A 72,089-nucleotide genomic window follows, 5' to 3' on the forward strand; every position below is an offset into this window, starting at 1 on the left:
TAGGCCATCCTAGTAATGTTTTAGAGTAATATAATATATACAATTTAGCAGATGCTTTTATCCAAAGCGACTTACAGTCATGCGTGCATACCTTGTTACGTATGGGTGGTCCCGGGAATACAACCCACTACCCTGGTGTTGCAATGCTCTACCAAGATACATGACAAGATTATAAATGCTTTGTGAAGCCTCAATTTAATATGATTTATTAAAGCCTTTAGTAAGCCTTGTTTATGCCACCATTTATAATGCACAGGTTTATGTCATATTTGACATAGTGGGTTATGTCACATTCGACATTGGTGGTTATGTCACACAGTTATGCCACATTTATGAATCTGTTATAGAGCATGACATATGGTTATAGATGAGTTGTGACACATTTGTGTGGTGTTTATGAAGGCTTTATGAAGCCTTTATAAGCTGCACATAATTTAAAGCGGGACCCATTGGGTCATAAAGAATAAAGGGAATGATTGGAGCGATGGCATGGCTGCTCTGTGATTGCCCTGTGATGTGATGTAGTACACAATTAGGTGATGTGTCTTGTTGCCTTCACAACCTTTCTCGCTGTAATCTGTTCAGTGTTTTTGAACAAGGTCAGGGATGGTGGGTTGTGGTCAGTGGAGGCTGGTGACTTAAAAAATGTAGGAGAATGGGAGACCCACGGTATAGGTGCGGAACGCACAGAGATGACAAAGCGTGTTTCAAAAATCATCAAAGACTAATTATTTTAACCTAAAGCATTTAATAAAGACATTTATAGTACAATATTATGGGGAATGTGAATGAGAGGGCTACTTACACAGTGTTGGGGAAGGGATCACAGCAGTGATTGAATGAGGTTATGAGGCATGAGTTGAGGTGTTCAGAGGATTGACTTCAGTGCAGGACAGGGGTTGAGGTACTCATAGGCATCAGTGCAGGACAGGCTCATCATAGACGGATGGAGAAGAGCTCAACTCTTCCACTGAGCGCAGGACAGGATTTGACTGGGAAGACAAAAAACAATAAGACAATACACTACACAGTTAGACAAAAGAGCTAAGAATGAGTTAGTCCAAGCAAGGAGTAAAATCGTTGATGTGTAATAACGTGATTGTGTTTGTGTGTGTGATTGACTCTACATACAGTACAGTAATGAGAGAAAATTGATAGGGGCACTCACAGTGCTTGGAGAAGAAACATTCAATGCGCCAGTGGATGAGCGGGCACATGAGACGTGGCTTCAGTTTATGTCAGGAGAGAGTTTTATAGTGGTAGTGGAGTGGTGGTCATCAGCTCTTAATCAGGGACCAGGAGAGGACTATACAAATAGCAGATACATTCCATTACAGCTTCACCATCGTAGGTTTGGGCAATGAGTTTCTCCATGAAGTCAAACTCAGACATCTCAGAACTCACAAAGTCAAACACAGACTGCACTGTGCATCTCACCCACTTGACACATCAAGTAGCCCAAGACACGTTCCTGAGTAAAGCCCTGATCAACCACATACCTGACGATAACTGACAACTGCAAGCAGACTGGTGGCACCATAGGTCCCAGAGTGGTGGGGTGGGGCAATATCTTTCCTTATCTGTTAACCTAACAAGGAAAATCCCTGACCCTATAAGGTATGACAGTGATTAATCTGTTGTAAAAAGGTTTTATATGGGCTATGATGGGACCAGTTTTTCGTAATCAGGTCACATGCTTTTAAAAAACTCCTGAAAAAAACTCCTGGTCCTGCAGGGGATGAAAACCCTGTCAAACTGCAGGTACCTTAACTTGTTCATATTAATTATATTTAGACTAGATTAAGAAGGGGATTTCCTCTACCCAGACACAGCGACAATTGATAGCCAATATAACTCACAGGGCTGAGCTTGCTTTATGCAAGTGTAGGTCTAATAAAACATCTGTCGTCATTATTATGTTGATTGACTCATTCCAGTTAATAATTTGGAATTGAAAACTTTATAGTCAGCCAACCCAGCCCAAGTTTGAATATAAACCAAATTTGATCACATTCACATTTTGTCCTGACACAAAAATGGACTATAAATACATAACGTTACCAATTTGTTTAACCTGACCAGATGGACAGGGTGCATAGGCTGTATGCAGCTGCTATTATTAGCCTACAGTTGTTTACCCTGACCAGATGGACAGGGTGCATAGGCTTTATGCAGCTGCTATTATTAGCCTACAGTTGATAAGACTGAAAAATCGTCTCGTTTAGGTGTAGCCTAGGCTGCTGCAACATTTATGTAACGAGTTTTTGCTTGTGTCTGTCCGGAGTGATTTTGTTATCACTTTTGCTAAAGAAATACAGAAGGAAAGTGGAAAGCCTACTTGAGTGCGTGAGAAAAAATGCGATGCATCAACCTTTCTCTTTAATCTCACTTTTAATGGATGATGCGATGGAACCTATCAAATCATTCTTTATTGATTTCGACATCCCAGAAAAGACAGACGAAAGTTTCATATGTTCAGCAAGTAAAGCATCATAACGTGCAATTACTTCTACAAGTTGCCCTTGTTAGCGAAACTTTCCCTCTCGTCTCATAGTGTCCTCTAAAAGCCAATTATTGCATGCCACAAATGCAGTGGTGTCGATAAGCTGTTTAAGAACATCCATGTTTTTCTTACTTTCTCGTTATGTTGCGCAGTTTGAATACGCAGACCATCGTCCTCATGATCATGCAACTTGATGAACGGCTCCCTGTTAACCAGCTATACTTTTCATACCAATTGGTATTGAACGCCCTCACCTTTTCATCCCTCTTCATGAAACTTATCTCAGGCTGAGGTTGACAATCGGTTTTAATTTGCACCTTTTCCATGTGTACCCCAGAGAATGAAAGGGTTTCTTCAACAAAAAGTCAACAACATGTGTGGTAGCATTGGAGGCTAAACTGCACACTCGAGCTGGTAGCTAGCTAGCTACTGCTACTTGCTACTGAAGTTAACAATGCAAATTGAAATAAATTGTGCTAACTGGACACAAAAATACAGTTCTAAAACCAAGAAAACAATTTATAATCTACCTCCTCCATCTCCTGTAATTTGAAAAAAACTAATTTGAATTGAATAATATCCCAAAAATGCTCAACTATCACTTTTCAATCTCTATCCAATAATGTCACCAACTCACCAAGCTTCTCAACACATAGAACCCCCCTATAATTCTCTGCGGCACAACCACAATACAACACACTAGGTTAATTCTCTGATCCTAATCCTATGATTGGATGGACAACATGTCAGTTCATACTGCAAAAGCTTTGATTGGTTAGAGGTTGTCCTCCAGAAGTGGTCATAATTACCATGTAGGTCTATGGAAGGGGTGAGGCCTACGAGCCTCCTAGGTTTTCAATTGAAGTCAATGTAGCCAGAGGAGGACGGAAGCTAGCTGTCCTCCGGCTACACCATGGTGCTACCCCAGAGAGTGCTGTTGAAGTTACCATAGACCTTCATTGCAAAACAGTGTGTTTTGCATATTAAAATATTTAGTATTGTTTTGTCTAAAAATGATTACTTTTTTATATTTCACTATTTGTATTTATATTAAATTTCAATGAGGAGGATGGTCCTCCCCTTCCTCCTCTGAGGAGCCTCCACTGGTTGTGGTTTACTTTGCTAAACAGAATGCAAACAAAGGCATGTACACATATGGCTATACGCACGCATACATATGCACTAACGCACACAAGCGCATATACACACTCACGCACATAAATGACAGGGAGGTTGTTGTTAGGAAGAGACACAGATGTTGTCTTTGCTCTGTGTGGGTAGAGAGATGTACATCAGATTGTTTTTAATTTCTTTATTTTCTCACGTTGCGGATCCGCAATTTCAGGCTCAGGGTCTTCAGACATGCTGAGAATCAATAAAAAAAGATATTGGTCTCTCTTTGTCTGCATATAACTTAGAACATTTCTTGAACTCAAATTGTATTTATTATTTATTATTTATTATTACTTTTTTTACTTTTACCCCCCATTTTTCTCCCCAATTTCATGATATCCTATTGGTATGTCTTGTCCCATCGCAGCAACTCCCCTACAGACTCGGGAGAGGCGAAGGTCGAGAGCCATGCGTCCTCCGAAACACGACCCTGCCAAACGCACTGCTTCTTGACACACTGCTCGCTTAACCCGGAAGCTAGCCGCACCAATGTGGAAACACTGTCCAGCTGGCGAGTAAGCTTGCAGGTGCCCGGCCCTCCATAAAGAGTCGCTAGAGCGCGATGGGACAAGGAAATTCCGGCCAGCTAAACCCTCCACTAACCCGGACGATGCTGGGCCAAATGTGTGCCGCCTCATGGGTCTCCTGGTCACGGCCGGCTATGACACAGCCTGGGATCAAACCCGGGTCTATAGTGACGCCTCAAGCACTGTGATTTAGTGCCTTAGACAGCTGCGGAACTTAATTATAAATGAACCAAATGTTACCAACTTCTTTACCAACAGCCATTTGGGACTAGCGTTGCAAATATAACTAAATTCCCTGGTTTCCCCAAATCCCGGTTGGAGGACTCCCAGAATCAGGAGGGAATAAGCAGGATGTCTGGGAGGAAGCCATGGTGTGTTACTGCCCTGTTGGACATTCAATTGACATCTTGTTTCGTCTCGTTTTCAGAATACAAATCGATAAGAGACCCAGTCAGGCTTTCAGCACCTGCTGTGATTCTCTGTGGCTCCAAAGTGTGTGTTAGACAGGCCTGAGTAGATCAGCGTATCTGTGTGTGTGTGTGTATTGGGATTCAGAAAAATGGAACAACTCAGTCAGCCAACCCATAAATAGGCACTTACAAGATAGATCAAGCCCACACATGCTCAATACAGCAGGCCTATTGACACATGTAGCTGAGTTTAGTGGCGGTCGGTGACATTTAAGATGAGGGAGGACATTTTGATTTATTTTGTAATGAGCATTGCCTTATTTCTATTACACCATATTGGATGACTGTCATTCATATTTCATTCACCCAGCTCAGTGTAAAATTGATAGGTTTAAGCTACGACATGATACTCAAATTTTCCCAATACCCATCATGAGGTTGCTACAACCTAGCCTATGAATGAAAGTTTACAACGTAGGTGCACAGGTTGAGAGAAAAATTTGAGTAATCAAGATGACAGACAGTTACACATTCAATACCGCCTTGCACACTCCTGCCTGCATCTAGCTGATCTAGGGTGTAATCATTAGCCAAAAGTTGCAAACGATAGTTTCTATTGGACAAAAGCAGGTATGTTTATCCCTGTTTCATTCCATTTGCTTCCTTTTAAGAAATGTTTTTCAACATAATCAGTGGAATGAATACACCCCTGATCACACGCAAACACAGTTCACTTTCATAGCAGCCACATACAGTGCCTTGCAAAAGTATTCATCCCCCTTGGCGTTTTTCCTATTTTGTTGCATTACAACCTGCAGTTTAAATTGATTTTTATTTGGATTTCATGTAATGGACATACACAAAATAGTCCAAATTGGAGAAGTGAAATGAAATAAATAACTTGTTTCAAAAAAAAATAATAATAATAATAATGGAAAAGTGGTGCGTGCATATGTATTCACCCCCTTTGCTATGAAGCCACTAAATAAGATCTGGTGCAACCAATTACCTTCAGAAGTCACATAATTAGTTAAATAAAGTCCACCTGTGTGCAATCTAAGTGTCACATGATCTGTCACATGATCTCAGTATATATACACCTGTTCTGAAAGGCCCCAGAGTCTGCAACACCACTAAGCAAGGTGCACCAGCAGGCAAGCAGCACCATGAAGCCAAGGAGCTCTCCAAACAAGTCAGGGACAAAGTTGTGTAGTACAGATCAGGGTTGGGATATAAAAAAATATCTGAAACTTTAAACATCCCATGGAGCACCATTAAATCCATTATTAAGAAATTGAAAGAATATGGCACCACAACAAACCTGCCAAGAGAGGGCCGCCCACCAAAAAAATATTCAAAGTGGTAGAGATGTTGTGTAAATCAAATGATACAAACCCCCCAAAAATCTATTTTAATTTCATGTTGTAAGGCAACAAAATAGGAAAAATGCCAAGGGGGGTGAATAGTTTCGCAAGCAACTGTACACACAGAATGATAATTTTGCTCATTGTAAAATTCCTTCTCGCATCTACGCACTCTCCTCCTCTCATCTTTTCCCTTCGCTTGCGGACTTTAGTGCACAACACATCAGCTGTCTGTGACCAGGTGAAAAAACCTTTCCAAGCCAAACCTTCATATCATAACCACTAACCACTACACACAGCCTACATTGTTGTCACCATATTAGCTAACGTCATAGCTAGTCAACATAGCTACTAAAATGAACACGTTAGTAAACCCGCTACAAAATGCAGTACAGTGTACAGTCAGCAAGCAGTTCAGCAGTTACACCAGCGGGCCCCGGTGGCAATAAATTAATAAAACCAAAAGCTTACCTTGACTTGGAAGAGTTCCAGTGTTGGATAGCCATAGCCAGCTAGCTAACATAGCATCCCTCTCTGTTTGAGCCGGGTGTTTGAGTAGGGTAAACTAGCTAGCTGCATTCGGTAGTGAAAGTGAAAGTTAAAAAAATACAACTAAATATAGCTATCTCTGTAGCTCTCTCTTTCTCTTGCTTCTCCTTCAATTTTAAAGAAATGAACTTGTTCAAAACTGTTCAACTATTGTCTTTCTCTCTCTTTGAGTCAACTACTCACCACATTTTACGCACTGCAGTGCTAGCTAGCTGTAGCTTATGCTGTCAGTACTAAATTAATTATCTGTTCCTATGATTGGGTGGACAACATTTCAGTTCATGCTGCAAGAGCTCTGATTGGTTGGAGGACGTCCTCTGGAAGTTGTCATAATTACTAAGTGTCTATGGAAGGGGGTGAGAACCATGATCATCCTAGGTTTTGTATTGAAGTCAATGTACCAAGAGGAGGACGGAAACTAGCTGTCCTCCGGCTACACCATGTTGCTACCCTACAGAGTTCTGTTAAGGCTACTGTAGCCCTTCATTGCAAAACAGTGTGTTTTAATCAATGTTTTGGTGACGTTAATATATTTAGTTTAATTTTATCTAAAAAGTATAACTTTCTTAATGTTTCACTATTCACATTTTAATATAAATTCACTGAGGAGGATGGTCCTCCTCTGAAGAGCCTCCACTGGTGAGTTTGACTTGTCTTCACGTCCATCTTATAAATAGCAAAGTGGATCACAGATGGGTTTCTGTGACTCTTCAGAGATTACAGTCTTTGGAATGCTGTAAAGTATAACCATTGTCAGAGCTGGTCACAAGCTCTTCCTTTTCGTTTATTAGGCGTATGTGTGTTTTCCAGAAATTTCAGCATTATCTTCTGCCTAGACAGTGGGTAAAATACAGTGTTGGGGAGTGGTAATATACGTAGTAATTGCTGGTAGTTGAACTAACATCAACTCTAGGTAGTGTTTTCAGTATTTAAATACTTTTAGCCATGTAATGGTGTAGCTAACTACTGAAACTAACTACAAGACACGTTACGTTTAACAAACTCATGTTGGGTGTATGGCATGCTGCTGCTCACCCTCGATTGCATCCTGGGTGTGAAATATGATGGAATCTCCTCCCCTGTCTGTGTAAGATATGCAGCCGCGGCGTCAAGACTTACATCCGGGCCTGCTCCTGTAACTCTCAGACATCCTCTCTCTCTCGCTCGCTCTCTCTCTCTCTCTCTCTCTCTCTCTCTCTCTCTCTCTCTCTCTCTCTCTCTCTCTCTCGCTCGCTCACTCTCTCCGTGTTTGTGTCTCTCTGTGTGTGTCTGTCTCTCACTCTTGCTCTCTCCGTGTTTGTCTCTCTCTCTCTCTCTCTCTCTCTCTCTCTCTCTCTCTCTCTCTCTCTCTCTCTCTCTCTCTCTCTCTCCCTCTCTCTCTCTCTCTCTCTGTGTCTCTCTCTCCGTGTGTCTGTCTCTCTTTCGCTGTCTCTCTCTCTCTCTCTGTGTCTCTCTCTGTGTCTCTCTTTCTCTGTGTGTGTCTGTCTCTCTCTCTATGTGTCTCTCTCACCGTGTGACCCTATCTCTACAAATCTGTCAGAAAGTTTGATACTGTGGGCGCTGAGAGAAAATATTTATTTCATGGATGTATGTGTGTTATGGTCATTATTTTTCATGGCATCATACAATAACTAATCCTTTTGACACAAACTGTGATGAACTGTGAACTACAGTAGATCACTGGCTAAAAGGGATAATGACTACACTTTCTCTCTTCACTTTGGACGTATCCAGACAAATCCTATTGTCATTTGGATACCTAAAGTAGAGGTATTTCTTAATGTAATGGTTACAGGATGTTTAATCACCCCCCTTGGCATTTTTCCTATTTTGTTGCCTTACAACCTGGAATTAAAATTGATTTTTTGGGGGGGTTTGTATCACCTGATTTACACAACATGCCTTCCACTTTGAAGATGCAAAATATTTTTTTGTGTGAAACAAACAAGAAATAAGACAAAAAAACAGAAAACTTGAGCATGCATAACTATTCAGAGCCACCCTTTGCAGCAATTACAGCTGCAAGTCTCTTTGGGTATGTCTCTATAAGCTTGGCACATCTAGCCACTGGGATTTTTGCCCATTCTTCAAGGCAAAACTGCTCCAGTTCCTTCAAGTTGGATGGGTTCCGCTGGTGTACAGCAATCTTTAAGTCATACCACAGATTCTCAATTGGATTGAGGTCTGGGCTTTGACTAGGCCATTCCAAGACATTTAAATGTTTCCCCTTAAACCACTTGAGTGTTGATTTAGCAGTATGTTTGGGTCATTGTCCTGCTGGAAGGTGAACCTCCATCCCCGTTTCAAATCTCTGGAAGACTGAAACAGGTTTCCCTCAAGAATTTCCCTGTATTTAGCGCCATCCATCATTCCTTCAATTCTGCCCTTTTTCCAGTCCCTGCCGATGAAAAACATCCCCACAGCATGATGCTGCCACCACCATGCTTCACTGTGGGGATGGTGTTCTCGGGTTGATGAGAGGTGTTGGGTTTGCGCCAGACATAGGGTTTTCCTTGATGGCCAAAAAGCTCAATTTTAGTCTCATCTGACCAGAGTACCTTCTTTCATATGTTTGTGGAGTCTCCCACATGCCTTTTGGCAAACACCAAATGTGTTTGCTTATTTTTTTCTTAAAGCAATGGCTTTTTTTCTGGGCACTCTTCCCTAAAGCCCAGCTCTGTGGATTGTACGGCTTATAGTAATCATATGGATAGATACTCCAATCTCCACTGTGGAGCTTTGCAGCTCCTTCAGGGTTATCTTTGGTCTCTTTGTTGCCTCTCTGATTAATGCCCTCCTTGCCTGGTCCGTGAGTTTTGGTGGGCGGCCCACTCTTGGCAGGTTTGTTGTGGTGCCATATTCTTTCCATTTTTTAATAATGGATTGAATTGTGCTCCGTGGGATGTTCAAAGTTTCTGATATTTTTTTAGAACCCAACCCCTATCTGTACTTCTCCACAACTTTGTCCCTGACCTGTTTGGAGAGCTCCTTGGTCTGCATGGTGCCGCTTGCTTGGTGGTGCCCCTTGCTTAGTGGTGTTGCAGACTCTGGGGCCTTTCAGAACAGGTGTATATATACTGAGATCATGTGACAGATCATGTGACACTTAGATTGCACACAGGTGGACTTTATTTAACTAATTATGTGACTTCTGAAGGTAATTGGTTTTATCAGATCTTATTTAGGGGCTTCATAGCAAAGGGGGTGAATACATATGCATGCATCACTTTTCCGTTATTTATTTTTTAGAATCTTTTGAAACAAGTTATTTTTTTGATTTCACTTCACCAATTTGGACTATTTTGTGTATGTCCATTACATGAAATCCAAAAAGAAATCCATTTAAATTGCAGGTTGTAATGCAACAAAATAGGAAAAATGCCAAGGGGGATGAATAATTTTTTAAGGCAGTTGAGAACTAATCCAATGACAATATTGTGTTACATTCATGACTGCATATCAACAGCATGATCAGATGTGGTCCCAAAGTACACATTTTACTGTTTTAAACAGTTGGTGGCAGCATTGAGGTACATTGCTACTACTCTATCAAGTCACGGAGAACGGTCTTGTGATAATGACCTGCTATAAATCAACATTTCCTGTTTAAAAGAGCAGAGTAGTGGAACGCCATTGAGCCCCCATAATGCATTGCTCTTTACAGTACTGTTGAGTATATATATATATATATATATATATATATATATATATATATATATATATATATATATATATATATACAGTCATGGCCAAAATTGTTGGCACCCCTGAAATTTTTCCAGAAAATGAAGTATTTCTCACAGAAAAGTATTGAAATTACACATGTTTTGCTATGCACATGTTTATTTCCTTTGTGTGTATTGGAATAACACAAAAAAAACAGGAAAAAAGCAAATTTGACATAATTTCACACAAAACTCAAAAAATGGGCCGGACAAAATGATTGGCACCCTTAACTTAATATTTAGTTGCACACCCTTTGGAAAAAATAACTGAAATCAGTCGCTTCCTATAACCATCAATAAGCTTCTTACACCTCTCACCCGGAATTTTGGACCACTCTTCTTTTGCAAACTGCTCCAGGTCTCTCATATTGGATGGGTGCCTTTTCCCAACAGCAATTTTAAGATCTCTCCACAGGTGTTCAATGGGATTAAGATCTGGACTCATTGCTGGCCACTTCAGAACTCTCCAGCGCTTTGTTGCCATCCATTTCTGGGTGCTTTTTGAAGTATGTTTGGGGTCATTGTCCTGCTGGAAGACCCATGATCTCGGACGCAAACCCAGCTTTCTGACACTGGGCCCTACATTGCGACCCAAAATCCTTTGGTAATCCTCAGATTTCATGATGCCTTGCACACAGTCAAGGCACCCAGTGCCAGAGGCAGCAAAACAACCCCAAAACATCTTTGAACCTCCACCATATTTGACTGTAGGTACTGTGTTCTTTTCTTTGAAGGCTTCATTACATTTTCGGTAAACAGTAGAACGATGTGCTTTACCAAAAAGCTCTATCTTGGTCTCATCTGTCCATAAGACGTTCTCCCAGAAGGAATTTGGCTTACTCATGTACATTTTGGCAAACTGTAGTCTTGCTTTTTTATGTCTCTGTGTCAGCAGTGGGGTCCTCCTGGGTCTCCTGCCATAGCGTTTCATTTCATTCAAATTTCGACGTATAGTTCGCGCTGACACTGATGCACCCTGAGCCTGCAGGACAGCTTGAATTTCTTTGGAACTTGTTTGGGGCTGCTTATCCACCATCCGGACTATCCTGCGTTGCAACCTTTCATCAATTTTTCTCTTCCGTCCACGTCCAGGGAGATTAGCTACAGTGCCATGGGTTGCAAACTTCTTGATCATGTTGCGCACTGTGGACAAAGGAACATCTAGATCTCTGGAGATGGACTTGTAACCTTGAGATTGTTGATATTTTTCCACAATTTTGGTTCTCAAGTCCTCAGACAGTTCTCTTTTCCTCTTTCTGTTCTCCATGCTTAGTGTGGCACACACAGAAACACAATGCAAAGACTGAGTCAACTTCTCTCCTTTTTATCTGCTTTCAGGTGTGATTTTTAGATTGCCCACACCTGTTACTTGCCCCAGGTGAGTTTAAAGGAGCATCACATGCTTGGAACAAACTTATTTATCCACAATTTTGAAAGGGTGCCAATAACTTTGTCCGGCCCATTTTTTTAGTTTTGTGTGAAATTATGTCAAATTTGCTTTTTTCCTGTTTTTTTTTGTGTTATTCCAATACACACAAAGGAAATAAACATGTGCATAGCAAAACATGTGTAATTTCAATACTTTTCTGTGAGAAATACTTCATTTTCTGGAAAAATTTCAGGGGTGCCAACAATTTTGGCCATGACTGTATATATATATATACACTACAAGTCAAAAGTTTATATATACACTACAAGTCAAAAGTTTGGAAACACCTACTCATTCAAGGGTTTTTCTTTATTTTTACTATTTTCTAGATTTTAGAATAATAATGAAGACATCAAAACTATGAAATAACACATATGGAATCATGTAGTAACCAAAAAAGAGTTAAACAAATCAATATATATTTTAGATTTTAGATTCTTCAAAGTAGCCACCCTTTGCTTTGACGACAAAATTTCACACTCTTGGCATTCTCTCAACCGGCATCACCTGGAATGCTTTTCCAACAGTCTTGAAGGAGTTCCCGCATAAGCTGAGCACTTGTTGGCTGCTTTTCCTTCAATCTGCCGTCCGACTCATTCCAAACCATCTCAATTGGGTTGAGGTCGGGGGATTGTGGAAGCCAGGTCATCTGATGCAGCACTCCATCACTCTCCTTCTTGGTAAAATAGCCCTTACACAGCCTGGAGGTGTGTTGGGTCATTGTCTTGTTGAAAAACAAATGATAGTCCCACTAAGCCCAAACAAGATGGGATGGCGTATCACTGCAGAATGCTGTGGTAGCCATGCTGGTTAAGTGTGCCTTGAATTCTAGACAAATCACTGACATTGTCAACAGCAAAGGACCCCCACACCATAACACCTCCTCCTCCATGCTTTACGGTGGGAACTACACATGCAGAGATCATCCGTTCACCCACACCGAGTCTCACAAAGACACGTCGGTTGGAACCAAAAATCTCAAATTTGGACTCCAGACCAATGGACACATTTCCACTGGTCTAATGTCCATTGCTCGTCTTTCTTGGCCCAAGCCAGTCTCTTCTTCTTATTGGTGTCCTTCAGTAGTGGTTTCTTTGCAGCAATTCGACCATGAAGGCCTGATTTACACAGTCCCCTCTGTACAGCTGATTTTGAGATGTGTCTGTGACTTGACCTCTGTGAAGCATTTATTTGGGCTGCATTTTCTGAGGCTGGTAACTCTAATTAACTTATCCTCTGCAGCAGAGGTAACTCTGGGTCTTCCAGTCCTGTGGCGGTCCCCGTGAGAGCCAGTTTCATCATAGTGCTTGATGGTTTTTGCGACTGCACTTGAAGAAACTTTCAAAGTTCTTGAACTTTTCCGTATTGACTGACCTTCATGTCTTAAAGTAATGATGGACTATCATTTCTCTTTGTTTATTTGAGATGTTCTTGCCATAATATGGACTTGGTCTTTTACCAAATAGGGCTATCTTCTGTATATCCCTTCTACCTTGTCACAACACAACTGATTGGAACAAACGCATTAAGAAGGAAAGAACTTCCACAAATTAACTTTTATGAAGGCACACCTGTTTATTGAAATACATTCCATACCTCATGAAGCTGGTTGAGAGAATGGCAAGAGTGTGCAAAGCTGTCATCAAGGCAGAGGGTGGCTACTTTGAAGAATCTAAAATAAAAATAAAAATTGTTTAACACTTTTTGGGTTACTACATGATTTGGGTTACTACATGTGTGTAATTTCATATTTGTGATGTCTTCACTATTATTCTACAATGTAAAAAATAGTAAAAATAAACAAAAGCCCTTGAATGAGTAGGTGTGTCAAACATTTTGACTGGTACAGTATATATATATATATATATATATATATATATATATATATATATATATATATATATATATACAGTTGAAGTCGGAAGTTTACATACACCTTAGCCAAATACATTTAAACTCAGTTTTTCACAATTCCTGACATTTAATCCATGTAAAACATCCCTGTCTTAGATCAGTTAGGATCACCACTTTATTTTCAGAATGTGAAATTTCAGAATAATAGTAGAGAGAATGATTTATTTCAGCTTTTATTTCTTTCATCACATTCCCAGTGGGTCAGAAGTTGACATACACTCAATTAGTATTTGGTAGCATTGCCTTTAAATTGTTTAACTTGGGTCAAACGTTTCGGGTAGCCTTCCACAAGCTTCCCACAATAAGTTGGGTGAATTTTGGCCCATTCCTCCTGACAGAGCTGGTGTAACTGAGTCAGGTTTGTAGGCCTCCTTGCTCTCACACGCTTTTTCAGTTCTGCCCACAAATGTTCTATAGGATTGAGGTCAGGGCTTTGTGATGGCCACTTCAATACCTTGACTTTGTTGTCCTTAAGCCATTTTGCCACAACTTTGGAAATATGCTTGGGGTCATTGTCCATTTGGAAGACCCATTTGCGACCAAGCTTTAACTTCCTGACTGATGTCTTGAGTTGCTTCAATATATCCACATATTTTTCCTTCCTCATGATGCCATCTATTTTGTGAAGTGCACCAGACCCTCCTGTAGCAAAGCACCCCCACAGCATGATGCTGCCTCCCCGTGCCTCATGGTTGGGATGGTGTTCTTTGGCTTGCAAGCCCCCCCTCCCCCTTTTTCCTCCAAACATAATGATGGTCATTATGGCCAAACAGTTCTATATTTGTTTCATCAAACCAGAGGAAATTTCTCCAAAAAGTAGGATCTTTGTCCCCATATGCAGTTGCAAACCGTAGTCTGGCTTTTTTATGGCAGTTTTGGAGCAGTGGCTTCTTCCTTGCTGAGCGGCCTTTAAGATTTTGTTGATATAGGACTCTTTTTACTGTGGATATAGATAATTTTGTACCTGTTTCCTTCAGCATCTCCACCAGGTCCTTTGCTGTTGTTCTGGAATTGATTTGCACTTTCGCACCAAAGTACGTTAATCTCTAGGAGACAGAACGCGTCTCCTTCCTGAGCGGTATGACGGCTGCGTGGTCCCATGGTGTTTATACTTGCATACTATTGTTTGTACAGATGAACGCGGTACCTTCATGCGTTTGGAAATTGCTCCCAAGGATGAACCTGACTTTTGGAGGTCTACAATAAAATTTCGGAGGTTGGCTGATTTCTTTTGATTTTCCCATGATGTCAAGCAAAGAGGCACTGAGTTTGATGTCCTAACCGACTTGCCAAAACTATAGTTTGTTAACAAGACATTTGTGGAGTGGTTGGAAAATGAGTTTTATTGACTCCAACCTAAGTCTATGTAAACTTCCGACTTCAAATATATATATATATATATATATATATATATATATATATATATATATATATATATATATATATATATATACTGTGCCTTTGGAAAGTATTCAGACCCCTTGACATTTTCCACATTTTGTTAATTTACGGCCTTATTATAAAATTGATTAAATAAATAAAAATCTTCAGCAATCTACACACAAAACCCTGTAATGACAAAGCAAAAACAGGTTTTTCGAAATGTTTGCAAATTTATAGAAAAATAAACAACAAAAATACATTAAGTATTCAGACCCTTTGCTATGAGACTTGAAGTTGAGCTCAGGTGCATCCTGTTCCTATTGATCATCCTTGAGATGTTTCTACAACTTGATTGGAGTCCACCTGTGGTAAATTCAATTGATTGGACATGATTTGGAAATGCACACACCTGTCTATATAAGGTCCCACTGTTGACATTGTATGTCAGAGCAAAAACCAAGCCATGAGGTCGAAGGAATTGTCCGTAGAGCTCCGAGACAGGATCGTGTCGAGGCACAGATCTGGGGAAGAGTACCCAAAAATGTCTTCAGCATTGAAGGTCCCCAAGAACACAGTGGCCTCCATCATTCTGAAATGGAAGAAGTTTGGAACCACCAAGACTCTTCCTAGAGCTGGCCGCCCGGCCAAACTGAGCAATTGGGGGAGAAGGGCCTTGGTCAGGGAGGTGACCAAGAACCCGATGGTCATTCTGACAGAGCTCTAGAGTTCCTCTGTGGAGATGGGTGAACCTTCCAGGAGGACAACCATCTCTGCAGCACTCCACCAATCAGGCCTCTATGGTAGAGTGGCCAGACGGAAGCCACTCATCAGTAAAAGGCACATGACAGCCCGCTTTGAGTTTGCCAAAAGGCAAACCATGAGGAACAAGATTCTCTGGTCTGATGAAACCAAGATTGAACTCTTTGGCCTGAATGCCAAGCGTCACGTCTGGAGGAAACCTGTCACCATCCCTACGGTGAAGCATGGTGGTGGCAGCATCATGCTGTGGGGGTGTTTTTCAAAGGCAGGGACTGGGAGACTAGCAAGAATTGAGGCAAAGATGAATGGAGCAAAATACAGTGAGATCCATGATGAAAACTCCCCAAATACAGGTGTGCCAAGCTTGTAGCGTCATACACAAGAATACTCAACGCTGTAATTGCTGCCAAAGGTGCTTCAACAAAGTACTGAGTAAATGGTCTGAATACTTATGTAAATGTTATTTTTTATTTTATTTATTTATTATAAATTAGCAAACATTTCTAAAAAAAAACACATTTTTGCCTTGTCATTATGGGGTATTGTGTGTACATTGATGAGGAAAAAAAATGTTCATCAATTTTAGAATAAGGCTGTAACCTAACAAAATGTGGAAAAAGTCAAGGGGTCTGAATAGTTTCCGAAAGCACTTTATAAATACAGTTGCTAACTTTACATTTTTTGCTGGAAATGTACAGCAATTTGTTACAATGTGAGTATATGCACTGCCCACTGAAAAATAAAAGTGGCTATATGGCGTATACCTGCGTAGAGCTCCCACTACACCACCGTGCAGAAGTAATTTCAAATCTTTGCTGACCTTCTATCCCCTGCGGGAACATGCAGAATATCCAGCCACAACATCATCAGTAACCTTAAAGTTGGCTGTGAAGAGGCACTCCCTTAACCCTGAGGTTATGCCTTCTCACTTTTCTCTCTTCTGAAAGAGTGCATCTAGGGTTCATGACAACCGTTTGTATGGCAAATTATTTTAGCTTGATGATGTTGGAGAAAGTGAAAAAAGGAGTTAGAGATAGAGAAATGACTAGATGCTGAATACAAGGAAGAAAGATGGCCTTGTGGTTTGGGGCTGTTTTTCTAATGAGTGGTTTTGTAATACAATTATCTGTTTTCATTTTTACATGGTTTTCAGGGACAGTAGTTCCTATGTACCAGTGATAATTCAAGTTTCTTTAAACTTTTACTGTGAGTGAAGTCATCTTCTCCCAGACTATTTTGAGCGAGCAAGAGGGAGAGAGAGAGAGAGAGAGAGAGAGAGAGAGAGAGAGAGAGAGAGAGAGAGAGAGAGAGAGAGAGAGAGAGAGAGAGAGGGTGGTTGGGGGCTTGTAACGGTTTCCCCTCCACTTCAAACACCACCATGAACAGTGGAAACTTCCCCTACGCTATCACTCTCAGGGTGGGTGTCTACTGACAGGCTCCTACAAATCAAAATCCAGGAGCTACTGTAAAAAAATAAAAACACTGAGGTTAACACTTTCCAACAGGGCAAATGTTATCTTGCAGCAAAAAAGAAAACCAACCAGAAAATGTGTTAAATCTTCCATTTTGGAAGCATACGCTTCTCTCATCTGAATAATTGTTTGTTCTAATTTGGATCTATATACAGTGGGGAGAACAAGTATTTGATACACTGCCGATTTTGCAGATTTTCCTACTTACAAAGCATGTAGAGGTCTGTAATTTTTATCATAGGTACACTTCAACTGTGAGAGACGGAATCTAAAGAAAATCCAGAAAATCACATTGTATGATTTTTAAGTAATTAATTTGCATTTTATTGCATGACATAAGTATTTGATACATCAGAAAAGCAGAACTTAATATTTTGGTACAGAAACCTTTGTTTGCAATTACAGAGATCATACGTTTCCGGTAGGTCTTGACCAGGTTTGCACACACTGCAGCAGGGACTTTGGCCCACTCCTCCATACAGACCTTCTCCAGATCCTTCAGGTCGCTGGGCAATACAGACTTTCAGCTCCCTCCAAAGATGTTCTATTGGGTTCAGGTCTGGAGACTGGCTAGGCCACTCCAGGACCTTGAGATGCTTCTTACGGAGCCACTCCTTAGTTGCCCTGGCTGTGTGTTTCGGGTCGTTGTCATGCTGGAAGAGCCAGCCACGACCCATCTTCAGTGCTCTTACTGAGGGAAGGAGGTTGTTGGCCAAGATCTCGCGATACATGGCCCCATCCATCCTCCCCTCAATACGGTGCAGTTGTCCTGTCCCCTTTGCAGAAAAGCATCCCCAAAGAATGATGTTTCCCACTCCATGCTTCACGGTTGGGATGGTGTTCTTGGGGTTGTACTCATCCTTCTTCTTCCTCCAAACACAGCGAGTGGAGTTTAGACCAAAAAGCTCTATTTTTGTCTCATCAGACCACATGACCTTCTCCCATTCCTCCTCTGGATCATCCAGATGGTCATTGGCAAACTTCAGACGGGCCTGGACATGCGCTGGCTTGAGCAGGGGGACCTTGCGTGCGCTGCAGGATTTTAATCCATGACGGCATAGTGTGTTACTAATGGTTTTCTTTGAGACTGTGGTCCCAGCTCTCTTCAGGTCATTGACCAGGTCCTGCCGTGTAGTTCTGGGCTGATCCCTCACCTTCCTCATGATCATTGATGCCCCACGAGGTGAGATCTTGCAAGGAGCCCCAGACCGAGGGTGATTGACCGTCATCTTGAACTTCTTCCATTTTCTAATATATGCGCCAACAGTTGTTGCCTTCTCACCAAGCTGCTTGCCTATTGTCCTGTAGCCCATCCCAGCCGTGTGCAGGTCTACAATTGTATCCCTGATGTCCTTAGACAGCTCTCTGGTCTTGGCCATTGTGGAGAGGTTGGAGTCTGTTTGATTGAGTGTGTGGACAGGTGTCTTTTATACAGGTAACGAGTTCAAACAGGTGCAGTTAATACAGGTAATGAGTGGAGAACAGGAGGGCTTCATAAAGAAAAACTAACAGGTCTGTGAGAGCCGGAATTCTTCCTGGTTGGTAGGTGATCAAATACTTATGTCATGCAATAAAATGCAAATTAATTACTTAAAAATCATACAATGTGATTTTCTGGATTTTTGTTTTAGACTCTGTCTCTCACAGTTGAAGTGTACCTATGATAAAAATTACAGACCTCTACATGCTTTGTAAGTAGGAAAACCTGCAAAATCGGCAGTGTATCAAATACTTGTTCTCCCCACTGTATATATATATATATATATATATATGTTACATTTTATATATGTTTCTGACAGTGTAATATCCTACTCTCAAACTAATTGTTTCTGAAATGTAATGATTAAAAATGTTCAGGACACAATCGAGATATCACACTGCATTACAAATGATGTATGCACATACGATTGATAACTGAGTAATTCCTTACTTTTATTTCATGTTATGCATTATATTAATACATATAGTTAATAAACATTGAGAAACATATATAAGGATTTATAAACGCTTAAATATGTATATGTATTAGGGGATACATTATGCTAATTTCTTTATATCAAAAGTTCTGTTTAATATAAATTAAATGTTGAAAATGTATTTTATTTGGTTACGTATATTTCCTGTTACAAAAGTGTGTCATTATGGCTAAAGGTGCTTCACATGACCTTATTTTCATTACCAGTAAGTAAGGTGTCATATCACATCTAAAAACGTATTGGAAGTGACTAAGATAACCTAAAGTTCTCATCTGTGACACAGGAACAACACAAAACATTTAAACATGTTATGAATGTCACACCTCACTCACATTTCTTTTTTAGTTTATTTTTACTGTGATTGTACAGCAACTTTTAGAACATGCATTGACAACCGTACCTCTTCAATACTGTGCTGTACTTCAGTAGATCATTTCAGACAACTCTGGTCTTTGCCACAGGAGGGAGCAGAAGAGGAGAACAAGGACAGTCGTGGTCAAAAGTTTTGAGAATGACACAAGTATTGGTCTTCACCTGCTTCAGTGTTTTTAGATATTTTTGTCAGATGTTACTATGGTATACTGAAGAATAATTACAAGCATTCCATAAGTGTCAAAGGCTTTTATTGACAATTACATTAAGTTTATGCAAAGAGTCAATATTTGCAGTGTTGACCCTTCTTTTTCAAGACCTCTGCAATCCGCCCTGGCCTGCTGTCAATTAAATTCTGGGCCACCTCCTGACTGATGGCAGCCCATTCTTGCATAATCAATGCTTGGAGTTTGTCAGAATTTGTGGGGTTTTGTTTGTCTTGTGGATTGTCTTGTGGATTGAGGATTGACCACAAGTTCTCAATGGGATAAGGTCTGGGGAGTTTCCTGGCCATGGACCCAACATTTCAATGTTTTGTTCCCAGAGCCACTTAGTTATCACTTTTGCCTTATGGCAATGTGCTCCATCATGCTGGAAAAGGCATTGGTCGTCACCAAACATGGTTGTGAGAAGTTGCTCTCTGAGGATGTGTTGGTACCATTCTTTATTCATGGCTGTGTTCTTAGGCAAAATTGTGAGTGAGCTCACTCCCTTGGCTGAGAAGCAACCCCACACATGAATGGTCTCAGGATGCTTTACTGTTGGCATGACACAGGACTGATGGTAGCGCTCACCTTGTCTTCTCCGGACAAGCTTTTTTCCGGATGCGCCAAACAATCGGAAAGGGGATTCATCAGAGAAAATGACTTTACCCCAGTCCTCAGCAGTCCAGTCCCTGTACCTTTTGCAGAATATCAGTCTGTCCCTGATGTTTTTCCTGGAGAGAAGTGGCTTCCTCGCTGCCCTTCTTGACACCAGGCCATCCTCCAAAAGTCTTCGCCTCACTGTGCGTGCAAATGCACTCACACCTGCCTGCTGCCAATCCTGAGCAAGCTCTGCACTGGTGGTGCCCCGATCCCGCAGCTGAATCAACTTTAGGAGACTGTCCTGGCGCTTGCTGGACTTTCTTGGGCACCCTGAAGCCTTCTTCACAACAATTGGACCTCTCTCCTTGAAGTTCTTGATGATCCGATAAATGGTTGATTTAGGTGCAATCTTACTTGTGCAAAGCAATGATGACGGCACGTTTCCTTACAGGTAACCATGGTTAACAGAGGAAGAACAATGATTTCAAGCACCACCCTCCTTTTAAAGCTTCCAGTCTGTTATTCTAACTCAATCACCATGACAGAGTGATCTCCAGCCTTGTCCTCGTCAACACTCTCACCTGTGTTAACGAGAGAATCACTGACATGATGTCAGCTGGTCCTTTTGTGGCAGGGCTGAAATGCAGTGGAAATGTTTTTTGGGGATTAAGTTCATTTTCATGGCAAAGAGGGACTTTGCAATTAACTGCAATTCATCTGATCACTCTTCATAACATTCTGGAGTATATGCAAATTGACATCATAAAAACTGAGGCAGCAGACTTTGTGAAAATTAAGATTTGTGTCATTCTCAAAACTTTTGACCACGACTGTACAGTACAGTGCAGAGCTTCCTGCTTATTCCACTTCTGACAAGAAATGATTAGAATAGATAACCAATAAGATATATCATGTATTTGTGTTTGTGTCCACGTTTTTAATGAATTAGACCTCTTAGGCAATGGCCTAAATGCAGGCAAATGTGGCATCAGAAATATTTGCTAACAATTGGAATCCCCTAATAATAATAATAATAGCTATTAGTAGTAGTATTAATAGTAATAATAATTTGTTAATAATATATGTTCATGTAAGTATAAAAAAAAAAAAATCATAGTTAATTGCCCATTGCTTAGTAATACAATTAATATTTGGATTAGTGCAGTATCTACCGTAGCCTAATTAGTAAGCAGTGTTAGCTTTATTATTATTATCCTATTATCATTTATGTATTATCATCCAATTGTATCCTATTCAATCATTGTTTTCACCATTTACTCAAAATCAAAATGCTTTACTGTTATTTTAACCTTTTATGTCAATGTGTTAAATACAAAAGCAACAGGCTGTGAAGTCCTGTAATCGATTGCCGAGCACCCACAGCACAGACAGGCAGAGAGAGAGAGATCAGTTTCTCTGTGTTATACCAGGTTCCCAGAACAGACACTCGGCGGCTCGTCTGCTCTGCTTTCGAAGATGGAGGAAGTATCGGCGGATTAACTGTTGCTGCCTGCGGAACTACTATATTAAATTACAGTGTATTCCAAGAAAGACATTCCAATGGGGGAACATGTGTAGTTCTTACCTCACAGCATAGGTGATGGGATTATTTAATCTCCTGCGATTATAAGGTAACGAAATAAAGAAAACAAATAGCGATTATTATATATTTATTTAGCCTACAAGGATGACAGTTTGTCTGCTTTGTTGATGATCTAAAATATGTACGTGGATAAACGCTCAACATCCCGACCATTGATCCAGATTCCAGACAATGCAGATCGTGCTGCAATCTACACAGACACGGTATTCAGCGAGACAGGTGCAGCTCACTAATAAAAGTCAGACGGCTCCGGACTGCACAATGATCCGATACCTGTTGATGCAGCAGTGGGGGCTTCTGCAAAGTCTTTCTATGACATGATTCGAAATGCTTTTAACCCAAACTGCAGTGTCAATAGAGATAATCTCGTATTTTATGTAATTGAATTAGGCTATAGAGACAGAATGGGCACAATAGTTGAGGATACGTTCTGTCTCTGTTGAAATGTCTTTCTACCTGCACATATATGTGAATACTCTGACAGGTTACTATGAGACAGCATGGACTATCCGTCTGTCATATCTCTCTTGGACTGCCTACTGACACACTCACTCTTAGAAGTCATCCAATAACTTTTGAATACCGATGTATATCCGATTCCTTAGAATCCCTCGGATGAAAATAGGCTGCTCCCTACTCCTTTTATTTGGCTATTTCCCTAGGAACCGGTGGATCCAGTTATATTCCCCTCGTTCTTTCTTTGTTTCTTTGTTTGTTTGTTTTTTTGTTTCTTTCGTTTAGTCTAAAAGCAAGTTGAGTCTTCCCCGACCTCATTGTTGCTGTAGTAAACACAAAATCCAGTAATACACAGTCTATAAGTGTTGAAGTGCCCATATTTTGCCTAATCAAGGTGTACTTTATAGAATATTATAGGATACATACATACAGGGAAGGTGCGTGCGGGTGGAGGTGGAAAAGTTGACGGGCTAGTTCAGCACAGAGGAAGTAACTACCAAAGCTACTTCTTGAGGAGTGTGCTGCTCTGTTCCAGAACTTTATTCAGTTTGTATGCAGGACAGGACCGTGTTATATTCAACTGAAGTTTTTCTTTTTGGTACTCCACTTTTTTAAAAGAGGAGAATAGACCCTACATTATTAATTGTTATTGTCTATGAAATACATATTAGGCTACTGGGGATTTTAATTTGCATTTTAGAACGAGGTGCAACTTCCACTGACGAAGATCACTGACTTGCACAGGGGAGACACCGAAAGGTAATATTCAATTTAACAAGTCTGGTTATCGGCACCATACCAATTATTATACACTTAATATGATTAGGCTACCATTCTTACACGAACACTTTGCGTACTAACGTTGTAATACATTTATAATAACTTAGCATTGTTTTACCTAGTCGCAATAGATGAACTTTCAACTTCAAAGGTCCTCAATCTGCTTACTCTTTCTGAGCGATTGATCGATACATCGACAGGGCTACCCAAGTCATACAATAACAGGTGACGGCTGATTCTGTCAATATATGTCTTGATTCCAATCATGTAATGAAAATAATCAACCCACATATATTTTTTAACTGAAGGGAGATTTTGGGCTGTCAAAAAGCCTACACACGTGCACGGCTGAGCGTCTAGAGACAGGTGTCCACGGCGGAGGCGGTTTTCCGTTTGTTGCTGACGAAGCAATACATCTCAATTGTCAAACGTATAGAATTAAAATATATTGACTGAATGTAATAACTTGTATACTTAGGCTGCTAATCGCTCTAAAGCTTAGTCTAAACAACTATTTCGTATTTATTTATTTATTTGAATAGCCTAGTCTACCACATAGGACTTTTAATTCAGCATATAGTTTTCACAATTTTTCCATAGAAAATACTATTAAAAACAGACATATCATCTCTCCTAGTCTTATGTAAAAAAAAGTATTTGCATTGTAATAGGTTTCCCAATTATTGAAGTGTCAATTATGAAGGAAAATGTAGCCTAAGCGCATGCCATTTTTTGTTGACTTATTATAAACATGTCTTGTGTGATTATTATTACATTATATGTAGAGAAAAGTGGCAATCATATACAAGACATTTGCAAAAATGTTGACATCTGTATGCTAGTTCACAGTAGAAAATGTTTCGCTTAGTCTGTCCTCAAGTTTGGGCTTAATGCGTTTTATTTTTACACCTGAACTATGAGGACATTGTCCTCTTCTGAGTCATACAGTGCCCTCAGAAAGTATTCATAACCCTTGACTTATTCCAAATTTTGTTGTGTTACAGCCTGAATTCAAAATGGGTTATAAATTGATTGTTTGTTCTCACCCATCTACACACAATACCCTATAATGACAAAGTGAAAACATATTTGTAGGAATTTTTGCACATTTATTGAAAATTAAATACAAAAATATCTCACTTATATAACTATTCACACCCCTGAGTCAATACATGTTAGAATCACCTTTGGAAGCGATTACAGCTGTGAGTCTTTCTAGGTAAGTCTCTAAGAGCTTTGCATACCTGGATTGTACAATATTTGCACATTATTCTTTTTAAAATTCTTCAAGCTCTGTCAAGTTGGTTGTTGATGATTGCTAGACAGCCATTTTCAAGTCTTGCCATAGATCTTCAAGCAGATTTAACTCAAAACTGTAACAAGGCCACTCAGGAACATCCAACGTTGTCTTGGTAAGCTACTCCAGTGTATATTTGGCCTTGTGTTTTAGGTTATTGTCCTGCTGAAAGGTGAATTTGTCTCGCAGTGTCTATTGGAAAGCACACTGAACCAGGTTTTCCTCTAGGATTTGGCTGTGCTTAGCTCTATTACGTTTCTTTTTATCCCCCCTAGAAAACTCCCTATAACATGATGCAGCCACCACTATGCTTGAAAATATGAAGAGTGGTACTCAGTGAATTTGCCCGAATCATAACACTTTGTATTCAGGACATGAAGTTCATTTCTTTGCCACATTTTTTTCTTACAGTTTTACTTTAGTGCCTTATTGAAAACAGGATGAATGTTTTGGAATATTTTTATTCTGTACAGGCTTACTTCTTTTCACTCTGTCATTTAGGTTAGTATTATGGAAAGATGCCTGTAAATCAAATCAAATCAAATTTTATTTGTCACATACACGTGTTTAGCAGATGTTATTGCGGGTGTAGCGAAATGCTTGTGCTTCTAGCTATGACAGTACAGTAATATCTAACAAGTAATATTTAACAATTTCACAACATATACCCACTACACACAAATCTAGTAAGGAATGGAATTTAAGAATATATACATATATGGACAAGCAATGACAGAGCGGCATGGATTAAGATACAGTAGATAATTATAGAATAGAATACAGTATATGCATATGAGATGAGTTGTGTAAGATATGTAAACATTATTAAAGTGACTAATGTTCAATTTCTTAAAGTGGCCAGTGATTTCAATAGGCAGCAGCATCCTCTAATGTGCTAGTGATGGATATTTAACAGTCTGATGGCCTTGAGATAGAAGCTGTTTTTCATTCTCTCAGTCCAAGCTTTGATGCACCTGTACTGACCTCGCCTTCTGGTTGATAGCGGGGTGAACAGGCAGTGGCTCAGGTGGTTGATGTCCTTGATGATCTTTTTGGCCTTCCTGTGACATCGGGTGCTGTAGGTGTCTTGGAGGGCGGGTAGTTTGCCCCCGGTAATGCGTTCGGCAGACTGCACCACCCTCTGGAGAGCCCTGCGGTTGCAGGCAGTGCAGTTGCCGTACCAGGCGGTGATACAGCCCGACAGGATGCTCTCAATTGTGCATCTGTAAAAGTTTGTGAGGGTCTTAGGGGCCAAGCCAAATTTCTTCAGCCTCCTGAGGTTGAAGAGGCTCTGTTGCGCCTTCTTCACCACGCTGTCTGCGTGGGTGGACCATTTCAGTTTGTCAGTGATGTGTACGCCAAGGAACTTGAAGCTTTCCACCTTCTCCACTGCGGTCCCGTCGATGTGGATAGGGGGGTGCACCCTCTGCTGTTTCCTGAAGTCCACGATCATCTCCTTTGTTTTTTTGACGTTGAGTGAGAGGTTATTTTCCTGGCACCACACTCCCAGAGCCCTCACCTCCTCCCTGTAGGTGGTCTCGTCATTGTTGGTAATCAAGCTTACTGCTGTTGTGTAGGCTTGATTACCAATAATGACAAGACCGCCTATCTTTGTAGTGACTGGGTGTATGGATACACCATCCAAAGTGTAATTAATAACTTCACCATGCTCAAAGGGATATTCAATGTCTGCTTTTTATTTATAGCCATCTACCAATAGGTGCCCTTCTTTGCGAGGCATTGGAAAACCTCCCTGGTCTTTGTGGTTGAATCTGTATTTGAAATTCACGTCTGAGGGACCTTACAGATAATTGTATGTGTGGGGTACAGAGATGAGGTAGTCATTAAACAATCATGTTAAGCACTATTATTGCACACAGAGTGAGTCTATGCAACTTATTATGTGACTTGTTTAGCACATTTTTACTCCTGAACTTATTTAGGCTTGCCATAACAAAGGGATTGAATACTTATTGACTCAAGACATTTCAGCTTTTCATTTTTAATACATTTGTAAAAATGTCAAAGAGCATCATTCCACTTTGACATTATGGGGTATTGTGTGTAGGCCAGTGACACAAAATCTCAATTTAATCCATTTTAAATTCAGGCTGTAACACAACAACATGTGGGAAAAGTCAAGGGGTGTGAATAATTTCTGAAGGCACTCCTCTTATTTCATCTCAGTTGACCTGACCAGACATAACAAAAACATATAGGAAAGCAGACAGAGTAAACCTGGAAGCTGATAGGTTTATTTTATTACCCTGACTGTCCAGTTTAGCAGTGACATTTGACTGTAGAAAATGACATATTCAGTATATCAGAAGTTCTGGATTATTTACACAGACACACACACACACTCTCTCTCTCACACTCTCTCACACACACACACTCTCTCTCACACACACACACACAAACACACACACACACACACACACACACACACACACACACACACACACACACACACACAGAGAGAGAGACACACACACAATAAACATACACTGAGCTTACAAAACATTAGGAACACCTTCCTAATATTGAATCGTACCCCATTCTGCCCTCAGAACAGCCTCAATTCGTCAGGGCATGGATTCTACATGGTGTCGAAAGCATTCCACAGGGATGCTGGCCCATGTTGACTCCAATGCTTCCCACAGTTGTGTCAAGTTGGCTGGACGTCCTTTGGGTGGTGGACCATTCTTGATACACACGGGAAACTGTTGAGTGTGAAAAACCCAGCAGCGTTGCAGTTCTTGACATACTCAAACCGGTGCGCCTGGCACCTACTACCATACCCCGTTCAAAGGCACTTAAATCTTTTGTCTTGCCCATTCACCCTCTGAATGCCAAACATACACAATCCATGTCTCAATTGTCTCAAGGCTTAAAAATCTCCTCCCCTTCATCTACACTGATTTAAGTGGATTTAACAAGTGACATCAATAAGGGATCATAGTTTTCACCTTGATTCACCTCTTCAGTATATGTCATGGAAACAGCAGGTGTTCCTAATGTTTTGTTCACTCAGTGTAATTATGTTCTGTATTAAACATTAATAGAATACAATCTCACCTGAACCTCCAACAGATAATACATGTCTACAAAATGTCCCCTGATGGCAGACATGAGGTTAGGTTGGCCAGTGGTGGTTTGCACCGTACTACTCTTCTCTCAGACATATTTAATTTGAGTTGAAGACCTTTTTTCAGAGGGTCTGAAACTACTAGAACTGGGAACATTTGTGTTCTCACTCTATGAACATGTATAACCCATAGTATAGTTTTAGCTTGATATATTTGTTACTTCTCTAATAGTGCAACTTTCAATGAACCACTGCATTATATTCAGAGGCTAAACTTTGCAATCCACCAGCACTTCAGCAGCATTTCGGGAAGTTGAACCATATAGTTTTATGTTGCAGGGATGCTAGACTAAAGTCTTGCGGAACGTCGAAAGCCAAAACTAAAACACATGCATCTTTGTCTTCATATTTAACTCTGTATAATTGTTGTACATTCTCAAATTTGATCAGTAATACATTTTATTTATTTATTTTCACTCAACTTTCATTGTAATACATGTGTTAAATATATAATATTAATCATGCCTGTTTCAAAATCAATGTATCCTCTAATTCAGCATTTATACATATTTATAAAAATTCATAATGGCTCATTCATTAAATCTATTACAAAGTGTTACCTAAAATAATGTAAAAATAAATCCCTCCAACCGAACAGTATAATCTGTGTTATTCCATTAGGATTTAGAAGAGGTTAGAAGGAGAGTAAGCACTGTGGTACAGCTGTAGTGCTCTAACTTATTGTTTCTTTATGATACCTACAGCTCTCCCCCAACTATGGAAACAGAGGCCACTGATGGATACTCTGCAAGTAGGTCAACTCTTCATTCACTCTCTAACCAACATAATATTGACATGTAACTCTTAAAAGTCTTTAAAAGGTTTGTGACATCGTGTTTTAAGTTGCGGATGCTGGATGTGTCCCTTATTCGCCATTTAATTTTTTATGTTTTATGTTTTTATGGTCTTTCTAATCAATTTTCCACATTTGGAGGCCCTTTTGTCATCATTTTGGTTATAATCCAACTGGAACTAGTATTTAGTCCAGTCTCCTCTCTCCTTTATGGTTGTTTCTGAGAGTTATTGATTCCTAAATTGATTTTATGCTAAAGCAATCAGACATTTGAGGATGTCATGATGTCGTGATGTTTTGCACAGCTGTGTTATGGTCAAAGGTACGGGACAAGGCTGAGGCCACACATTTTTTAAACTAATACAGTTGACTCTCATACAGATATGAAAGTGGATGCAAGGATAGGGGAACGTGTTCCACGCAGCTGAGATGAGGAAGCCATTCTGCTTTACTAATCCGATAAGAGGAGAGAGACACGAGCTGCATGTGTTCTGATCCTGTAAAAGGGCCAACTACTTCTTGGCTCTCCTAGAGATGTCTTATCAGTAGGGTGGTGCTGTACCAGGTACAGTGGTACTTCCCTCCTCTTTCTCCCCTCCACAGATTCCCTCTGATAGAACACATTGATAATCTGGAGTTTGACAACTCCTTGTTGCAGGTGTTGAAAATAGTTTTGGGATGAGTGGAACAAAATATGAATGTTATAGTGTGAAGGAAAAAAGTATGGTACAGTGAGGATATAGTGTGAAGGGAAAAGTAGGATGAAGTAGGATATAGCCATTATAGCGCCCTCTGCTTTTATTTACATCGCTGAAACACATCTGTTTTGATTCATGTTTGAAGCATACTGCCATAACTCCTCTAAAATGTTAAAGGAAATCTGATGAATGAGATCTCTATCTCTTACAGTGTGGAGGGATGGTCTGGAGGTTGAGGGTTTGACTGGAAAAACCAGATCCTTGCTCCTGCCTGTGCTGCCTGTGTGTTTCCAACAAGCCACAATGGCGATACTTTCAGGGAAATAATCCTGCACAGTTTCAAACCTCTTGTTTTAAATTGAAGTCGTTCCAGTTTATCTGGCTCATTAAAGTGCTCCCCACTTGTAAAGTACGGTATACATTTAACCAGCCGACCACATTTCGCTGATAATTTTATGCAACACGTTTTCAACTCACTTATAAAACGTCCTACAGAAGCCAACATGTATATCATGGCTTGTTCTCTCTTTGCCATTTTCATAAATGTTATTTTCCTTTTGACCACGCCACCTACACATGGAACGATCCATATCTGATGCGTTACACACATCGTCTTCCTCCAGTTAAGCCTCCCCTGTCTATACAAGTCATCTGGGTCTGATGCACAGACATTTTGTGGTGGTTCATACAGTATTGAGTCAGCTAATGAATGGTGCCAATCAAAGCTCAGATTTTGACTCAGCAGACTGTGCGTGTGTGTGTGTGTTTTGTATGTGTTGTCAGCCCCACACTCCTCAATCTGGCCCACGGGTTCCAGCATGCATCACTTCGGGAGCAGCGAGCAGCAATTTTAAGTATTGTATGAGGAATAGCAGATGATGAACAAGTTTGAGCTAAATGCCATTAAGGTTTTCAATAATAATTGCAAATACATGAAACATAGGACCATCAACATTCAGGTGCTACTAGTACACACCATCTATGAGCCACACTACTGTGCCTTTACCTAACCTGATCGACCACACAGAGCCGTCATGGCATCAACACAACACAGTAATGGAAAATCCTGTCGTATCCTGTCATAGAGCGACTCCTGTCTCTACGACAGACAGCACTGCCAAGGGATAGCCGCCCGTCGGTCACCTGAGATTTCCTCCAACCCCACCGTGGCGTGCAACCTGACACCAGACCCAGGGATTGTGGCATCATGGTCATGGACCGCGACTCCCAGAGTGCCTCACTCAGCAGCAGCCAATCACAACAATGGAACACTAGTCTACCACATAAAATACTAGCATTTTGTTTTAGTCTCCATGGGGGAAGCATTTACGAAGATTAACTGTTGGACTGAGGTGGCCATTCTCTCTATGACATCTCCGGTACTTTCCTGTAAAATGTGCTAGCTGGTAAAGTGTTATCTTTTCTGTGGTCTGGCTCCTGTGGGATTTGACACCTGGGTCAGTGGAGGTGCTGCTGTTTTGGCTGAGAGGCTCCCATGGGGTCAGGCTGTATAAGGGATTGGACAGTGCTCCCTTTGAGTGGACAGGACAGCTATCTTATAGCCTTACCCGTGTGTCAGGAAGGGTGCTGAGAGGATGCAACCTGATCTGGAAGTCTTGTTGAGGAACTAGCAACGAGTTGCAAAGATCAGTGTGGCACTGTGTTAGATTAGGGACTTGTACAGCAAATGGGCCAGTGTTACCTAGTGTTGATTTTTCAGTGTTGATTCAGGTGTTAAAATGAACTCTGTTAGTGTTAAAGTAATGCTCAGTGGTCTAAAACAACCCCAGTGTTGGTGTTAATAACCAGAGTTGAGTGTGAGAGTGTGATTGTGTCAATTTTACTCTGTGGAAAGTAAAACATTCCCATCAAAACCATGCAGAGGTGGCACCACAGTTCCCAGAGTGGTGTGGCAAAAAGAAATCTGTTGTAAAAAGGTTTACTATGGGCTATGATGGGACGAGAGGTTTTCTAATCAGGTCACATGGTTTAAAAAAACTGCTGGAAAGACCTGTCCTTGGGGAGGAGGAAAACCCTGTCAAACTGCAGGAACCTTGTACAGTGAGGGAAAAAAAGTATTTGATCCCCTGCTGATTTTGTACGTTTGCCCACTGACAAAGACATGATCAGTCTGTAATTTTAATGGTAGGTTTATTTGAACAGTGAGAGACAGAATAACAACAAAGAAATCCAGAAAAACGCATGTCAAAAATGTTATAAATTGATTTGCATTTTAATGAGGGAAATAAGTATTTGACCCCTCTGCAAAACATTACTTAGTATTTGGTGGCAAAACCCTTGTTGGCAATCACAGAGGTCAGACGTTTCTTGTAGTTGGCCACCAGGTTTGCACACATCTCAGGAGGGATTTTGTCCCACTCCTCTTTGCAGATCTTCTCCAAGTTATTAAGGTTTCGAGGCTGACGTTTGGCAACTCGAACATTCAGCTCCCTCCACAAATCTTCTATGGGATTAAGGTCTGGAGACTGGCTAGGCCACTCCAGGACCTTAATGTGCTTCTTCTTGAGCCACTCCTTTGTTGCCTTAGCCGTGTGTTTTGGGTCATTGTCATGCTGGAATATCCATCCACGACCCATTTTCAATGCCCTGGCTGAGGGAAGGAAGTTCTTACCCAAGATTTGATGGTACATGGCCCCGTCCATCGTCCCTTTGATGCGGTGAAGTTGTCCTGTCCCCTTAGCAGAAAAACACCCCCAAAGCATAATGTTTCCACCTCCATGTTTGACGGTGGGGATGGATTGTTTTCTTGGTGACTATGGTCCCAGCTGCCTTGAGATCATTGACAAGATCCTCCCGTGTAGTTCTGGGCTGATTCCTCACCGTTCTCATGATCATTGCAACTCCACAAGGTGAGATCTTGCATGGAGCCCCAGGCCGAGGGAGATTGACAGTTATTTTGTGTTTCTTCCATTTGCGAATAATCGCACCAACTGTTGTCACCTTCTCACCAAGCTGCTTGGAGATGGTCTTGTAGCCCATTCCAGCCTTGTGTATGTCTACAATCTTGTCCCTGACATCCTTGGAGATCTCTTTGGTCTTGGCCATGGTGGAGAGTTTGGAATCTGATTGATTGATTGCTTCTGTGGACAGGTGTCTTTTATACAGGTAACAAGCTGAGATTAGGAGCACTCTCTTTAAGAGTGTGCTCTTAATCTCAGATCGTTACCTGTATAAAAGACCTGGGAGCCAGAATCTTTCTGATTGAGAGGGGGTCAAATACTTATTTCCCTCATTAAAATGCAAATCAATTTATAACATTTTTGACATGCGTTTTTCTGGATTTTGTTGTTGTTATTTTGTCTCTCACTTTTCAAATAAACCTACCATTAAAATTATAGACTGATACTTTCTTTGTCAGTGGGCAAACATACTAAATCAGCAGGGGATCAAATACTTTTTTCCCTCACTGTACTTGTTCATATTAATTATGTTTAAAAAAAGGTTCAAATATAAACCAAATTTGATCCCATTCACCTTTTTTCACAAACAAATGGGCTATAAATACACAACCTTACTGCTTTGTTTACCCTGGCCAGTGGCACAGGGCGTATAGTAGGCTAGACTATGCAGCTGCTGTTGTTAGTAGCCTGCAGTTGATCAGACTGAAAAATAGTATTGTTTCAATGCAATACAGCATGTCAGATCACTAATGTTTAGGTGTATAGTTTTTGCTTGTGTCTGTCGAGACTGATGTGTTATCACGCTTGCTAAATAAATAGAAAGTAATGCGCACCTTGATCTTTGTGCCTTGTTCCTGGCCTGTGCGACCTGCAATTTCCGTGAAAATGATTGGTCAAGAACCGCAAATAGCCTGCAGCAGCACTCCAATGTGAAGGACAGAGAAATTTTGCGTGAGTTGACAAATCATGAGGCAAATCGGTTTATAAAACAGCATTTTGCCCATCTTTTTAATGTTTTGCATTGATATATTTTATTAAACTAAATCAAAAGTGATTGAAAAGTGCTGTGGCAAATGTCGCCTTGCCACAAGTTTGCCGGCGGCCTTGAAACCACGGCCATCATTATAATATTTTCCAGCATGCTCTCCTGCAGGTAGATTTTTTTTAGGATTGTTTTTATTGATTTATTTATTATGCTACACAAAGATAAATTACATTTGTCTAAACTAATCCAATCAGTTAGTTAGATTTATAGCACCCATTACTGAAATGGTTGTTCCAGTTTAAATGGTTTAGGTAGTCTCCTTTATTGAATTTTCTATTTTCTATCCCCCCATTTTAGGGGACCAAAAGTATTGGGACAAATTCACTTACTGTATGTGTATTAAAGTAGTACAAAGTTAAGTATTTGGTCCCAGTATTTGGATAATCCTGAATAAATCATGAATAAAGATGAGTGAGACATTTATGATCAAATTTGATCAATGTAGATGAAAAAGTTATTTTTCATTCTTTGGTCATCATACTTTGATCTGGTTTCATCCAAATATCATCGATTTTCAGGAAAAACATGATTTTGACTGTTCATGACCTTTAACACAATGCTCACTTAACCCAGAAGTCTGCCGTACCAATATGTCGGAGGAAACACTGTTCAATTGACTAGCGAAGTCAGCTTGCAGGCACCCGACCCGCCACAAGGAGTCGCTAGATGAGCCAAGGAAACCCCCCCGACCAAAACCAGACGGTGCAGGGCCAGTTGTGTGCTGCTCTATGGCGCGCCCGGTTACGGATCAAACCCCAGGCTGTAGTGGCGCCTCAGCATTTCGATGCAGTGCCTTAGACCGCTGCGCCACTCGGGAGGCCCAGCACCTTGTTAATTTAACACTGAAAAGTGGACCCACGTATACACACTGGCCCAGTGTTAAATGTAACACTGTCAGTGTTGATTCAACATTGGAAAATTTGCTGTTTAGGATCCGGAACAGGGTATCATAAAAATAGCCATATTGACACTGGAATAAATCTTAAGATTATCCCCAGGTAATCAGGCGTTTAGTCACTATTTTGGCAAGGTATGATTGCTTCAACTGACACCTATCAAATTCAATGTGTGTGTGTAAGTGACTGTGTGTGTGTGTGTGTGTGTGACACTGTTTGTACAGATGGAGTCGTATGTACAGTATGTATGTGTGTTGTGCAGTGCAATGCAATGCAATGCAGAGCGATGTTCCCAGCTCTCTTGTTGTCTGTCTTTCTCCCAGGTAACGGAGACTGCTCTCCCAGGAAGACAGAGAACTCTAGAATGTTGGTGGACCTGTCGGGAAACACACCCAAAGGACAGCAGCTCCAGCATCCTAATTCACCCACTGGTGAGTGGTTACTGAACATATGCGTGCACACAAACACAAACACACACACATATGCATGGACGCATGTATGCACAGATGAACACACACAAGAGGATTATGTGTGTTAAGAGAAACAGTTTATTTTATCAACTCATGTCTTAACTGAAGGGTCTTGCATAGTTCCCTTCCCCTAAATGAACAGAAACAGGAAGACCTGAGGGTGCCATTCTTCTGATTGGCTTTAGACATGTCACCATGAGGTAGCTGAAGCAGAAAAGGGAAGCTGTTTCCCGCAGCATCCCCCAGTATTAGTACTCTGGTCCCAGATCTGTTTAAGCTGGCTTGCCAACTCCTATGGTCATTCATACTTAATAGGAGTCGGCAAGACCACACAAACAGATTTGGGTTTCAGGCTACAGTGTTAAAGAGGGAGAGAGTCTCAGAGGGAGATAGTTCTCACAGACTACTGTGTTAAAGAGGGAGATTGACTCAGAGGGAGATAGTTCTCACAGATACAGCCTGTGTCATCCTGACCCGGAAGTTGCCTAACACCACTCCACTTCGACACCATTGTTGTAACATAACACTGACTGACGCTGAATTTCTTGTGTCACTGTACAAAACTACAAAACATGTTTTGCTATATGTTTACAATCAAACTATTAGTAAGGTAGAGCATTTTAACTACATTTTTCGTTCACTTCAGCTAAATACCGATACAGCATAACTAGCAAAACTATGAGGGTAATGTCAATTATGAGGGTAATGTAAACTATGTGGGTATTGTAAACTATGAGGGTAATGTAAACGATGAGGGTAATGTAAACTATGAGGTGTTCAATACACAGCCAGGTATGGGTGGGACAGGCTACCGAGCTCAGATTTGCTTATGATGGCACTTTTCTATTAGCTTGGATACCTAGTTTCTCCTCCTTGGTAACATGACCCATGCTTTGGGAATTTCTTTCTTTATATTTTATTCATCTGGGTTCTATAATAAACTGTTGTCGCAGCAACCATCTCAAGTTCAGCCAGCTGCGACAACAGAGAGCAGAGCAGAGAGCTCATCCTTTGTATATCCCACCTCCCGTACCCCTCGTCTGGGAGGAAAATATGAAAACCAATAGAGCTCGTCACGATCTGCTAGTTCCATGTTGCCAGGATACACTTCTGGATGATAACCTCAATGTCATGCTGTTAGTAAAAGAGGGTCTCCTTCAGTTCAGACAGGGATATAGATAGAAGGGGGAATATTGCTAAAGAAAAGACTACAATGTTGTTGCAGAGATTGCCATGTCATTGCTGACAATAGCAGGAGTCCTGAATTGTATTTGTCCTATGTTGTGAGACAGATGGATGTTATCAACCCTATAGCAATCACCACAGTGGACATTGCTGTCATCCTTAAAGCAATCACCCCACACACTCCACTTGTGTTTATGGAGTCTAGGAGCCTGATGGGACATGGGTATGAGATGGATATGGATGTGAGAGGTTTGGGGCTATTGCTCCGTCTCCTTGCGTACCCACCCTGTGATCATGGTCAGTCACAAATCACAAACAGCTTTGTCTAGATGTTTGACACTGGGTTTACGGATCAGGTTTTCCTGACTGCAGCAGAGGAATGCAAGGAGTCACCTTCTGCTCATGTTCAACCTTAAAGGTCCCTGTAGCCTATGTTCAACCATAAATGTCCCTGTAGCCTATGTTCAACCTTAAAGGTCCCTGTGTGCAAACAAATGCATTGTGTGGAAGAGCACAATCTCTGAATCTCTTAATATTATTATATGGCTACGTGTGTGTGTGTGTGTGTGTGTGTTGTCAGTCACAGATACTAGGAGTCCTGTGGCAGTAGAAAACCTTCCTGCCTTTAGTCAGTCAGCCATCCCCCGCCCCGCCCCCATCCCATCCATCCAGCCAGTCTCTAACCCAGCAGCAGTCAAGTGGAAAACCTCAGGGGCTCAGCAGCAGCACCTGTTTAGGCTAGGACATTCCCCTCCCCTTCATCCTTCCTCCCTCCCTCCTCTCCTCCCCAGGGACTGACTGGAATTAGACAAGCCTGTTTCTCATCTCTCCCTCCACGAATCGCTAATGTTCAGAGCATGCCACGTCACTACACACAGTCCATTCCTGAGAGTAACCAAGTGTATCTCTACATAACATGTTTACTGTGTGCATTCCCGGAGTATCAGGTTTAAAAATAGCAGTTATAATTGCTTACAATTAAAATAGTGTAATTGTTAGTCAGATGTGGAGAGTCCCTGTCTCAGGGGGTTTAGCATGAACTTTGCTAATACTGTGAGTATCATTATATCACTTGTTTCTCCAGGGGAAATTACATGCAGATTGTATGACCTTATTCCTATCAATGGAGGTAGTCAAAGAGAAACAGATTTACAAGATGTACAGTCCCAACCTACAGTTCCCACACCTATTGAGTAAAAAGGATCACCCACAAAAATAATCGCATGTAATTGGCCAAAAACCATTAAACAGTAATTTGATTGGTCATACCGGTCTCTTCTAGAAAACACAGTCAAACAGGAAGATGAGACAGAAGATGAAGGGGACAGGAGGACCACAGCAGAGGACATGGGCCAAAGCGGGGAAGAGGGATCAGGATTGGAGGAGCCCATGATTGACAGCCCAAACAACCTACAGGATGGGGTCCCTGGGTCAGAAGGTTCATGTGACCCAGGAACTCAGCTGCCCAATGGTAAATGTTTCTCTAAAGTTGTTTCCCCTTATGTCCCTTCTACAGTATATAGCCTAAACCTCATGTACGTTATATTGAACACCAATGACACAATATTCTCTGATGTATCTAAGGATTGTCAATGTTTTACCATTAACATCTAACAAACTGCAAAAACCTGTTAGTTATATGTTAATAAATAACGGATAAAGGATACTTCACGTTGTAACTCCGTATGAGATATGTATTTTACAGACTAAAGCAATTGCACGTCTCTTATCCTACGATTGAAAAATATATATAATACGTGAGTCAGAACATGCTTATTTTTGTGTCATTGGGTGTGGAGGTGGAAAGCTTTGCTGTGTTCTAGAAGACAATTGTTGAGCCAGGGAAAACATCCCAGGAATCCTCCTCAACCTGTTCCCTAGCCCTTAACTGACGTTATTACTGTGCCTCGGTCTTCATAGATTTAGGATCAGATTTTCTAAAGTTGGGCTGCAGATCAAGAGATGATCATCATGATGATGATGAGATTGCTGTAGTCTAGTTGTGAACCAGGCAAACTACGTACATAGATTCATACAAACAAACACTCACCAATGGTAAAGCTGGGCACTAAACGTGTACAGCACATTTAGCAATGCAAGACTATAAGACACAACATAAGACTCCCTAAACCGTCTTCTGTCTGAAGACACTTTGACAGCAACGCTTAAACATAATACTTTAACTTATACATATGGTGGTGTGTGTGTGTGTGTGTGTGCGTGTGTGTGTGATTGTACCACCTATAACCATACATCGGGCCTGGTTAGGGATGGAAACATTGTATTTATGCCCCTGCTGTACTGTGTGGTGATAGAAAGAGCAAAAGCTATAGTAGACACCCAGAGCGAATAGGACCAGAGCTATTAGGATTGAGATCTAACACCTCATCTCACCACACTCTATTTCTGGAGATATAAATATCTCTGTAGTTACAACAGTAGGTTCTAGTTCAAATGTATCACTAGTACACAGTGCACATCAGAAACCACCCGGTAGTGTTTTTCTCTGCACTGAAAATCCTCCTTGAAATAATATTGGCAACATTTCTTAGTCTCAGCTAGGGTTTGCTGAATTGAGCCTGAGGACGAGGTTAGCAATTGACGAGGTTAGAATTTGTTCACCTCCACAGTCCAGCCATGTATAGGTCCTATGTAGCTGGTAGAGCATGGCGCTTGCAACGCCAGGGTTGTGGGTTTGATTCCCGTTAGGGGACCGGTACGAAACCCCCCCCCAAATTATGACAATGTATGCACTCCCTATTGTAAGTTGCTCTGGATAAGAGTGTCTGCTAAATGACGTAAATATTTTACTGTTGCAATGTGTTGATTGTTGCTGTAAACCTCAATTTCTGTCTTAAGTTTGTTCGGTCCAATATCCCAGTGAAAATGAGACTTGGAAGTGTGGCAACTCAAGACTAGGTAGCTGGGGCGCTGTGGTTATTGTGTGTTGCTGATCTGGCTCTATGTAAAAGGGGGACTGTGAGTGATGAGAGCCTGCACTTCCTGTGCCCCTTCAAGGAATAGGCCCTTCCAGTGTAACACTTCCTGTGCACCTCTCAACTGATAGGCCGTTCCAGTGTAACACTTCCTGTACCCCTCTCAGCTGATAGACCGTTCCAGTGTAACACTTCCTGTGTCCCTCTCAGGTGATAGGCCGTTCCAGTGTAACCAGTGTGGCGTGTCGTTCACTCAGAAGGGCAACCTGTTGAGACACATTAAGCTGCACACAGGGGAGAAGCCCTTCAAATGTCCGTTCTGCAGCTACGCCTGCCGCCGTCGTGACGCACTCACAGGCCACCTACGCACACACTCAGGTCAGCCTCTCTGCCCCCTCTCTTCTTCTTTCATTTCTTCCTTCTCTTTTTTTTCTTGTTCTTGTCCTCTTCTTCCTCCTCATCTTCCTCTTCCTCCTCATCTTTGTGACTCATTAACTCACCTATATCCTCGGTCTTGAGTCATGCTTGCTTTAACTTTTTTATTCCTGTGGTTACTCCTGAGTATTATATCCTGGTTTCAATAACTTCTCAACATCTCAAATAGTCAGACTATGTTGATGCTATAGAACTGTCTCGATGTAACTAAAAGCATGATCTGGTCTGACCTGTGTCTAAGTTTGTTTGAGACAGATTAGCAACAGTCCCCATAAATATCTAACCCTGACAGGGTTTCTCTTTGTTGGATGGATGCATCTCTGAAGCTTTTTTTGCAGACACAAGGGCTGTGGTTAGGCAGCCAGGACATGCTGTCTCCTCAGAAAGGAACTTTCTGTTCTCTGTAGATATATGGGGAGACCAGAGAAATGCTGTGCTGTGTTGCTCTAGCTGTAACCCACTTTCCTATCTCTGCATCAAAGACTTCTCTCTCTGTGTTCTCCCCTGCCTTGTGTTTGAGATACAGGACAGACAACAGTACCACGTCATCTCTAGTGTTGTCCTCCTAGAAGTACTCAAATGCAGCTACCCAGCACCAGAGGGTCATTCTCTCTGTCGCTTGTCTGTGTTTCTCTCTGTCTCGTTCATTCTCTTTTGACCTTTTTCTTATTTTCACTTCCTGTTTTTTTAGGCTAAATTAATTATTCACTCTCCTCTAGTCAGTGTAGGCGGCAAATGAAGGTGTAGTATGTAGTAGTACTGTATGAATCCCCTCTGCCCCTCAGCCTACCTACTGTATGAATCCCCTCTTCCCCTCAGCCTACCTACTGTATGAATCCCCTCTGCCCCTCAGCCTACCTACTGTATGAATCCCCTCTGCCCCTCAGCCTACCTACTGTATGAATCCCCTCTGCCCCTCAACCTGCCTACTGTATGAATCCCCTCTGCCCCTCAGCCTACCTACTGAATGAATCCCCTCAGCCCCTCAGCCTATCTACTGTATGAATCCCCTCTGCCCCTCAGCCTACCTACTGTATGAATCCCCTCTGCCCCTCAACCTACCTACTGTATGAATCCCCTCTGCCCCTCAACCTACCTACTGTATGAATCCCCTCTGCCACTCAGCCTACCTACTGTATGAATCCCCTCTGCCCCTCAGCCTACCTACTGTATGAATCCCCTCTGCCCCTCAACCTACCTACTGTATGAATCCCCTCTGCCCCTCAGCCTACCTACTGTATGAATCCCCTCTGCCCCTCAACCTACCTACTGTATGAATCCCCTCTGCCCCTCAACCTACCTACTGTATGAATCCCCTCTGCCCCTCAGCCTACCTACTGTATGAATCCCCTCTGCCCCTCAACCTACCTACTGTATGAATCCCCTCTGTCCCTCAGCCTACCTACTGTATGAATCCCCTCTGCCCCTCAACCTACCTACTGTATGAATCCCCTCTGCCCCTCAGCCTACCTACTGTATGAATCCCCTCTGCCCCTCAACCTGCCTACTACTCTACCTGAGCGTTGAATGGAATGTTAGGCACTCTTCTGTGGCATAGGGAGTAGGTTGGCATGACGTTCTCTTATGAACAAGGCTGTAGTTGAAAGGGCTCTTCTCCTTTCTCCTCGCTCTCTCTCTGTCCCTCCCTGCCTCCTGGGAGACACATGACACAATGCCAGGAAACAGGTGAAGAAATTGAGAGGGGAGAGAGACAGAGAAACAGAGAGAGATACGGTGACAGGTGAATGCTTTGATGTATTGTACAATCCGAAGAGTAAGACAAGAGTCTATTTTCCCTGTCACAGTGAAGTCACAGATTGGCACTGCATGGATTGTGTTTACAGAATCTGAACCCATCACAAACACATTGTTAAATGACAATATCTAATAATTCCTAGAATTGCTGTACAAATGTGGTGTGCATGTGATTGGTTGTTCTTGGAAGTATTTTAGATGCTACATTGAGAGCTATGGGGTCACTCATTTTTTACATTACATGAGACAATAAAAGGTTTCTGAGACAAGATTCAATAGGTTCCTGTTTATCACCCAAATAGATGCAGCCGACTGAGTCTAAAGGCTGAGAGGGTTGAGGCTATTTGCATGTTCAAGAATAGCTGCTGAAAGCGGGATTTGGTGATACATCCAACATCTGCAAAAGGCCATGTGGGGGAGGTTTTGTAAATGAGTAGGTTGTGTGGTTGTGTGTGTGTGTGTGTTGCCTATTCCAACATGAAAGTGTGACTGCCCATTGCGGCTGGCTACAGTTAGCAGGTGCTTTGGCTTAGATAATTGGAGCCGACAGACAGCTCCGGCTGTTTTACCATTACAGTGACATTATACTACTTTTGATGTGGAGAGACTCATAAGTAGAATATACCAAGCATACTGTAATGATGATCATGACCTGTAAATTACACGATGATACCGTTGCTAGTACTCCACTTTAATGTTGAAACTATCATTGTCTTGTCATTGTGTGTTACTCAAAGGTTACCCATACACTAAACCAATTGGCATTCACAGACAACAAAATTACTGAATGACAGGTAACCTATAGAGTAATTGTTCCATAATCAAGTTTTTGAGATCTGCTTCAATAAACGTAAACCAGCTCTCTCTCACACACTCACCAATATTTGCAAAGATCAATCAATTTTCATAGACTTTGTGAAATGTTACCCAAGTGTATCTCTGTCTTACTTCCTTTGTAGCTCAGTTGGTAGAGCATGGCACTTGTAATGCCAGGGTAGTGGGTTTGATACCCATAAGTAAAATGTATTCACGCATGACTGTAAGTCGCTTTAGATAAAAGTGTCTGCTAAATAGCATGAATCACTTCCCACCTCCAGCTGCTGAGAAGAAACACGCATTGTTTAGGTCTAACAGTGGAGTTACTTTCTTCCCACTAAGGGATGCAGAACACATTGACTGGCTCTGTACTAGGCCTACAAGCCCATTGAATTATGCCCCATAGTAGTAAACAGATAGTAGTAGTAAACCAGTTGGCGCCTGGAAGATTTGTAACAGTTGTTCCATGGGAAACGTCTGTATTCGAGTTTCTGGTTTGTGTGAGGGATCCCACTAGTTGTGGAGCATCATTACTCCATAGCTCATCATAGCCCTCCTCTATTTTCTGTGTTCTCCATGGGTTCTGTGTGTTTACTACAACCTCCTAGAGTAGTATTTCCCAACTCCAGTCCTCCAGTACCTCCAACAGCACACATTTTTGTTGTAGCCCCGGACAAGTTCACCTGATTCAACTCATTGAGGGCTTGATGATTAGTTGACAAGTTGAATCAGGTGTGCTTGTCCGGGGCTACAACCAAAAGGTGTACTCTTGGGCGTAATCGAGGACTGGAGTTGGGAAACACTGTCCTAGAGAGTTCACATAGACTCTGTTAGCCACAGGTTCTTTGCGTTTACAACAACCTCCTAGAGAGTTCACATAGATTTGCGTCGCCACAAAAAGGCTTTGGACTATTCCCACTCTCTCTCTGTCCGTCCATCTGTCAATTAAATTAATATTTTTTTATTTTGATGTAATTTCTCTTGTTTAGTGGGCAAACCACACAAGTGCAACTACTGTGGGCGGAGCTACAAACAGAGGATTTCATTGGAGGAGCATAAAGAGCGTTGCCATAACTACCTTCAGAGTGTTGCCATGGATCCCACCTCCAACACCGGGCCTTATCCAGGTGAGTGTCCTGCTATACGGTACAGCACTGTTGATGGCATAGATGCGGAAACGTCTGCTTTCTGTTTGCCACTTTTCCGCACCTTGCACTTGCTGTTTTTATAGTTGATCATTCAAGCATGAAGTTCAATTGAAGACCATTTTTGTTTCTCTGCCTCCTTATTGTGGAGTAAGTGCGAGTACCCTGTGAACTCTACTTAGTTATTTTACATTTATAAACCAGCCACCTACTACCTACAAGCCTTGGTGCAGACCTTCATTCTGCTTTTCTACACACACACACACACACACACACACACACACACACACACACACACACACACACACACACACACACACTCCTCTGACCTCTGACCCCTAGGTGAGGTCCCTAAAGAGCAGAGGCCCCTGGCCGAGGCTGTTACCATGGCAACCTTCGACCGCCCACCCGTCATCGAGAGACTGCAGAGTAACATGGGGAAGAGGAAGAGCACCACCCCACAGAAGTTTGTGGGTAAGAATGATCACTTCCTGTGGTGGAGGGCACCATGATATGTTGACCCCAAGGACCACTAACTCACAATTATTCATAGAAGCTTATATAATTATTGTATTTAAAAGGACAAAACATAATTTGTCATTTTTCTTTACAATAACTATTCAAAATGTTTCAATGTTTGATAATTATTAATTTGTTATTAAAGGTAGACTCAGCAAAATTACGTTGCCACGAGCAGCACCGGAGATATTGAGATGAGCGAGTCACACACAGCATCTGCACATGCGCACGGCCGCTTCACGTGGTTCACAGCGTGGTTGCCAGGGCACCAAAATAGCAGAGAAGATGAGCCTCGCACTTCAACGCTCTTAGTTGTTACGGAAATTGACCCACCATACTGTTCACTTTCTGCATCTACCTCATATCACTGAGTATTTAGTGGAGTATTTACGTAATCTCATTATGTGATTGAATTGAACCTGTTCTGTTCTGTTTATTTCAGTTTACAGTTTTGATTGTTTATGTTTTATGTTCAGTTTGACCGAAATGAAACAGGATGAGTGTATGCATGCAAAAAAGGGAATTGAATTGTATGCCTGGGCAGAGGTTTAACAACAAACAGATGACCTTGATTTAATGTTAGAAATGAACACACTATTCACAGATTGCAGCCTTTGGTTGGATTGTTTTAGATTTTAGATTTTCTTATCCACTGTATTTCTCCATTCAATTAAAATAAATACTCAACCATCAAAAACATATGTTTTGTATTACGAAACAGTTGTTACAGTGTTGTAAACATTTAGTTGGCATGTAACTGGCAATAATTTTTGCATATTAGTGCTGAACACAATTATCTTGTTTGTGAGGTATAATTGACTGCACTATTAGATAGAGAAGAAGAGATAGAGCGAGACACAGAGAGCAGATGAGAGAGATGAGGACATGTTTTTCACTCTGTGGTTTTGTTACACCTGTATCTCTGCCATGGCTCTTATCGAGAGAGGGGCAAAACAGTTCACCGCATCCCTGTTCTGGAGGGGTTAAACAGTGCATTCAGATAGATGGGGATTTCCACTATTAAACACAAAACCTCTGTGATAACGCAATATGAAAAACAAGATAATGCTTAGCTTCTCAAAAGTGAAAAGGTTAAACTGTGACAGGCACTCATATTCATATACTATATATTTACACCTGTATGTATTGTATCTAGTCGCTAAACATGGTTTCAAGAGGTGTCATTCAACCAGACACTTTCTCTTAGTGTGAGCCCATACATGTGTGAGTTTCATTGTGGTAATATGCCTGCTGTGCTCTGTGCAGGTGAGAAGATGATGCGCTACAGTTACCCAGAGCTGAGCTATGAGATGAGTCTGAAGTATGAGAAGGAGGCAGAGCTGATGCAGGCTCACATGATGGACCAGGCTATCAACAACGCCATCTCTTACCTGGGCTCTGACTCCCTGAGACCCATGGTCCACCACCCCCACCCGCACGGTCCACACGGTCCACACGGTCCACACCCATCCCTCACAATGGCTGAGGTGGTACCCATGGGCAACCCCCTCTTCCAACATGTCTACCCCCTGGAACCAGGGCCGGGGCACCGTATGGACCGACCACGCAGCCGGGACGCCCCACCTCAACCTTCACCTCTGCCACCTCTTCTTCCTGACTTTCCTCCCTCCTCCAACGGGCCCAACGCCCTCACCAGACCCAAGCATCACCATCCCCAGGGTACCAGAGAGGAGAGAGAGTGTCCTAGCAACAGTGGGCTGGACTCGGCCGAATCCACCCGGAGCAGCCCACAGGAGAGGTTGGGTTACCACAGGAACCACAGGAACAACCCCTATCCCCGACCCAGGTCCAGACCCAGCCCAACCAATGGCGGCAGAGAGGAGGGGCGAGGCGGGGCTGAGGTGGGGTTGACAGCGGAGGTGGCCCGGGGAGAGGCGGCAGAGACTCCGATGAGTCGGGACGGGGTGCGTGTGTTTGGGCGAGAGGGGCGGGAGGTGAGGGTGTTCCAGTGTGAGCACTGCTGTGTTCTCTTCCTGGACCACGTTATGTACACCATCCACATGGGCTGTCATGGTTACAGGGACCCGCTGGAGTGCAACATCTGTGGCCACCGCAGTAAGGACCGCTACGAGTTCTCATCTCACATTGTCCGTGGGGAACACACCTTCCAGTAGAGGGCTGGACAAGACAGGAGCTGTCCCTGGTCCCTCCCCATCCCCACACCAGGACAGTGATGTTGAACTAACTGTGTGTGATCAATGCAATCAACCAAGACAGAGAAAACTAACCAACATTTGCTGCAGCATAATGATACTAACTATATCATCCAAACAAACATATGAAGGTCTGGCCAAATACAAATTTTAAAGGTGTTTTGAAGATTGTGAGGTTGAGATTTGCATCTCAAGTGAGGGATTTTTTTTTGTGTGAAAAAGGAGACAAAGAATAAGTACACCTATTCAATTGTGTCTCTGAGATTGTCAAAGAGCAACCAATACTGTGAGTAGTTATATTATAGTTTCATAAGTCTTATCACTGTCCCTGTCTTGCATACTGTATTGTTGCACTTGTTTGCTGCAACACAGACTGCCATGTAAAGGCTCAACTTATCAAGGGGGCTTTCCCTGACTCCACCACCCAAACCATTTCATGCAACATACATATTCTCTGTCTTATGTCAAAAGCCTTGCTAACTGCTAACTGCATGTGTTGTCACACCAGCCACATTAGAGAATGACCTTTTCTGCAGAGGTAGAGAGAGAAGAGAGAGGGAGAGAGAGACAGAGAGAGAGAGACAGAGAGAGGGAGAGAGAGAGATAGAGAGAGAGAGAGAGAGAGAGAGAGAGAGAGAGAGAGAGAGAGAGAGAGAGAGAGAGAGAGAGAGAGAAGAGAAAGAGAAAGAGAAAGAAAGAATGAAAGAGAAAGAGAAAGAGAAAGCGAGAGAGACTTACTCAGACATTAATTTACTTTTTCAGACAATGTCTACAGATTTGTTATAGTTTTGTTAATTACGCTAGCTAACTATCTGCTTTCCTTAGAACAGTTCCTTTAACCTTATCAGTTTCACAACACTTCACAGAGGAAAGGAAAAGCACTGCCCTGCAACCCACCTCCCTAAACCTGTTCTTGCACTAGCAGCCTGATGCCTTGAGGGATGGGAAGGACGGGAAGGGATGAGGCACTCCCTGGTTCAACAGCAACTTCACATATCTTTCTCGCAGCTTGCCTTTACCCCACTCATGTGTCTTTAGTGAACAGGCTGCTTTCTGCAGATGACATGTCAGTGCGTGTACTCTACTGTACTCCAGGGTTTGGATCAATGCCATTTCAATTCAGTCAATGAAAAAAAGCAATGAGAAAAATTGGCATTGGAATTTGGATTTGCAATTTACTTTTTTAATTGATAGAATTTAAATGGAATTGATCCCAACCCTGCTGTACAGTGCATGTGAATGACGTGGAAAGGATTTAGCCCAGTACAAACAGCAATGCACTTTAAGCTGATACACTGGTACTGTTAAGTAGACAGAAAGCAGTGTGGTTTAGAGTTTACTAAGAGCCTTTTTAGAAGGAGAATGCCAATGAAGGGAGATGGCACTGATTTGGAGCAAATATGATAATCTAGGTGCACTTGGACAAATGAGTAAGACAAGGTATATGCTGCTCTTTAGATAAATCATATTTTGCTGACAAAATATGTAATGTCGCTGTTGTTCTGTTTATTATGCAGCATATAGCATATTTTGAATTGGCACTGTCTTTGTCTTGATAGTCTTTCGCCATTGGAATGGTCCTATGTATATGGCCAGGATCAGTTCACTGTTCAGTTCAAACTTATCCGCTCCTGCCTGGTCTATGTAACCTTCCTGGTCAAAGTAGCAGCTTATTTCTGTTTACATGACAGCGACGTGGACAAATTATATATCTACTTATAGTGCAACAGACATACGGTACTTCTATTGCAACAGCTTATTGTTACTGTAAAGTATTGGCAATAGTATGTTTACACTTTTTAGCTGTTGTAGTATCTCATTGTACATTCTACATTCCCACAATGCATTATTATTTTCAAATGAGCGCCCCTATATTTGTATTTAATCACAGCTTTATCTTAGATAACAAATATTTCCATAGGTGTTCTAATGCACCGCTATAGGCCTATTCTATGTTTTAATTGTCTTAAATCTACTGTATGTCTGCCTATTGTTTTGTTTAAGCAAATCCACAAACATAACATCTCTTTATGAAGCAGTATGATACAAATAAATGGTTTTTAGAAATGGTTTTTAGAATATATGAAAAACATGTCATCCCACCTGTAGTAAAGTGCACACAACTGCTTTACTATCTGTTACAAAATCATCGCTGCAGAGGCATTATATGTTATGTTTGTCACTGTAGATAATCTTTTTGTATTCTGTTTTATTCTCACCTTCCAAAAGCATCGATGTGTTCAGAAATTGCTTTGGCAACTCCCCCATTGAGGAAGACAGTTTGAGCACCAAGAGTAGACTTTTGAAGAATTATCTACATAACAAAAAGTCACTGGGAAGAAAAAATACAGATTATTGTCTATGAACGTGAACTCGATAGTGTATAGTTAAATGTATTTTTTTGATATTTCACTGGCAGCTTTTACTATGTGTATATGTAGAGGCCTTAGCTCAAAGTGCTTTGTTGTTGGACCTACCGCTGTTGTATGAGCCGTCTTACCTCTGTTAGTACAACCTTGTTAAAGAGTGATAAATATAAAGTTGAAACATTATGTGTAAATATATCTGTAGGCTATAGCCTATATATTAACGTATATGAGCCTATATGAACACAAAGAAGAAGTTATATTATTGACAGACTCCGCACTCCTAGATGAAGAGCATACTTGAAGTGGAATTAGTGACACTCTCAATTGTGCTGCATTTTATACCTACGAAAAACGGCGCTAGATTTCTATTTTCCTTGGTAAATGTAAAATATGAATAGTTTTGTGAAAACGACATGCTTTTTTATTATTCGTAAGTGCTAACCAACAAAACTGGCAAATGAGAGGGTTGCTGTGTATTTTTGTATACATATTGTACATGGTGTTTATTTTGGCACTATATTCAAATGGGTTAGGAATGTGCACTTATGCATATGTTATAATGATTATCATGTGGGGGACTCAGGTATTTGTCTTCTATGTACTTCTACTTTTGTATTTCTTAAAATACATCTTGAAATACATATTTTCTTTATAAACAAAATCAAAACAATCTTAATTTGGGATATTGCTTTCATTGATAGGTTAATCTCTGAAATGTGTGAATTTTGTGATGTTACAAATGCTACAAATTAAAATACCTGAAGTGAATATTGAGGTATTACCAAAACCAATGTTGCTACTGAAGTCTGTTTCCAATATCCTTGAAAGAAATGAAGATACTGTGCTGTAAATAGCAAAATATATGTTTATGGCATGAGCTTCCACTATTAAAGTATTGATTTTTTTATATGGATGTCAAGTGTGATGAAACAAGTTATTACCAGTTTGTATGGTGAAAGATATACGCACACAATCTATGTATCCTAACACCTTATCCCATAAGAGTTTAAGACCACTTGAAGTATAAAAAAAATACATAAAAATTATTTGATGAAAAAATTGTTTTGGCCTTACTGCTATTAGCCCATACAAACGCACTGAACAATAGATTTACAACATCGAACAACAGATATCTTAGAGATATAACAAAGATCCGGAAACATTTATATATATTTTCACATGTATTTAACCCCTTCTTTTTGGCAATAAACAGTCTCCTTATATACTTTCAGTACCGGGGGGCCTTCAGACGAGTTTTGTGAGGCCTGTGGATGTCTTAGAGTAAAACAACCGACATGTACGTGTCCGTGAGAGTCTCACATTTGCAAAAAGGAGTCATATTAGTGTATAGCCCAAACTTTTCAGACGCTACAGACAGAAGTTGGCAGATCGGCTGTACTGACTTCAGACGAGTCCCAAGACACTGGGGGTTGTAGAGCAAAACGGAGAACACCATCGTGTTCGTGAGAGTCTCATCTTTCCATAGAGGGGTATTAATAGTTTGCAGACCAAACTGTTCGGACGAGACGTACTATTTTGTGAGAAGACCGATGTTCGGGATTTCTCATTGTCTGACAAACAACGCTCTAGCTCCATCAAATAATCAAATAATTGGCATAAATAAAACAAATCTAATATAATTTAATTGGTCACATACACATATTTAGCAGATGTTATTTCTGGTGTAGCGAAATGCTTGTGTTCCTAGCTCCAACACTGCAGTTGTATCTAACAATTCACAACAATACACACAAATCTAAAAAATAAAATAATGGAATTAAGAAATATATAAATAATAGGACGAGCAATGTCGGAGTGGCATTGACTAAAATACAGTAGAATACAGCATATACAGTGCCTTGCAAAACTATTAATCCCCCTTCTGGTTTTTTGCATTTTGTTGCATTACAACATGTAATTTAAATGGATTTTTATTTGGATTTCATGTAATGGACTTACACAAAATAGTGCAAATTGGTGAAGTGAAATGAAAACAATAACTTGTAAAAAGAAAATCTTAAAAATAAATAATGTAAAAGTGGTGCGTGCATATGTATTCAACCCCTTTGCTATGAAGCCCCTAAATAAGATCTGGTAAAACCAATTACCTTCTGAAGTCACATAATTAGTTAAATAAAGTCCACCTGTGTGCAATCTAAGTGTCACATGATCTGTCACATGATCTCAGTATATATATACACCTGTTCTGAAAGGCCCCAGAGTCTGTAACACCACTAAGCAAGGGGCACCACCAAGCAAGCGCCACCATGAAGACCAAGGAGCTCTCCAAACAGGTCAGGGACAAAGTTGTGGAGAAGTACAGATCAGGGTTGGGTTGTAAAAAAAAAATGAAACTTTGAACATCTAATAGAGCACCATTAAATCCATTATTAAAAAATGGAAAGAATATGGCACCACAACAAACCTGCCAAGAGAGGGCCGCCCACCAAAACTCACAGACCAGGCAAGGAGGGCATTAATCAGAGAGGCAACAAAGAGACCAAAGATAACCCTGAAGGAGCTGCAAAGCACCACAGCAGAGATTGGAGTATCTGTCCATAGGACCACTTTAAGCCATACCCTCCATAGAGCTGGGCTTAACAGAAGAGTGGCCAGAAAAAAGCCATTGCTTAAAGAAAAAAATAAGCAAACACGTTTGGTGTTCGCCAAAAGCCATGTGGGAGACTCCCCAAACATATGGAAGAAGGTACTCTGGTCAGATGAGACTAAAATTGAGCTTTTTGGCCATCAAGGAAAACGCTGTGTCTGGCTCAAACCCAACACCTCTTAACACCCTGAGAACACCATCCCCACAGTGAAGCAAGGTGGTGGCAGCATCATGCTGTGGGAATGTTGTTCATCGGCAGAGATGAGAAACTGGTCAGAAATGAAGGGATGATGGATGGCGCTAAATACAGGGAAATTCTGGAGGGAAACCTGTTTCAGTCTTCCAGAGATTTGAGACTGGGACAGAGGTTCACCTTCCAGCAGGACAATGACCCTAAGCATACTGCTAAAGCAACACTCGATTGCATTTAAATGTCTTGGAATGGCCTAGTCAAAGCCCAGACCTCAATCCAATTGAGAATCTGTGGTATGACTTAAAGATTGCTGTACACCAGTGGAACCCATCCAACTTGAAGGAGATGGAGCAGTTTTGCCTTGAAGAATGGGCAAAAATCCCAGTGGCTAGATGTGCCAAGCTTAAAGAGACATACCCAAAGAGACTTGCAGCTGAAATTGCTGCAAAAGGTGGTTCTTCAAAGTATTGACTTTTATAGTTATGAATAGTGAATAGTTATGCACGCTCAAGTTTTCAGTTTTTTTGTCTTATTTGTTGTTTGTTTCACACAATAAAATATTTTGCATCTTCAAAGTGGTAGGCATGTTGTGTAAATCAAATGATACAAACCCCCAAAAATCAATTTTAATTCCAGGTTGTAAGGCAACAAAATAGGAAAATACCAAGGGGGGTGAATACTTTCGCAAGCCACTGTACATATGAAATGAGTTAAGCAGTATGTAAACATTATTAAAGTGACTAGTGTTCCATTATTAAAGTGACCAGTGATTCCATGTCTATGTACATAGAGCAGCAGCCTCTAAGGTGCATGGTTGAGTAACTTGGTGGTAGCCGGCTAGTGATGGCCATTTAACAGTCTGATGGCCTTGAGATAGAAGCTGCTTTTCAGTCTCTCGATCCCAGCTTTGATGCACCTGTAATGACCTGGCCTTCTGGATGATAGCGGGGTGAACAGGCCTTTGCTCAGGTTGATGATATTTTTGGCCTTCCTGTGACATCGGGGGCTGTAGGTGTCCTGGAGGGCAGGCAGTATGCCCCCAGTGATGCGTTGGGCAGAACGCACCACCCTCTGGAGAGCCCTGTGGTTGCGGACGGTGCAGTTGCCGTACCAGGCGGTGATACAGCCCGACAGGATGCTCTCAATTGTGCATCTGTAAAAGTTTGTGAGGGTCTTAGGGGCCAAGCCAAATTTCTTCAGCCTCCTGAGGTTGAAGAGGCGCTGTTGCACCTTCTTCACCACACTGTCTGTGTGGGTGGACCATTTCAGATTGTCAGTGATGTGTACGCCAAGGAACTTGAAGCTTTTCACCTACCTACTTTTCATATACATGGGACACTTTTAAATGTGCCTTTAGAGTCCAGGCAATTCAATACTCATCTTTAAAACAAAGCAATTTAGGTCACAATAGTTCATATTAACAAAGGAAATATAAGGACTAACAGTACAGATAGATAGCAATAAAAACTAGATAGAGGCACAGAATAAGTTAGAGGAAAAATTGGAGGAACTTATTTAAGAAAGATCAAGTGTAATATATTATAAAAATATAGCGAACTGGATGGAATATTGGGAAAAATGAACAAAATAATTTTGCTACCAAAAATTATTTATTGAAACTTGTTACAAATGACACATGCAAATGTTCTCACCCATCTACACACAACACCCCATGATGACACATTGTAAACATGTTTTTTTTTTTTATGTTTGCAAAGGTATTGAAAATGAAATACAGAAATATGTAATAAACATAAGTATTCACACCCCTGAGTCAATACTTTGTAGAAGCACCTTTGGCAGTGATTACAGCTGTAAGACTTTCTGGGTAGGTCTCTAAGAGCCTTGCACACCTGGATTGTACAATATTTCCACTTTTTTTATTTTTCTATTCTTCAAGCTCTGTCAAATTGGTTGTTGATCATTGCTAGACAGCCATTTTCAGGTCTTGCACAGATTTTTAAGCAGATTTAATTCAAAACTGTAACTAGGCCTCTCGGGAACATTCAATGTCGTTTTGGTGAGCAACTCCAGTCTAAATTTGGCCTTGTGTTTCAGGTTATTCTCCTGCTGAAAGGTGAATGTGTCTCCCAGTGTCTGTTGGAAAGCAGACTGAACCAGGTTTTCCTCTAGGATTTTGCCTCTGCTTAGCTTTATTCCATTTATTTGTATCCTAAAAAAAAGAGTGGTACTCAGTGATGTGTTGTGTTGGATTTGCCCCAAACATAACGCTTTGTATTCAGGACTTAAAGTTCATTTCTTTACCAAATTTTTTGCAGTTTTACTTGAGTGCCTTACTGAAAACAGGATGCATGTTTTGGAATATTTTTATTCTGTACAGGCTTCCTTCTTTTCACTCTGTCAATTAGGTTAGTATTGTGGAGTAACTACAATGTTGTTGATCCATCCTCAGTTTTCTCCTATCACAGCCATTAAACTCTGTAACTGTTTTAAAGTCACATTTGGCCTCATGGTGAAGTCTCTGAGCAGTTGCCTTCCTGTCCGGCAACTGAGTTAGGAAAGATGCCTGTATCTTTGTAGTGACTGGGTGTATTGATACACTGTCGAAAGTGAAATTAATAACTTCACCATGATCAAAGAGATATTCAGTGTCTGCTTTTTTATTTTTACCCATCTACCAATTGGTGCCCTTTTTTGAGAGGCATTGGAAAACCTCCCTGGTCTTTGTGGTTAAATCGCTGTTTGAAATTCAAATAAAATAAAATATAATTGTATTTGTTGCATGCGCCGAATACAACCTTACAGTGAAATGCTTACTTACAAGCCCTTAACCAACAATCCAGTTTTAAGAAAAATAAGTGTTAAGTAAAAAATAGATGAGTAAAAAATAAAAATAACAAATAATTAAAGAGCAGCAGTAAAATAACAGTAGCAAGGCTATATACAGGAGGTACCGGTACAGATTAAATGTGCGGGGGCACAGGTTAGTCGAGGTAATTGAGGTAATATGTACATGTAGGTAGAGTTAAAGTGACTATGCATAGATAATAAACGGAGAGTAGCAGCAGCGTAAAAGAGGGGGTGGGGGGGTGGGGGGGAGCACAATGCAAATAGTCTGGGTAGCCATTTGATTAGCTGTTCAGGAGTCTTATGGCTTGAGGGTAGAAGCTGTTAAGAAGCCTTTTGGACCTAGACTTGGCGCTCCGGTACTGCTTGCCGTGCGGTAGTAGAGAGAACAGTCTATGACTAGGGTTGCTGGAGTCTTTGACAATTTTTATGGCCTTCCTCTGACACCGCCTGGTATAGAGGTCCTGGATGGCAGGAAGCTTGGCCCCAGTTATGTATTGGGCCGTACGCCCTACCCTCTGTGATGCAACCAGTCAGGATGCTCTCGATGGTGCAGCTGTAGATCTGAGGACTGTGACGTCACGAGAGGCTACACAGCTTTCAGCGGGGTTGCTCAAGTAGTGCAAGGAGACAAGGTTCAAACAAAACAAGGATTTTATTATAGGTCTTGGGAAATTAACGAAAATATAACAAAATTCTGTTCTCTTGTGGCTCTTTAAGGGTTAACAGTTCAGGGATGTCTCTTCCACATCCAAAATCATAATTCTCACTCGCTCAGATAACTTTTCCCCAGCCTTACTGTAGTCCACGTTGCAGCTAGTGGCCAACCCAGCAAAAAGTCCTTCCAAATGTCTCTCACGTATTTCCACAGGTGCATATATCCAAAGGTGAGTATTTCCCAAAGGTAAGTATCTCCAAATCCTTATATTCCTCCTGGAAGTGGACGTGCAGCACTCTTGTCCTCCAGAGAGCCCAGGTTGGAGACTGTGTTTCTTCACCCCCCCCACACCCCCTCAGTGTGTCTCTTCCCTTCCCAAAACCTTCAGCTCATCAGCTCCTGATTTGTTTCAGCTGCGTGGGAAGATTGGCCATAGAGGGGTGGAGTTCCCGACCATACCAGCAGATGGAGCCATAGCTGTCTGGGTTTGCAGCCACCTCAGGGGGATGTAACGTCCCTCCAGGACACAGCCTCTCGTGACATCACACATCCCCCTCCTCGGGACCGACGTCCTCGTCGGGGTAAAGGCAGCGAAGAAGGCATCACGCCGGGAGAGGGCGTCCGCATTGCCGTGGTGCTTGCCAGCCCTGTGGGCAACAGAAAAGTTAAACGGTTGCAAGCTCAAAAACCATCTGGTTACTCTACTGTTTGATTCCTTGTTCTTGGCCATCCACTGCAGAGGGGCGTGATCAGATACCACCATGAAACGTCGGCCCAGGAGATAGAACCGAAGGGACTCCAGGGCCCAGACTACAGCCAGACATTCTTTCTCCACCGTTGAATAGTTCTTCTCTCTTGGAAGTAACTTTCTGCTTAGGTAGAGAATGGGATGTTCTTCACCGTCATGTGCCTGGGTGAGGACAGCACCCAGACCCACCTCCGAAGCATCCGCTTGGACAATGAATTCCTTCTTGAAGTCTGGTGCCACCAGGATCGGACTGGAGCAGAGTGCTCGCTTCAGGTTGAGGAAAGCCGCCTCCGCCGCAGGGTTCCACTTCACCATTCGTGAGTGGCGTTTGGTCGTCAGCTCCGTCAACGGTGCAGCTATGGTAGCAAAATCTGCAATAAAGCGTCTATAGTAGCCAGCGAGGCCCAAAAATGACCTTACTTGCTTCTTGGTGATGGGCTGCGGCCAGTCCTGTATGGCCCGCAGTTTGGCTTCCTGTGGTTTGACCAACCCCCGCCCAATGGTGTACCCCAGGTAGTTTGTCTCACTGAAGGCCAGCTTGCACTTCTTCGGGTTTGCCGTGAGCCCTGCTTCCCTGAGCGAATCCAGCACCGCTTGTACCCGGGGTATGTGGCTGGCCCAATCCGGACTTTGTATAACAACATCATCCAAATAAGCCGCTGCGTACCTCTTGTGGGGCGCAAGGACTCGATCCATCAGGCGTTGGAACGTGGCAGGTGCCCCGTGGAGACCAAACGGAAGTCGGGTATACTGGTAGAGCCCCTCCGGGGTGGCAAAGGCTGTCTTCTCCTTGGACGCCGGGGTCAGGGGCACCTGCCAGTAGCCTTTTGTGAGATCAAGAGTGGTTAGGAAACGAGCATGCCCCAAGGAGTCTATTAAATCATCGACACGAGGCATTGGGTATGCATCAAATTCAGACACTTCATTCAACTTTCGATAGTCATTACAAAATCGTACTGAACCGTCTGGCTTGGGAACTAGTACGATGGGACTTGCCCAGGCACTGTGGGACTCTTCGATTACTCCCAACTCCCGCATCTTCCTTACCTCCTTCTGTATAACCACTTTACGAGCCTCTGGCACGCGGTACGGGCGCTGGTTTACCGTTCGGCCAGGCATGGTGCGGATCTCATGTTGGACCACCTCTGTGTGACCGGGAAGGGAGGAGAAGACATCCTGGTTCTGCTCCACGAGTTCCAGGGCCATCTGTCGTTGATGTGGGGACAGATTTGGACCCAGCTGAACCTCTTCTCGCGCCGGTTCCTTGGTCTCTGTGGGGGGTAGACAGCTGAACATCGCCTCTCTGGCGTGCCACTTCTTTAAAAGGTTAACATGATAAATCTGCTCAGTTTTTCTTTTATCTGGTTGCCTCACCTTGTAGTTTACTTCTCCCATGCGTTCAATGACCTCATATGGTCCTTGCCAGGTTGCCAGGAATTTACACTCAACGGTTGGCACCAGGACCAGCACTCTGTCCCCCGGCTTAAACTCCCTGGGTTGAGCAGATCTGTTGTAGGAGGCTTGCTGTTGCCGCTGACTGGCCTCCAGGTGTTCCCGCATCATGGGATAGATGGCCTTCATTCTCTCCCTCATAGCCCCGACATGGTCGATCAGTGTCCGCTGTTGGCATGGCTGCTCCTCCCAGGCCTCCTTGGCGATGTCGAGCAGTCCTCTGGGTCTGTAGGAAAGCAAGAGCTCAAAGGGTGAAAACCCAGTAGAAGACTGAGGTACCTCTCTCACCGCAAATAATATGTATGGTAACAGCTGATCCCAGTTGCGCCCATCTTCCCCTACCGCTTTCCGCAGCATGGATTTTAGTGTTTTGTTAAAACGTTCGACTAGGCCATCTGTCTGGGGGTGGTAGACCGAGGTTCTCAGCTGTTTGATTTTCAGTAAAGCACAGAGTTCTTTCATCACCCTGGACATGAATGGAGTCCCTTGGTCCGTCAATATCTCTTTTGGGATTCCCAGACTAGTTGAGAGACGGAACAGCTCCTTGGCGATTTGTCTGGATGTAGCCTTCCTCAGCGGAATGGCCTCCGGGTACCGGGATGCATAGTCCAGAATGACCAGAATGTATTGATGTCCCCTGGAACTTTTCGGTAAGGGCCCGACTATGTCTAATCCAATCCTCTCAAAAGGAGTTTCGATAATGGGCAAGGGAATGAGCGGGTTTCTATATGTGGGCTTTGGCGCAACCTGCTGACACTCAGGGCAACTACGGCAGTAGTTCTCTATCTCTTTGTGTACTCCTGGCCAAAAGAAACGTTGCATGATTCTTTCCTTAGTCTTCTCTACCCCCAAGTGGGCCCCTAGCGGGTGTGTGTGGGCTAGGTTGAGTACTGTGGCCCGATAGGGCTGTGGCACGAGGAGCTGTTCATGCACTTCATCATTTTTCTTGACTATCTGATATACTAACCCCCGGTTTACTGCGAAATGGGGGTAAGTAGGGTTTGTCTTATCACCTAACACTACACCTTCTAATACCTGCACATTTCTTAAGGCATTTGCAAGAGTAGGATCTTGTAATTGAGCCGTACCATACTGGCCTGTGAGAGGGGGAAGCTCTTGGGTGCCTGGGACGTCTTCTTCACTGGAGAACGGAGCACTTTCCTGGGCTGCGTTCTCTTCTCCCGTATCCGGACCAGTCTCGGTGTCGGTCTGGGCACCTGCCATCCCTATCAGAGCCCGGGCGGGAGTGAGTAACTCGGAGGATTGCACCGGAGCCTTCCCAGGATGAGTCTTGCCTCTCCGTTTCCGAGGTACTCGGGTTATCCTCTCCTGAGACTCTCTCCAGAGTGGGTAAAAGGCTGGGCAGTCTCGTCCAATTAGGACAGGGACGGGGAGGGAATCAACCACCCCCGCCGTCGTGTGTATGGTTCCCCGTGTGCTGGTCATTGTAAGTTCCGTAATGGGGTATTCCCTGGTGTCCCCATGGACACAGGAAACTGGGAGGACTTTCCCCGGGGTCAGACACGTTGGGCCCACCAAATCCTTACGCACCAGGGTGGCCCGGCTACCAGAATCCAGTAAGGCCTCCACATCATGGTGATTCACAGTTACCGGGCAGGTGGGGGGTCGATCTGGGCCGCCATCTACGACTCCCAAGAGCGAGGCAAAACGGTGTGTGGGTGCTGAGCTGGAGGACTCCGCAGTGGGCATAGGTTCATCGGCTGGTTTCCCACACTGCCAGGAGATATGTCCCATCTCCCCACACCGGTAACACTGTCGAGTTTCCCCCTCCTGGTGTACTCTTCTTGGACCCGCCTGGTTTCTGGCTCCCCCTGGAGCCGGGATAAGTCCTGACGTGGCTGGGTTCGAGACCTTGGGGTCCTTTGGACGGGTTCTTCCCATTTGTGGTGGGGCCGCACTCCTGGGGTCTTTTCGGGAAGCATTCAGCATCTCCGCTGTGGCCTGGTACTTTTCCACAGCTTCCACGGTCAGATCAGCCGTGGTCAAGGCCTGTTGACTGATGAACCGTTTTGCCTCATAAGGCAGGGCGCGTAGGTAACGATCCACCACAACGGCCTCCACCACCGCCGCTGCTGTATTCCTCTGCGGATCCAGCCATTTCCTTGCGATTCGGACAAGTTCATGCATCTGCGCCCGAGGAGGTTGGTCTGGTTGGAAGGTCCAGCTGTGAAAGCGCTGGGCCATACCAAACTTTGTGAGTCCATATCTGCTGAGGATCTCAGCCTTCAGGGCATCATAGTCAGTAACCTGGTCAGGGCCCAGGTCCCGGACAGCATTCAGCGATTCCCCGGTTAGAAAGGGGGCTAACAGACCAACCCACTGTTGCTTGGGCCAGGCTTCCCTAGTGGCCGTGGCCTCAAATGCATGCAGGTATGCCTCAATGTCATCGGTAGCTCCCATCTTAGATATAAAGTCACTTGCCTTTATTGGGCGGGTATTTTGGACAACCCTCTGTCTCCGCAACTGCAATTCCTCTGCCTTCAGAAGGTTGGCTTTCTTTTGCTCCTCCAAGAGAGCCACGTTTGCTTGCATCTGGGCTTGCTGGCCAGCAACAAGGGCTTTCAATATGTCCTCCATTTCAGTCGGCGGGGAGCCTACGGCCAACTTGGAAAACTGGGTGATCAAACCTTCGGTATCCTCCTCTGACATGCACTATTAACGCTTGAGTATGCCCGTATTCTCCACCATCTGTGACGTCACGAGAGGCTACACAGCTTTCAGCGGGGTTGCTCAAGTAGTGCAAGGAGACAAGGTTCAAACAAAACAAGGATTTTATTATAGGTCTTGGGAAATTAACGAAAATATAACAAAATTCTGTTCTCTTGTGGCTCTTTAAGGGTTAACAGTTCAGGGATGTCTCTTCCACATCCAAAATCATAATTCTCACTCGCTCAGATAACTTTTCCCCAGCCTTACTGTAGTCCACATTGCAGCTAGTGGCCAACCCAGCAAAAAGTCCTTCCAAATGTCTCTCACGTATTTCCACAGGTGCATATATCCAAAGGTGAGTATTTCCCAAAGGTAAGTATCTCCAAATCCTTATATTCCTCCTGGAAGTGGACGTGCAGCACTCTTGTCCTCCAGAGAGCCCAGGTTGGAGACTGTGTTTCTTCACCCCCCCCACACCCCCTCAGTGTGTCTCTTCCCTTCCCAAAACCTTCAGCTCATCAGCTCCTGATTTGTTTCAGCTGCGTGGGAAGATTGGCCATAGAGGGGTGGAGTTCCCGACCATACCAGCAGATGGAGCCATAGCTGTCTGGGTTTGCAGCCACCTCAGGGGGATGTAACGTCCCTCCAGGACACAGCCTCTCGTGACATCACAGGACCCATGCCAAATCTTTTCAGTCTCCTGAGGGGGAAAAGCCTTTGTAATGCCCTCTTCACGACTGTCTTGGTGTGTTTGGACCATGATAGTTTGTTGGTGATGTGGACACCAAGGAACTTGAAGCTCTCAACCTGCTACACTACAGCCCCGTCGATGAGAATGGGGGCGTGCTCGGTCCTCTTCTTTTTCATGTAGTCCACAATCATCTCCTTTGTCTTGATCAAGTTGAGGGATAGGTTGTTATCCTGGCACCACGCGGCTAGGTCTCTGACCTCCTCCCTATAGGCTGTCTCATCGTTGTCGGTGATCAGGCCTACCACTGTTGTGTCGTTGGAAAACGTAATGATGGTGTTGGAGTCGTGCCTGGCCATGCAGTCATGGGTGAACAGAGAGTACAGGAGGGGACTGAGCACGCACCCCTGAGGGGCCCCCGTGTTGAGGATCAGCATGGCAGATGTGTTGTTACCTACCCTTACCACCTGGGGGCGGCCCGTCAGGTAGTCCAGGATCCAGTTGCAGAGGGAGGTGTTTAGTCCCAGGGGGAGGGCACTATGGTGTTGAACGCTGAGCTGTAGTCAATGAATAGCATTCTCACGTTGTCACAAGCTGATGTGGATGCGGTGTTGGAGTCAGGCGCAGGACACAGAAGCTCAGTCAAAACGACTTTACTAGTCAACAAGACAATACAAAATAACGGGCCTCAAACACTGGAGGCGAGCGATTACGCATACAGTGCGTAAATACACTATCAACACGAGAACAAATACCATACATCAACGGACAGGCGGACAATCACACACAACTGCAAACAAAACTAAAGGAAACTTATAGGTGATCTAATCAATACATAACACGAAACAGGTGCACTAACAAGACAAGACCAAACAAAAATCGAGACATCAAGCGGTAGTAGCTAGTACTCCGGGGACGACGAACGCCGAAGCCTGCCCGAGCAAGGAGGAGGAGCAGTCTCGGCGGAATTCGTGACACACGTAGGTGTTCCTTTTGTCCAGGTGGGAAAGGGCAGTGTGGAGTGCAATAGAGATTGCATCATCTGTGGTTCTGTTGGGGCGGTATGCAAATTGGAGTGGCTCTAGGGTTTCTGGGATAATGGTGTTGATGGGAGCCATGAACAGCCTTTCAAAGCTACAGACTTGAGTGCTATGGGTCGGTAGTCATTTAGGCAGGTTACCTTAGTGTTCTTCACTGCTCAACTGAGGGACCTTACAGATTATTGTATGCGTAGGGTACAGAGATTAGGTTGTCGTTCAAAGATCATGTTAAACACTTTTATTGCACACAGCGTGAGTCCATGCAAGTTATTATGTGACTTGCTAAGCACATTTTTACTCCTGAACTTATTTAGGCTTGCCATAACAAAGGGGTTGAATACTTACTGACTCAAGACATTTGAGCTATTCATTTTGAATGAATTTGTGAAAATGTCTACAAACGTACAGTGGGGAAAAAAGTATTTAGTCAGCCACCAATTGTGCAAGTTCTCCCACTTAAAAAGATGAGAGAGGCCTGTAATTTTCATCATAGGTACACGTCAACTATGACAGACAAATTGAGAGAAAGAAAAACCAGAAAATCACATTGTAGGATTTATAATGAATTTATTTGCAAATTATGGTGGAAAATAAGTATTTGGTCAATAACAAAAGTTTCTCAATACTTTGTTATATACCCTTTGTTGGCAATGACACAGGTCAAACATTCTCTGTATGTCTTCACAAGGTTTTCACACACTGTTGCTGGTATTTTGGCCCATTCCTCCATGCAGATCTCCTCTAGAGCAGTGATGTTTTGGGGCTGTCGCTGGGCAACACAGACTTTCAACTCCCTCCAAAGATTTTCTATGGGGTTGAGATCTGGAGACTGGCTAGGCCACTCCAGGACCTTGAAATGCTTCTTACGAAGCCACTCCTTCGTTTCCCGGGCGGTGTGTTTGGGATCATTGTCATGCTGAAAGACCCAGCCACGTTTCATCTTCAATGCCCTTGCTGATGGAAGGAGGTTTTCACTCAAAATCTCACGATACGTGGCCCCATTCATTCTTTCCTTTACACGGATCAGTCGTCCTGGTCCCTTTGCAGAAAAACAGCCCCAAAGCATGATGTTTCCACCCCCATGCTTCACAGTAGGTATGGTGTTCTTTGGATGCAACTTAGCATTCTTTGTCCTCCAAACACGACGAGTTGAGTTTTTACCAAAAAGTTCTATTTTGGATTCATCTGACCATGTGACACTCTCCCAATCCTCTTCTGGATCATCCAAATGCACTCTAGCAAACTTCAGACGGGCCTGGACATGTACTGGCTTAAGCAGGGGGACACGTCTTTCACTGCAGGATTTGAGTCCCTGGCGGCGTAGTGTGTTACTGATGGTAGGCTTTGTTACTTTGGTCCCAGCTCTCTGCAGGTCATTCACTAGGTCCCCCCGTGTGGTTCTGGGATTTTTGCTCACCGTTCTTGTGATCATTTTGACCCCACGGGGTGAGATCTTGCGTGGAGCCCCAGATCGAGGGAGATTATCCGTGGTCTTGTATGTCTTCCATTTCCTAATAATTGCTCCCACAGTTGATTTCTTCAAACCAAGCTGCTTACCTATTGCAGATTCAGTTTTCCCAGCCTGGTGCAGGTCTACAATTTTGTTTCTGGTGTCCTTTGACAGCTCTTTGGTCTTGGCGATAGTGGAGTTTGGAGTGTGACTGTTTGAGGTTGTGGACAGGTGTCTTTTATACTGATAACAAGTTCAAACAGGTGCCATTAATACAGGTAACGAGTGGAGGACAGAGGAGCCTCTTAAAGAAGAAGTTACAGGTCTGTGAGAGCCAGAAATGTTGCTTGTTTGTAGGTGACCAAATACTTGTTTTCCACCATAATTTGCAAATAAATTCATTAAAAATCCTACAATGTGATTTTCTGGATTTTTATTTCTCAATTTGTCTGTCATAGTTGACGTGTACCTATGATGAAAATTACAGGCCTCTCTCATCTTTTTAAGTGGGAGAACTTGCACAATTGGTGGCTGACTAAATACTTTTTTCCCTACTGTAATTCCCCTTTGACATTATAGGCTATTGTGCATAGTCCAGTGACACAAAATCCCAATTTAATCCATTTAACATTTCAGGCTGTAAAGTCAAAGGGTGTGAATACCTTCTGAAGGCACTGTAAATTAGGACAAAGGGTGGTAAAACGATGTGACACACTCGTGGCCCTGATGCAGGGCCGGTTCCAGGCATAAGAGACATATGGATCTCAGTTGGGTTCTCCACTTACTATTTGGTATTTGGTATTTTATTAGGATCCCCATTAGCTGTTGCGAAAGCAGCAGCTACTCTTCCTGGGGTCCACACAAAACATGAAACATGACATAATACAGAACATTAAAAGACAAGATGTCACGCACGTTGACTGATGACTCGTGGAACCAAGGTGCAGCGTGATAAGCGTACATCTTTAATTAGTACTTAACACACGAACAAAAACAAAACAACAAACCAACGATACGTGAAGTCCTGAGGTTACACACACCAAACCTTTACGGATCAAGATCCCACAAACTAACTGGTGCCAACAGGCTGCCTAAGTATGGGCCCCAATCAGAGACAACGAGCTACAGCTGCCTCTGATTGGGAACCACCCTGGCCAACATAGAACTAAACGATCTAGAACAAAAAACATAGAAAACTAAACATAGAAAATCCACACCCTGGCTCAACATTTAAGAGTCCCCAGAGCCAGTGCGTGACAGAACCCCCCCCCCCAAAGGCGCGGACTGTGACCGCGCCACACAAACACAAGAGGGTAGGGGCCGGGTGGGCATTCCGCCTCGGAGGCGGATCCGGCTCCGGGCGTGACCACCACCTTTTCTCCACCTCCCCGTTGCGCCCCTGGTCTGGTCTGGCCCGCTGACTGGAGCTGGACCCGACGACGGTGGACCAGACCTTACCGGCTCCGGACTGGAGCCGCTGGCCGGAGCAGGACTGGACACCAGTGGAGCGGATTGCTCTGGCTCCGGAGTGGATCCGCTGACTGGAGTTGGACCGGACCCCGGTGGAGAGGATTGCTCTGACTCCGGAGTGGAGCAGCTGACCGGTGCCGGACCAGGCACCGGTGGAACAGGCACGGGCCGTGCCGGACTGGACACAGGCACCACTGGCTTGGTGCGGGGAGCAGGAACGGGCCGGACCGGGCTGGCGACGCGCACCACTGGCTTGGTGCGAGGGACAGGAACAGGCCGGACCGGGCTGGCGACGCGCACCACTGGCTTGGTGCGAGGGACAGGAACAGGCCGGCCCGGGCTGGCGACGCGCAACACTGGCTTGGTGCGAGGGACAGGAACAGGCCGGACCGGGCTGGCGACGCGCACCACTGGCTTGGTGCGAGGGACAGGAACAGGCCGGGCTGGACTGGGAACACGTACCACTGGCTTGGTGCGGGGAGAAGGAACAGGCCGGGCTGGACTGGGAACACGAACCACTGGCTTGGAACGGGCCCGGGCCGGACTGTGGAGGCGGACTGGAGGTCTGGAGCGGAGAGCTGACACAACCCGTCCTGGCTGAATGCCTATTTCCACACAAAATGTGTGAGGCATCAGCACAGGACGTACAGGGCTGTGCACTCGTACTGGCTCTACAGCACGTGGCACTGGCGCAGGATATACGGGACCGAGGAGGCGTACTGGAGGCCACGAGCATTGAGCCGGCACACCCCGTCCTGGCTGCATGCCCGTCTTAGCACGACACGTGCGTGGTGCTAGCACCGGAGGTACAGGACTGTGCCGGAACACTCGCGGCACAGTACGTGGCTCCGCATAACACGGAGCCTGCCCAGTCTCACGCTTCCTAGCCTGAGTACGGGGAGTTGGCTCTGCTCTAACTCTAGGCTCCGCCAACCACCCTTTTAGCCCCCCCCAAAAAAAAATATTGGGGCTGTCTCTCGGGCTTCCTCCTCGGCCTGTACCCTCTGCGATGCCGCTGCTCCTCTCTGTAGCGCGCCTCCACAGTCTCCTCCCAAGGACGGCGATCCATTCCGGCCTGAATCTCTTCCCAAGTCAAAGGATCCCTTCCCGTCCAGGATCTCCTCCCAAGTCCAGGCTGTCTGTTCCTGGACACGCTGCTTGGTCCTTTTTTGGTGGGATCTTCTGTCACGCACGTTGACTGATGACTCGTGGAACCAAGGCGCAGCGTGATAAGCGTACACAAGAGAGCTAGGGCGTGACACAAGAACAGCTCAAGGACAGAACTACATCAATTTAAAAATGGCATACATAGCCTACATATCAATACATACACACAAACTATGTAAGTCAAATAGGGGAGAGGCGTTGTGCCGTGAGGTGTTGCTTTATCTGTTTTTTTAAACCAGGTTTGAGCAATATGAGATGGAAGGGAGTTCCATGCAACAATGGCTCCATATAACACTGTACACTTTCTTGAATTTGTTCTGGATTTGGGGACTGTGAGAAGACCCCTGGTGGCATGTCTGGTGGGGTAAGTGTGTGTGTGTCAGAGCTGTGTGTAAGTTGACTATGCAAACAATTTGGAATTTTCAACACATTAATGTGATGCAGTCAGTCTCTCCTCAACTCTTAGCCAAGAGAGACTGGCATGCATATTATTTATATTAGCCCACTGATTACAATGAAGAGCAAGACGTACCGCTCTGTTCTGGGCCAGCTGCAGCTTAACTAGGTCTTTCCTTGCAGCACTCGATCACACGACTGGACAATAATCACGATAAGACAAAACTAGAGCCTGCAGGACTTGCTTTTTGGAGTGTGGTGTCATAAAAGTAGAGCATCTCTTTATTACGGACAGACCTCTCCTCATCTTTACAACCATTGAATCTACAGTTGAAGTCGGAAGTTTACATACACTTAGTTTGGAGTCAATAAAACTTGTTTTTCAACCACTCCACAAATGTCTTGTTAACAAACTATAGTTTGGTTAGGACATCTACTTTGTGCATGACACAAGTAATTTTTCCAACAATTGTTTACAGACAGATTATATTCACTTATAATTCACTGTATCACAATTCCAGTGGGTCAGAAGTTTACATGCACTAAGTTGACTGTGCCTTTAAACAGCTTGGAAAATTCCAGAAAATGATGTCATGGCTTTAGAAGCTTCTGATAGGCTAATTGACATAATTTGAGTCAATTGGAACTGTACCTGTGGATGTATATCAAGGCCTACCTTCAAACTCAGTGCCTCTTTGCTTGACATCATGGGGAAATCAAAAGAAATCAGCCAAAACCTCAGAAAAAAATAGTAGACCTCCACAAGTCTGGTTCATCCTTGGGAGCAATTTCCAAACGCCTGAAGGTACCACGTTCATCTGTACAAACAATAGTACGCAAGTATAAACACCATGGGACCACGCAACCGTCATACCGCTCATGAAGGAGACGCGTTCTGTCTCCTAGAGATTAACGTACTTTGGTGCGAAAGTGCAAATAAATCCCAGAACAACAGCAAAGGAACTTGTGAAGATGCTGGAGGAAACAGGTACAAAAGTATCTACAGTCCTTTCCAAAAGTATTCATCCCCCTTCGCATTTTTCCTATTTTGTTGCCTTACAACCTGTAATTTAAATAGATTTTTGGGGGGTTTGTATCATTTGATTTATACAACATACCTACCACTTTGAAGATGCAAAATACATTTTTGGGTGATACAAACAAGAAATAAGACCAAAAAAACAGAAAACTTGAGTGTGCATAACTATTCACCCCACCAAAGTCAACACTTTGTAGAGCCACCTTTTGCAGCAATTACAGCTGCAAGTATCTTGGGGTATGTCTCTATAAGCTTGACACATCTATCCACGGGGATTTTTGCCCATTCTTCAATGCAAAACTGCTCCAGCTCCTTCAAGTTGGATGGGTTCCGCTGGTGTGCAGCAATCTTTAAGTCATACCACAGATTCTCAATTGGATTGAGGTCTGGCCTTTGACTAGGCCATTCCAAGACATTTAAATGTTTCCCCTTAAACCACTTGAGTGTTGATTTAGCAGTATGTTTGGGTCATTGTCCTGCTGGAAGGTGAACCTCCGTCCCGCTCTCAAATCTCTGGAAGACTGAAACAGGTTTCCCTCAAGAATTTCCCTGTATTTAGCGCCATCCATCATTCCTTCAATTCTGACCAGTTTCCAGTCCCTGCCGATGAAAAACATCCCCACAGCATGATGCTGCCACCACCATGCTTCACTATGGGGACAGTGTTCTCGGGGTGATGAGAGGTGTTGGGTTTGCGCCAGACATAGCGTCTCATCTGACCAGAGTACCTTCTTCCATATGTTTGGGGAGTCTCCCACATGCCTTTTGGCAAACACAAAACATGTTTGATAATTTTTCTTTAAGCAATGGCTTTTTTTCTGGCCACTCTTCCGTAAAGCCCAGCTCTGTGGATTGTACAGCTTAAAGTGGTCCTATGGACAGATACTTCAATCTCCACTGTGGAGCTTTGCAGCTCCTTCAGGGTTATATTTGGTCTCTTTGTTGCCTCTCTGATTAATGCCCTCCTTGCCTGGTCTGTGAGTTTTGGTGGGCGGCCCTCTCTTGGCAGGTTTGTTGTGGTGCCATATTCTTTCCATTTTTTAATAATGGATTTAATGGTGCTCTGTGGGATGTTCAAAGTTTCAGATATTTTTTTATAACTTTGTCCCTGACCTGTTTGGAGAGCTCCTTGGTCTTCATGGTGCCGCTAGCTTGGTGGTGCCCCTTGCTTAGTGGTGTTGCAGAATCTGGGGCCTTTCAGAACAGGTGTATATATATACTGAGATCATGTGACAGATCATGTGACACTTAGATTGCACACAGGTGGACTTTATTTAACTAATTATGTGACATCTGAAGGTAATTGGTTGCACCAGATCTTATTTAGAGGCTTCATAGCAAAGGGGGTGAATACATATTAATTCGTATTCACCAATTTGGACTATTTTGTGTATGTCCATTACATGAAATCCAAATAAAAATCAATTTCAATTACAGGTTGTAATGCAACAAAATAGGAAAAACGCCAAGGTGGATGAATACTTTTGCAAGGCACTGTAGGAGTGGCTATAGAGTCAGCTACCATCCTCAGTAGCTTTCCATCTAAATTGTCAATGCCAGGAGGTTTGTCATTATTGATCGATAACAACAATTTGTCCACCTCTCCCACACTAACTTTACAAAATTCAAACTTGCAATGCCTTTCTACCCATAATTGCATTTAAAGTACTCCAATGTAATTGTTTCCATCATTCTTCATGTTGCCGTTCTCCTGTTTAAACTCATCAAACTGACCCTGGGAGAACTGCAAACTGTTCTTCAGGTCCTGGACCTCTCTGGACAGGTCATCCATTATTTTATTAGTTGATTCCACCAGTATTTGGACAAAACACTTGAAGCTATTGTCCTAACGACTGCTTGTAGAAAACTTTTTTTCGTTTAAAATATCCTTCACCTGCGATAGAGAGACACCACTGTCCTCAACGGTACTCCCGCCGGCTTTGGTCTTTGTCATGGTAGCAAAATAGGTTACGTTGTTACTCCTACAGTTCCAGACAGGGCAGGTCACAGGGAAGATCGAAAACAACAACAAACAGCAGGGATCTTGACAGCCACAAACTCGGGACAATGGCTAACCGCATCGCAGGCTGCGTTCAAGCCCTCAAGAAAACCCTGCTAGCTTGATAGGCAGCTAGCTAGCAGCTAGGCTAGCTGCTACGCCATACATCTTCTCAGACCCGTCCTTGGTCGGCAGGATCACTGGACAGATAGTAGCAGTCCCAGCAACTGATGCCAACTGCGTCGGGGCATCAAAACTCAAAAGGTAGCCATCTACTAACAAACTTTTCAATAAACTTTCAAAACTTTCCAAAACAACAAACCGAGCTCTCCCTCGTTCCACATTCAACAGGAAGTGACGTGTACAGTGACGTGTATTGAGAGTAAGAATAGTATAATAAACCAGTTGCAATTTCAAAATTGTATCATGCATCAGCAGTTCTTCCCTTGTTATGTCAGTCACTCAAGTAGCCATGTTAGCTAATCATGTTTAGATTGGTATTTAGTCTAACCAGCTATCTAAACTTGTAGTAATCATGCCCGAATACTGATCGGGCACGTGCCCAGGGGCCCTGACCTCCAGTGGGCCCCCATTGATTTTGTTAGTCATTCTCACTCAGATATCTTATTAACACGGCATAAGTCATCATAAAATGTGTAGAATTGCAGGAAATTAGCTTTAAATCGACAAACATTTCTCTCCACCCCATGGCAAAATAGGCAGAATTGCAGGAAATGAACTGTAAAACAGATATTAATTTTTTGCCCTATTGCAAAATGAGTAGAATTGCATGATTTTTTTAAATAAAATTGCAGTTCTCTCCGGCCCATGGTAAAATGTGTAGAATTGCAGAAAACTTGCTTTAAAAAAAATCTCTCCACCATCAAGAGGGGGGCCACTAAAATGTTTTACTGCAAGGTGGGGGGTGGAGGGGCCAACCAAATCTCACTTAAGGCCCCCAAAAGGCAAGATACCGTCTCTCTCTCTCTCTCTCTCACCCTGTTCACACTCAGGTTGTACAACACATTTCACACAATGGTTGTGAAACAACTGATATTTTTGTGATAAAACGAAGTCTTCACCAAAAAAATACATATATCAATGTGTGGTTTCTCCACAACACTTGTATATTCATGTTTGTGCAGAAAAACCCTCAGTCGTATCACAACCATTGTTACAAATGTGTTGTACATCTGTGGTACAACTCAAGTGTGTAGGAGGCCATACAGCCAGACTACTGTAGGTTTTTTTCTTCAGGAGAAAAGACTGAGTGGCCCCTGGCCTCCCTGCGCTAAGCTGAGCCATCGTTGCGAGAGACTTCCTCTGTGAAGTTTCTCTGGTATCCTGTAAAAATAAACTGAGCAGGCCTGTTCTAAGATGTGACCCAGTTGTAAAAGAGACCTTGACTACCTGACAAAATAACAGTTTATTCACATCACCACAGCAAGGATTACTGTAGTCTGCATATGATTCACTTCAATTTTTTCCGTTTCTGTCTTTGTCTAAGCTTGGAAAATAACCAGCAGTTTGTATGGCTGTATGGCAGGGCATTGTCTTGTGAGATTGACGTTACAGTAGGAGGAGGTTCCTGATATCTTAAACCCTGATATATCCACTCTGTAGTTGTGCAATCACTGCCTGGTGACTCCTATTCCTGTTTTTCCTGCCTGGCCATAGGGATTTTAGGGCTGGTTTGCTACACACACCATCTCTCTCTCGCGCCAATAAACACCCAGCACATATCCACAAGACAATGCAGGTACAGGCCGAACACTGCTAGAGAAATGGCGCAAGAACCAAAAAGGGTTCTATGGTAACCAAAGTTACTGTACCACTCAGCCCCTCTAAGGACCTATGTTAGGGATAGAAATTGAGATAGTGCAGAGATTGACTGATGTGATGTCACAGTTCAGCACAGTGTCAGAACCATGTCAGTAAGGTTAGGGAGTGGAAGGGGAGGGGCCTCCAGACAGGAGCTGGAAGGACTGGGGAGTGTTGGAGTGTTGTTAGGGGAATCCAGCTCCACTGATGTTGGCGGTAGTTTGGCCCTACACTGTATTACACGGGAAACAGTTCTCATGGACAAAGAACCCATCACACAGAGTGACAGTGGAATGTGTACATTTAAGCTGGGTAATGTACTAATCACAGGATCCATGTGGGGAGGATGTTGGACTGTGGGGAAACTTCCATCTTCCTTCCTTTCTCTCTCTCGCTCTCTCTCTCTCTCTCTCTTTCTCTTTCTCTCTTTCTCTCTCTCTCCCAAGTTATATAGCAAGTCTTCTCACTGGGGGAACTTTGGGGCAAACAGCATGCAGAGAGCGAGAGAGACAGAGAGAGGCAGAGAGAGAAGGAGAGAGAGAGAGATAGAGAGAGCGAAAGAGGAGATAGACAGCAGAGTGATGCGTGCACCTGATAGGAGAGAAAGTTAGAAAAGGAGAGGTTTTGTGGAGCAGCGTACACCTGCATCGTTGCTTGGGTTGTGAGTTAGTATTGGGAAGCGAGAGAGAGAGAGAGAGAGAGGTTGTGATGTTGCGGAAAGCTGTGGGTTTAAGCTGGGTGTGTGGCTTGGGGATGCAGGGATACAGACAGCTGTGGTTTGACATAACTGGGTTCACAGCTGCCATAAACTGAAGTGAAAACAGGAAATATATGTAAATAAAGATAGACTTTCCACAATAGATCGACAGTGTTCAGTCAGATGTGTTTTTATCACTTCACTGTACCTTGCTACCCATCTCTCTTAGAGACTGCTAGAGGGAGACACCCCTCTGGGTTAAAAAAAAAAAAAAACAGAGCGAGAAAAGAGAGAAAACAAACGTGTCGTTTCTGCACTCTTGGCACGGTTTTCTCCCCTTTTAAATGTCAGCGCTTTTGTTAGCTTTGCGGTTGCTGGGCCTGGGTCAAGAGAGGAGTGAACAATTTAGATACAACACAACACTCAGAGAGAGATTACAAAACTATGTGCCATAGGGCCCCCTAAACTATCTATAAGTATACCAATTCAATGCATGCACACAGACCAGATCTGCTGCAACATACAGGGCAGAGATGCATGGACAGGGATTGACTTCAAAGTGAGCTATCTGGGGAAATATCTCTAGAAAGTCACTCACTGCTTCTCTCTGGTGTAGTGGGGCTGATGCTCCTAGTATGAGTGCTGTAATCCTTTTAAAACATGCTTGTATTGGTGGGTTACAAACTCAAAGATAATCTGGTTTATACAGCCGCTAGTTTTGATAATGTGTTCTATGACCATATTCAAACAAAAACTGTACAAAATAAGCAAGTTCAAATCCTTGCCATCATTGTTTATAGTATTTGAAGCCCGTGGTTTGCTTGAAATTATCTCTTATCATTCAAGTGTCCTTCAGTCACATAATATGACAGATAGTACTGATGAGTAAATGTGACCAATGTGATATTATTTAACCCTACGTTGTAAGAGTCTGCCCAGCCCCCGCACTGACATCAATGGCAGAATGGTATGATGCTGTACTCTCAGTATTGCTCAGATAAAACCAGTCATTCAGTCTTGTTTCCACACTCATGGTTAACTGTGAGGGCGGACATCAACACAAACTGTAAAGTCCTGCCAAGGTGTGTGTTGACGTGGGCGCGCACACACAAAATAATGTAGTTAGTGAGTTGCCACTACTACTATAAAAAGGGAACTCATTCTCACTCTTGCGCTGCCCTCCAGTGGTACAACACTGAGATAAAATGCTTCACATAAAAGAGGACAAGACATGGATGAAGATGTGATTAATACAACATCTGATTAATTCATTCAATTATCATACAGCAGTATGATGATCAGACTCCTTAAGCACTGTTCAAACCCACTGGGATGATAATGAGATCTTTTGCCATACATTTTCTATATTTGAAGTTCCTATA

At 43.0% G+C, this 72,089-nt stretch overlaps 1 protein-coding gene across 3 annotated transcripts; it reads left to right on the forward strand.

The window, feature by feature from the left end:
• Nucleotides 1-21,756: 21,756 nt before the first annotated feature.
• LOC311128861 (zinc finger protein Helios-like) lies at nucleotides 21,757-47,498 on the forward strand. Of its 3 annotated transcripts, XM_084161080.1 has the most exons (9): nucleotides 21,820-21,993; nucleotides 23,122-23,180; nucleotides 28,351-28,397; nucleotides 34,323-34,430; nucleotides 36,937-37,125; nucleotides 38,801-38,968; nucleotides 42,586-42,723; nucleotides 43,084-43,215; nucleotides 44,527-47,498. In XM_084161080.1, the coding sequence occupies exons 3-9, from the start codon at nucleotides 28,364-28,366 to the stop codon at nucleotides 45,393-45,395; spliced, it is 1,638 nt and encodes a 545-aa protein (XP_084017206.1). In that variant the 5' UTR covers nucleotides 21,820-21,993; nucleotides 23,122-23,180; nucleotides 28,351-28,363; the 3' UTR covers nucleotides 45,396-47,498. The 3 variants fall into 3 exon arrangements, with proteins under 3 accessions (XP_084017205.1, XP_084017206.1, XP_084017204.1); XM_084161079.1 differs by lacking the exon at nucleotides 23,122-23,180 and having other exon boundaries at nucleotides 21,757-21,993; XM_084161078.1 differs by lacking the exon at nucleotides 21,820-21,993 and having other exon boundaries at nucleotides 22,914-23,180.
• The last annotated feature ends 24,591 nt before the right edge of the window (nucleotides 47,499-72,089 follow it).

This window comes from Coregonus lavaretus (assembly GCF_964263955.1).
Source record: "Coregonus lavaretus genome assembly, chromosome: 5".
Taxonomy (NCBI): domain Eukaryota; kingdom Metazoa; phylum Chordata; class Actinopteri; order Salmoniformes; family Salmonidae; genus Coregonus; species Coregonus lavaretus.

What these genes read in the sequence shown, in the direction of transcription:
- LOC311128861 (XM_084161079.1), top strand. Translation starts at nt 28,364, where the DNA reads ATGGAAACAGAGGCCACTGATGGATACTCTGCAA. An exon ending in CACTGATGGATACTCTGCAA is followed by an intron (nt 28,398 to 34,322) that starts GTAGGTCAACTC and finishes TCTTTCTCCCAG; the next exon opens with GTAACGGAGACTGCTCTCCC. An exon ending in CAACACCGGGCCTTATCCAG is followed by an intron (nt 42,724 to 43,083) that starts GTGAGTGTCCTG and finishes TCTGACCCCTAG; the next exon opens with GTGAGGTCCCTAAAGAGCAG.